The sequence below is a fragment of the Simochromis diagramma genome, unplaced genomic scaffold (assembly GCF_900408965.1).
Source record: "Simochromis diagramma unplaced genomic scaffold, fSimDia1.1 OVJJ01000553.1, whole genome shotgun sequence".
In the NCBI taxonomy this organism is placed as follows: Eukaryota; Metazoa; Chordata; class Actinopteri; order Cichliformes; family Cichlidae; genus Simochromis; species Simochromis diagramma.
In genome coordinates this window covers 1,779,432-1,851,520 of record NW_024387095.1, presented here as the reverse complement: position 1 = coordinate 1,851,520, position 72,089 = coordinate 1,779,432, and the positions used below count along the sequence as shown (strand labels likewise).

Here is a 72,089-nt window from a genome sequence, read left to right as displayed (position 1 = left end):
ATTATTTAGCCCACTGTTTAAATCCCAATGTTAAGCTATCCACTTTTTCTATGCAGCAGCTTTAGCTAAGCTTTTATTTCCTTCCTGTATCGCAGAAGCTTATGTCCTTGGCATTTCTGTAGATATTCCAGAAAGAATTTCTGTGCTTAAAAACCCCCAAAACAAACTGTATGCTTTGCCAAAGGAGCCCCACTAGCTTGAACGCTAGCATACTTGATGAATGCTAATTGATCTGGTCATCCTATTATATTTGATATTTTTTTAAGAAAGAATGATGATAAAGAACAGTGTCAGGAGCTATACTAACATGATGGTATGATATAGATATGGCTTCCAGTCACATTTCCAGTAAAACAGGGCTTCTTACCCCCACCCTTGTGCGCTTAAGACTGCATTATACTTTATGTTTGCTTGGGTCCAAGTCTCGTAAATGTTGTCATCGATTGGGCTGACTGCAAAGAATTTGCATAATTTACAGACTTCAAATGGGCTTTAAAGAAGTATAACAAGAGTTACAATTTGGCTATTTGACCTCCAGCTGTTTGTGCCCGTAACAGAGTATAATCTAGGATTAACACTCTCCAAAGAAATCTCACACTAAATAAAGGCATTATTTTAGGGGGGAAAAAATTGATAGGATTTAACTTTGCATACTTGATTTTCTGACTGTCTGAAGAACTTAACAAAGAAACTAACCAGATACAAAAATACTTACAGGAGTGTAAGTTGTACTTGTCTCTCCTAACCTTTCAGTTTATTAAATAATTCATCGTGATATGATATTCAGTTCCATTTGTTTTAGTTGCACCTGTGTTGTCCTTAGCCTAGCGCACTCCTCAGTACCTCCAGTTGTTCACTTACTTCCTTGTCAGATCGTCTTGCACTTCCTGTAGTCAAACATAGTAATTTCTAGTGTGTCTATAATCCCATGTCGTTTCCATTGTGGAGCTGTTGGTTACCCTTTGCATGACCCGATGGTCTATTCTTGCATTTTGCCTGTGCCTTGTTGGATGTGTTTACTCCACTCATGTTTTCACATTAACCTCCTAAGACCCAAACTCTTATATGGCATGCATTTTTAAATTCTCTTTGCGATTTGGGCTGTTTGGGCCTGATGAATGTAAAAACAAAGAATTTCCCAAAAAATTTTTTTTACCTAATTTTTGTCTCTGACAAGGATCCACATAAGATCCACATATGACGACATTTGTTTTAAATTTCGATAGAACAGTGTCAGTATAATGTTCTCGTAAGTGGATATCAGTCCCTTGTGGAGTAAAATTTTGTATTTTGGTCTAGAAATCCCAAAATCTGATGTCCACTTATGTGGACGCCAGGTCCTAGGAGGTTAAAGATTTGGATCTTTTACTTTGGAGCTGCCCTCTTTTGTTCCGTGTTTAGATCATCCAGCTGTGGTGATTCTCAAAAATCGGAGCCATAGATGTCTCCAAAGCATGTGCACTTTGAAGTCAATAAAGTAATAAATAACCTCTTAACATGACAATAAATGTACTTGTACTATAACTGCTGATATTAGATAAATGATTATTATACATGGACAGAATATCCAGTGTGCAGGAAATCATTAATATAACGATTATCTTGAGCAACAAAGAAAGAATCCTTGGTCTGCAATTACTAATGGATTTTTTTGGAGTATCACTGTGTTGTCTCACTGTTTCTCTCCACTAAATACACTTTGGGAGCCCTTGACTTTTTCAAGTCATTTACCCAAATGACTCGCACCCCCCATGCTGTATTGTAACCCTGCAACTTTGTCGTCAAGCTACAGAAACAGAAAAACCCGGACCACAGCTTTGTCTGGCACATATGCAGCAGTCTGTTCAAAACAAGTCATGTTTTTGTCCATCTGAAGAAAGTAACTCCAATATTCAATTTGTTTTAGCCACCATTTCTATCACTACCTCCAGAGGTTTATCTGGCTGTGCCTCACTGAGTTCACCAACTCATCTCTACCTCTGCAGGTCTTCTGCTCATTGGGAAGTGGATACATCCAGTGGATTTTTAGAGCTTTGTAACTGAAAACAGCCTCCTGCTGCATCCAAAAACAGCATCATGAGATTTTCTGTCCTCTAGCAGAGATCCTTTTCATGCTGTCACATTACTTGGACATTGTCATTATAGTTTTTATAAAAATCTATAGAATCAACTTTAAAGGGCTGATTATGTTTCATCAAAAAATGCCTTGTACTGTACACAAAACAGGACAGTTGGGCACCTGTTATTGCAAATTCATTCAGCTATGTGACAGTTAATCCTCTTAACACAGAGCCTGCTTTTTTTCCTTCCCTGTTCCCCCATCTGGCGATGTGGCCAGCAAATCTGAGTATAGTATACAGAGAAGGAAGCTTTCCCCTGGAACATCCTAGTAAAGTCTGGGACTTATATTTAAGACATTTTTGAGGTTTATGTTTTTTGTATTTATTTTTCTTTATGCTCCTGTTTTCAATTTGTTGTGCTTTTAGTTTTTAAACCTGATGATTGTTCGCTCACAGTGTTGTGTCAGTAATCATTTTGCTCATTTTTTCCATTGTAATGCAGAAAAATATAACGACAAATGAGATGCTGATTGTGGATTTACAACTGAGACAGTGTTAACTTGTGGCTCCTATTTAAGCAGGAGTGAACACAGTCTTTTGTGGTTGTTGGTACAGCGTTCGGTTTGTTTGGGGACAAAAAGTGTATCAAAAAATCTTCTGTAGAAAGAGGGTGACAAAGGCCTTCATAAACTGTTAACTGTGGTGTAAAACCTGACTCAACATTTGGGAAAGCTAGCAACACAGGGGACTGGGCAACTTCACTGCAAATACAGTTTGGCCCCAGGCAATACGTTAAATACAAGCCTAGTTCTTCATGCTGAATTTTAATACATTTGAAAAATGTTGTGGACAGAAATCCCAGCCTCAGTGCTGGTGCCATGAATAATGAAAATGTTGACTTTCCCCTTTTTCCATCCGTGGCAGATGCAAAACAGAATTGCAGAATATCTGATTCAAAGTCATAATAAGACTAATGGAATTTTTACTCACTGCTGACTGAAACCAAACAGAGCTGCATATCAGAAAAATAACACTGACACTTTCAGCTGATTGTCTTCTAATCAGTTTTTTTCCCATCCTTATATGCCCAAAGTGTACCATCTTCTGATGGCTTCACCCAGCTGGATAAATCATGGGGATGTGGTGGACCAGGAGACTCACATCATGTATGTGTAGCTGACAAATCTGCAGCAGTTATCATGTAAATCTGGACCAAAATATTGGAGGAATCTTTACATTACCTTGTTAATTCTACACTATGAAAAATGAAAGCAGTTCTGACTGCAAAGCTGGCCCAACCTGATACTAGCAAGGTGTACCTACCACAGTAGCTGGTGAGTGTAGAGTTTTGAAGTTCAGTCAGTCAAATTAATGAAGATATGTGTTCTGTATATTGAATACACATAAACATACCTACATTACCTGATTAAAAGTGACATAAAATGCTACACACATAAAGGGTAATAAACAGCATTGAGCCCTGCTCTCAAAAGCTGACAGAGATGTAACATTGTCTGTGAAGATGGATTTAAGAAATAAGTGCTTAAATTTAACGTTTTAAAAGCTTAAAGTTAAAATTGGTTGGTTGGTTGCAGCTAACAGACTTACATTAGTTTATGTTAGCTAACCAGTGACAGAATCGACAACTCAGAGGAAAATAACGACACTAAAACTCTTTTCCCAAACATAACCAAATAGTTTACAAAATCTCAGATTACTACATGTGTATCACATCGAATATGATTGGAAATCCCAACATAAGCAAGTCTGCAAGGAAAATTTTCTGATGTGCGGGCTGTTATGTTGTAAAACTGCCTGGATTAGTTTGGGAAGAGCGAGATTATTTTATTTCATTTAATAGCGCTGTTTGCATTATCTGATTGTGCCACTTGGTACACTGAGTCAGAGAATGTTTCTGTCCGTCCGGTCAACCATCTGTCATCTGGTTCAAACAGTCTCTAATCCACACAGTCCTCATTATTAAAGTGCTTTACAAACCCGAACATTACGGCTAACAGCTGGATTTTCCTGTTTGAGTGCAGCTAGCCAAACAGCAAATAGCCACTTACTGCTAAAAACACAGAGAGTGAAAGTGAACAGTATATCCTTGGTTTCCTAACATAAAACTCATTGTTGCGCCCAGGAGGAGCACAAAAGTGATCCCCTTAAACTGATTTGTAGTTTTACTGTCTTTCTTCCCCCCTCTGAGTTATCGATTCTGTCACTAGTTGGACTTAGTTTATGTTAGCGTTACCTGTTAGCCGCAACCAAACAACTGACCACTTGACCCCAGAAGATGGTGCTAAACATGTTTTTAAAACTAACTTTTAGAACTTATTTCTAAAATTCATCTTCAACGACAGAGTTACATACATGTCAGTTTCTGAGGGCAGGGCTCAAATTAAATTAGCCTTATCATGTGTGTAGTGTTTCATGTCCCCTTTAATACTTAATGCAATAGGGTCCAAGTGTGTAACTTGTGACTGCACAGACTGTAGCCAACATACCATGGCAAGCAGCTGCTTTCCACTCATCCAATGACTGGGAATGGCAGATGGAAATCAAAATAGCTCGGAATTTGTTTTGATTTGTGATGATACTTTAACAACTAGACAATATTCCAGTCTTACTAGTTGTAAATAAAACAGCCAGCCCCTACTTTTTATATTGCTGGAACCCTTCAGCAGGTAGAAGAACTAATGATGCACTTGAGTTTTGTTTTGTTTGTTACAGTTCTCCAGTTTTATGGTTTTGTTTTTCCTTTTTAAATTAGTACTCTGTGCTGCAATAACTAAGACTGATAGACAAGCACCTACTGATACACACACACACATCTTACATTTTTATCCACAGTCAGCGGTGGCTTTTAGGAAATGTTGTAAACCCATATTTTTATTGCATGCTTTTCATTAAATGTAAGGAAACAGAAATGAAAACCCAGTTGCATTATAATAACTCGCCAGCATGTATTGGATGTGCCAAATACTAAAGACATGGTCATGGATTTTAGTAAAAAATCCCATGAGCTTGTGTTTGTGCAACAGTATAAACACCTTTGCACTTAATTGATGACAAGCTGACCTTTGATCTTCAGGTGGATGCCATTTGTTGAAGAGCCTGCCACCAGCGCATGTACGTTTATCCTGAGCTTCATGGTTTTTATGTCAGCAGCACTTTTATGAAAATATTTTATTTCTGTCTTATTGAATCTTCTCTTAAGGTCCCACTTATCAGCTGGCATGGTGGGTCACTGAAACTTTGAAATGAAAATAAAAATAGACTGCAAGGTCTTGTTAAATGAATGACCTTCCTGATATTTAAAAGGTTAGGACTTTAAAGAGGGCCCAGACAGTTCAGGCTGATTCTAAACTCTCCTTGTCTAATGGTGCTGTTCAAGGTGGCTGTGGATACAGTTCGCTAGCATGTAGGACAAAAAGACTCAACAACTTTTTGGTCACTTTTCTTTTAAATAAGGTAATATACTTTTAATAGCTCTATTTTACTATGGACTTCTGAAGCTTAGAATGTTTTATATGTATTTTTTTTAGTTATATCTGCTTCTTGATGACTGTACAACATATTCCCTTCCAAGATAATAAAGAGATTCTTGATCCTTTACAGTCCTGCTGCTGGTATATTTTAAGACAATAATTACAGTACAGCCTATATGCAGTAGGTAGCAACAGAAATGGAACATTTAATATCTAGTGCATCAAGTCTTTGTGTTTGCCAAATCCAAATCAGTTGTAGGGTTAGTCCAACAGTAATTAATGCAAAAACTCTTCTTAGCATTCGTGCCATTTGGTTGCACCACCTAAAATATTTCCCTGCAACTGTTTTTAGCCAAACATATGATATTGCACATCACTGTACATTGACTTTATAAAAGTAATGCTTGCAGAAAGTGTTGGAAATTCTCATGATGTTGTGATGTATGTGGAGCATTTCTTTCAGACCAAATAGTACTTCAGTACTGGATTTCACTAATTAGACCACATTCAGTGAGAGAGGTTTAATCAGCAGAAGCACCTGCTCCCGCTGCTACTGGGCCATATTATTAGGACTTCATGTGGGTCCTCAGTGACAAACACTTGAATGGTTTTACTACAGAAATATTATTTTATTGTGCTCACTGGTTGGCAGATTATCATGCTGACCAGTACGGACTGCGGATGCATGGAGACATACAGTATGGACAGTCTGTATAAATCATGTATGTAACTTCCAGGTCTTAAACTAGCTGAACTCTTTATAATGGCTAACAGGGGTAAATTCTATTGTAGCCCTCAGCTTCCATAATCTGTAAGCTCAGCAAACACTTTCTTGATTACTTTAGATTCAGTTCATTAAGTTAATTAAATAGAATTGAATAAAAATTGAAGTACATTGTGTAAATTATGGTCTCCATTAAAGTCCATTAGAGTAAGATTTTGCATGCTGTACTCTTTGTCATCTTGTTGCCCCTCCCTCAGCCTGGTTCTGCCAAAGAGGTCTTCCTGTTTAAATGGGAGTCTTTCCTTCTCACTGTTGCCAAGGTCTTGCTCATTCAGGACTGTGATTGTTGGGGTTTTCTTTTTGTTACAATGTAAAGCGCCTTGAGGGAATATTTGAATTGAATTGTCATTAGTTAGTAAACATGCAGTCTGCAGTTTCAGAGCTAGATCCACCCCTTGGAAAGCCCTGCTTTAAAGAGCCAAAAAAAAAAAAAAAGACAAAGTGCTTCAAACTTCACTAACCAATAGTCCATAGTTTACATTGGTATACACAAGTCCTACTAAAGTATGACCATGTTCGTCTTTTATTTGCTATTTTTATTTATGTTATCTACAGAACATATATTTAACCCTCCTGTTATGTTGCCGGTCAAATTGACCCATTTTAAACTTTAAAAATCTAAAATCTAAAATAAATAGTTTAAAGTATTTTTTCAGTATGAAGCTTCTCGTTCTTGGCTCAGTAAGGGTAATCAAAATGTTTATATTACACAGAAACTGTTCAAGTCAATTTGACCCGGCAGTCAAAGGGGGCGGTTAAAGGGGTCAGAAATGACCTCATCTGCAAGTGCAAGAATGCATGTGTTGTTATGACTTTTGATGGGAACCTTTTCTGTTCCTGTGGGCAAACTCCACCCACAACTCCATTATTATTAACCATTTCAATAATGGAGTTGTCTGTGAAGGTTCTCAGTCATCCAGGTCATCATAGTGGATGATGGAGTTAATAATGAGATATAAACAATGTTTTTTGGGGATTTTTTGGTTTCTGACACTTCTGGATAAGTAAACACGACTTAGGTCAAATTGATCCAGGAACATCATTGGTGTTCCTGAGAAACGACCATAACAGGAGGGTTAATTTATAAACCAATAACAAACCTGAACAGGTATTTGCATCCTCAGTGTAATTTTATCTGGTGGAATGTGTCCCTATGTAAATGTTCAGCTACTGGACTTTTAGCTCCAAGCTCAAACCATCACACCTACCTCACCGTGCTCGACGGTTGGTTTGCCCTGTGGTTTGTTACATCATAACTATTTTTCTGTTTGTTTTGTTTCTTTTCCAGAGACAAGACACTTTAGCCTGACAAAACCCTTACGAACAAGTCATACTTGTTCAGCCTTTCTACTGTCATCAGTTTTAACACTTAACTGTCGTGTTATTCAATTATACGCGGGTCCACTGTACGATTCATAACCACCTTTATTTTCTTGTTCTTGCTCTGCCCCACATAACATAACATTCTATACAGAAACACACCGGTCTCGCCCTCTAGCTGCCATCAGCCTCACTACACTGACCGGCTGCATTAACATCTACTGTACAATGCAATTACACCACATCTCCCCTTTCTAGAATCAATGGGTAGACTACCATTGACTCACCAGACCTTAGAGGGTTATTCTGCCTCTGTGGCTGGAAGGTCTGGTCCTGCGCTTACCTGTAAGGAATACTATATAATGAAAATCTTAACTCTAATTAACCCGTTAAGTAACACACATTCTTACATGCTAACTTGTCGCACCCCCTGCATTTCCCAACTTCTGAACATGCATATTTGAAAATGACAACCTTTTAGCTTTTACACTTTTACCCATATTGTGCAAACAATACTACGAAAGAGGGGTATTCTTATATAAAACTGTCCTTTCCATCTTATCCGTTATAAGTCCAATCTGGTTGGTCTCACAACCACTCTTCCGGATCTGGTTCTGGGTGTAGATGGAAGCTCTGGAGAAACTGTCTCTGGCATGTCCGTGGAGCACTGCTCCCCGGCTTCTGCAGATTCTGGCTCCCCATTATTGCTCTCAGTTTGGTCTGGAGAGTGTTTCATGGGAACAAGATGCCGACGATTCCGCCTAATTGTCCCACGAGGTCCCTCCACGAGATATGATCGTGGTGTGGAGTGGCTGCCAATAACGGTGCCGCTGGCTCTCTGGTCTGTTATCCACACTTCTTGGCCTGGAGTGAGCCTGTCGAGGCTGCGTGCGCGATGACGAAGGTTATATGACTGTGCCTCTTTAGTCCTCCTCTCCTTTTCCCTCCGGGTGACAGCCACACTATCAGGAAGTGCGGGGTCTAGCAGAGATGGCAGTATTGGCACTGTGGTGCGAAGCCGTCTCCCCATCAAGAGTTGGGCTGGACTATAGCCATTCTGCAGTGGAGTGGCTCTGTAAGCGAGCAGAGCCAAGTGTGGATCAACAACTTTCCGCAATAGATTCTTGACAGTCTTAACTGCTCGTTCGGCTTCGCCATTGCTTTGGGGATATTTCGGGCTGCTTGTAATGTGACAGAAGCCATACACTTTTGCAAATGTCTCAAAAGCTGCCCCTGAAAACTGTGGCCCATTATCTGTTACCAGCTGCTCGGGGATCCCATGTCGTGCAAAAATCCCTTTGAGATGATGGATCGCGTCCTCTGATCTTGAAGGTGTGAGAGGGGCAATCTCAACAAATCTTGAGGCATAATCCACGACAAGAAGGTAGGTTTTCCCTCTCAGCATAAACAGATCGGCTCCTAGCTTTTGCCACGGCCGCCCCGGATACTGTGATGGCATCAGCGGTTCTGTGTGGTTTTCTCTCACTTGGCAACATGTCCGACAGTTAAGGACAAGCTCATTTATCTGCTGGCTTAGCCCTGGCCACCAAACCGACTGTCGTGCTCGCTGTCTGCACTTAACCACTCCCTGGTGACCTTCGTGTAGTCTGGTGAGCACATCATTTCTCATAGTTGCAGGTATAACCAACCTGTCCCCTTTGATTAGCAGACCATCATGTACGGTGAGGAATGCCCGTTCTGCCCAGTACAGTCTTAGCGCTGGTTCGCTGTTGAAATGTGTGGGCCATCCTTCCTCACACAGCTGCATCACGCGAGCACATACGCTGTCCCTCTTCAGCTCTTCTCTCAGCTGCTCCAAGAAATTGTTGCTAGCTGGCAGATTGTCCATCAACATGTCCACGTAAATATTTGTGCTCATCAACAACTCCTTGTCTTGAAGTGTTTCTTTCGCTTTCACTGGAGATCGTGAGAGCGTGTCAGCTGTCCACAGGTGTTTGCCTGGTACATGCGAAATCGAGTAGGAATATCGCATGAGGCGCATCCTAAAGCGTTGAATTCTGGGAGGGAGCGCATCCAGAGTTTGTGCCCCCAGCAGACTTAGCAGCGGCTTATGGTCTGTCTCCATTTGAAAGTGTTTGCCAATAAGAGAGTTGCGGAACCGCTCACAAGCCCAGGTCAGACCTAAAGCCTCCTTTTCAACCTGAGCGTATCTCTGTTCTGTTGCAGTGAGGGAGCGTGACGCGTAGGCAACGGGTCTCCACTCCTCGTCCCATCTTTCAAGCAACACACCCCCTAAGCCATACGATGATGCGTCCACTGACACCTTGCAGTCACGGCTTGGGTCATACATGGCCAACACTGGCGGTGATGTGAGCGCATCTTTCAGGTTCTGAAATGCTCTAGCCTGGTCAATGTCCCATCTCCAGCAGTTTTTCTTAGACAGTAAGTCTCTTAGAGGTTTGTCCTTCTCTGCGAGCTGTGGGATAAACTTTCCAAGCTGGTTAACCATTCCCAGAAAGCTCCTTAACTCACTCACACTTCGTGGCTCCTTCATCTCCCTCACAGCCTGGGTCTTGCTTGGGTCAGGGCTGATACCGCTGGCTGAGAGAACATGCCCTAAAAACGTCACCTGCTGTTTCGCGATGTCGCACTTGTTAATGTTTAGGGTGATGCCAGCTTTTTGGATCCTGCCCAGCACAGCGTGTAGGCGAGAGTCATGCTCTTCCTGCGTTCTGCCCCAGACCAGCACGTCGTCCATGTGGCAAACCACCCCTTCCATACCATCTGTGACCTCTGTGACCATCCTGTTCTGGAAATGCTCCGGTGCTGAAGCAATCCCGAAGGGCAGTCTCTTGAGGTAATAACGCCCAAACGGTGTGATGAAAGTGGTGTATTTGGCTGAGTTTTCCGTCAGAGGTATCTGCCAAAACCCCATGTTAGCGTCCAGCTTGCTGAATATGCTGGCACCAGCCAATCTGCCCAATGTTTCCTCCACCGATGGCAGTATGTACTTCTCTCGACACACAGACTCATTGAGGTGTGTAAGGTCGACACATATGCGTACATCTTCTGTCTTCTTCGGTACCACCACCATGCCTGAGCACCAATCAGTTGGCTCCTCAATCCTGCTGATCACCCCTAGTTCTTCCATACGGGCCAGCTCCTGCTTAACTTTGTCCATCAGAGGCAACGGGATTCTCCGTGGCGTCTTCAAGGAAAAAGGTTGAGCTCCAGGTTTCAGTTTGATGTCGTACGGCTGACGTACTTCACCGAGACCACTGCACAGCTTTGGGTAGCACTTTTTAAGCGTCTCTATAGTTATGCTCTCCAGACGAGCCACAAGCTCCAGCTTGCTAATAGCAGGTCTCCCCAGCAAAGCAGTGTGCAGGTGTCTGATGACAAAGACATCCTCAAGTATTTCTTTGTCTCCCTTCCTCAGTGCAAGCTCACTGACACCAACGACATCCAAACGACTCCTCCCGGGACCCAGCAGAGCCTTGGTTGATTTGTGGAGACTGGGGGGGTGGTTGTGTCTGTAGAGCTCCTTAAACACCTTAAGGGGTAGGACTGTCACATCGGCCCCTGTATCAATTTTAAATGACACGTTTTTGTTGTTTATGCTTAAGTCGACAGTCCACGGCTCACCCTCACACTTAACACTGCCCAGGAACAAACCATGTTCATCCTCTTCAACCTCATGCACTGTTTTTGGTGCCCTGCATACGCGCCTGTAATGTCCTTTTTTTCCACATGCATGGCATTTCACTTCATTCGCTGGACAATCCTGCTTTGAATGGGATGGAGCGCCACCACATTTCTGACAGGTTGGCCCTTTTCTGCCGTCTTCTCGGAATCCACGTGTTTTAGCTAGATGACTATCAGTCTGGAGCAGTTTGGTTCTAACAGGCTTACGACTGATTTTATGCACTCTATCTACTGACTTAGCATCGCTAGCCTCACCTCTAGAGTCACCTCGCAAGGAGGATTGTTGTCGCTTTACCTCTTCACTTTGCCTCGCCATGTTGATAGCCCTCTGCAAAGTCAAATCTGGGTCAAGCTGCATGCGTTCTGACAGCCGTTTGTCCGTGAGACCGACAACGAGCCTATCACGTATCAGCTCATCATGTAGCACTCCATAGTTGCAATGTTCTGCTAGCGCATACAGTGCTGTCACAAAAGCATCCACTGTCTCATTGTCTCCCTGTCGGCGCATATTGAATTTGGCACGCTCATAGATCACATTTTTCTTCACAATGAAAAAAGCCTGGAAACCATCACGTACCCCCTCGTACATTGTCCTTTGCTCCGCTGTTAAACTCAGACCGCGAAGCACATCGTCCGCCTCGTCTCCCATGCAGTAAATCAACGTGTTGACTTGGTTTTCCTCCGAGCTGACGTTCAAATTACTGGCGAGACGGAATCTCTCGAACCTCCGTATCCATTTGGACCACTCCTGCGGTTTTGAAAAGTCGAAGGATTCCGGTGGCTGGATGCTGAATGTCGCGCTCGGCCCCGCCGGTGCTCTCTGTGCAGTCTCATCTCCCATATTCTCCCCTCGTTTTTCCGCGAGCTCGGCCAGACACAGGTTCGTTCAGTCGAGGTTATATGGATCAGTACAGGACTTCTGACACCATGTCGTGTTATTCAATTATACGCGGGTCCACTGTACGATTCATAACCACCTTTATTTTCTTGTTCTTGCTCTGCCCCACATAACATAACATTCTATACAGAAACACACCGGTCTCGCCCTCTAGCTGCCATCAGCCTCACTACACTGACCGGCTGCATTAACATCTACTGTACAATGCAATTACACCACATTAACATGCTAACCTAAGAATGGCAATGGAGTCCAAGAACCTAAGTGTCAGATCTAGCTGTTGGGTTTTTTGCAGTTTCTTTGTATTTGCTGGGACATCTACTCCTGGGAAAATTGTGGCATTGTGTTAACCAACACTTGAAAATAATATATTATTGAAGGATTTGTACTTTTTTTATTCTTTATAGTGGCTCCATAGTGTAAATGTTTACACATTTGCCTAACAAGCGCAAGATCCTCATTCAATCCTGCAAGGAAACTCGCTTGATGACATGTTGTTGTGTATGTATACATGTATCGTGTCACTTTTTATTGTATATTATTATTTGACTTCCATAAGGAGAGCAGACACAATTTTGCCCTATATTTTTAGAGTGATGCCAATTAACATGCACTATCCATGTCAAATAAACAAATAAAAATGGAGTACTTTTATTAAAATCATTAACATAAATTAAAGAATTTAAGCATTTCTCTCAGAGTGCTAAGTGCAATTCTTGTCTCCTTATGCTCAACTATCCTTCAGTAACCTATGTAAATTTTACTCCACTTTGCTTTGAAAATGACTTGCCTATAGAGTAATTTACATTACTCTTGAGCGTTAGACTATAAGTGTGATTCCAAAGGCTGCATAAAGTACTTACACATCTACATTGATCCCCCTGTTAAAATCCATAACTTAACAAAGTGAAAAACTCTGTGCATGTAATCTGAGTCCAAGCTTACCCAGTCAGAGAGCATCTGATGAAGAGCTTCACCAATAACCAAGCATTTAATTAACAGCTCCCATTTTTGCTGGTTGTGGAAGAAAATGATTTTGGATGTCTTAATTAACAAAGAACACTTCCTGCCGGAGTGCAACACTGACCTGCCTGAGCCCGAGCTAGTTGTTTCTCAGGGTGCACTTAAGCACACAGTCGCTAAGTTAACCGTGAAGCAATTATTCCCCTTTTGTGAGCTCAAGTTTGGCTGCTGGTTTATGCTGACCTTATTAAATTTTTGATACAGATGCACAATGAATGGTTGTGAATGAACAAAAGAAACAGAAGGAATAAAGATAAGTGGTTTTATTGCTTGTTCAAACAAAAAAAAAGATATTCAAAACAACAGTGAAAAGTTGGTCAAGTTGCAGTTTATATCGATGTCTCTTCAGACTTGACCTTTCACCTTTTGAAAATAGCCATCCCATACATTATACATGAAAAGCAGTATCAGAATTAACGTAAAACTGCCACACTGGCCTTGACCTTTGATCTTTATTTGAATCCAGTAGTGAATTTGTACCAAATACTCTAGAAGCATTGCTCTGACTTTGTTGCAGCCATTGACGAGGTACAAAGATGATTAATTAAATGGTGAATTTGTAGTTTAAAAAACAGCTGTGTGACAGGAAAAAAAGTCCTATGAATGTACAGTCCTATAAAAGAAAGCTACTCCAATGTGAGAACACTTCTATAAAGTGTTCTCACATTGGAGACTTTGACTGGCCATTGCAACAACCTGATTCTTTTTTTTTCAGCCATGCTGTTTCATGACCCAGTTGGTATACAGTGGGGCAAAAAAGTATTTAGTCAGCCACCGATTGTGCAAGTTCCCCCACTTAAAATTGATGACAGAGGTCAGTAATTTGCACCAGAGGTACACTTCAACTGTGAGAGACAGAATGTGAAAAAAAAAATCCATGAATTCACATGGTAGGATTTGTAAAGAATTTATTCGTAAATCAGGGTGGAAAATAAGTATTTGGTCACCTCAAACAAGGAAAATCTCTGGCTCTCACAGACCTGTAACGTCTTCTGTAAGAAGCTTTTCTGTCCCCCACTCGTTACCTGTATGAATGGCACCTGTTTGAACTCATCATCTGTATAAAAGACACCTGTCCACAGCCTCAAACAGTCAGACTCCAAACTCCACCATGGCCAAGACCAAAGAGCTTTCGAAGGACACCAGGAAAAGTATTGTAGACCTGCACCAGACTGGGAAGAGTGAATCTACAATAGGCAAGCGGCTTGGTGTGAAAAAATCAACTGTGGGAGCAATCATCAGAAAATGGAAGACATACAAGACCACTGATAATCTCCCTCGATCTGGGGCTCCACGCAAGATCTCATCCCGTGGGGTCAAAATGATCATGAGAACGGTGAGCAAAGATCCCAGAACCACACGGGGGGACCTGGTGAATGACCTGCAGAGAGCTGGGACCAAAGTAACAAAGGTCACCATCAGTAACACACTACAACGGCGGGGAATCAAATCCCGCAGTGCCAGACGTGTTCCACTGCTGAAGCCAGTGCATGTCCAGGCCCGTCTGAAGTTTGCCAGAGAACACATGGATGATACAGCAGAGGATTGGGAGAATGTCATGTGGTCAGATGAAACCAAAGTAGAACTTTTTGGTATAAACTCAACTCGTCGTGTTTGGAGGAAGAAGAATACTGAGTTGCATCCCAAGAACACCATACCTACTGTGAAGCATGGGGGTGGAAACATCATGCTATGGGGCTGTTTTTCTGCCAAGGGGACAGGACGACTGATCCGTGTTAAGGACAGAATGAATGGGGCCATGTATCGTGAGATTTTGAGCCAAAACCTCCTTCCATCAGTGAGAACTTTGAAGATGAAACGAGGCTGGGTCTTCCAACATGACAATGATCCAAAACACACCGCCCGGGCAACAAAGGAGTGGCTCCGTAAGAAGCATTTGAAAGTCCTGGAGTGGCCTAGCCAGTCTCCAGACCTCAACCCCATAGAAAATCTGTGGCGGGAGTTGAAAGTCCGTGTTGCTCGGCGACAACCCCAAAACATCACTGCTCTCGAGAAGATCTGCATGGAGGAATGGGCCAAAATACCAGCTACTGTGTGTGCAAACCTGGTAAAGACCTATAGTAAACGTTTGACCTCTGTTATTGCCAACAAAGGTTATGTTACAAAGTATTGAGTTGTATTTTTGTTATTGACCAAATACTTATTTTCCACCCTGATTTACGAATAAATTCTTTACAAATCCTACCATGTGGATTCATGGATTTTTTTTTCACATTCTGTCTCTCACAGTTGAAGTGTACCTCTGGTGCAAATTACTGACCTCTGTCATCATTTTAGGTGGGGGAACTTGCACCTTAGAACACACATGCATCAACACTACAATGAGCGGGTGGAGGGAGGCTTGGAGTCTTCTCCCACCCCCATTCTCTGCGGCCTGCTGGAGCGGGAGGGCTAGGTGGAGTTGGCCGTCCGACTGCGGTCTGGAGTGTGGGGCCTCCCTGCTGCTACGGAGTCGGGGTGGTCTGCCTCTCCCCACCGCAGGGAAAAGGGTAACACCACCTGGGTCTGGGTGCAGTTCCCCCCTCCAGGGGCAAGGGTACCTAGACCCGGTTTGTAGAGTACGCTTGGGGAGTGTGATCGTGTGTACAGCGTCTCTTTATGTCTGTCTCCACGTTGGTTGAGTGTGGAGTGAGTGCATATGAGAGCATGAGGGGGGGAATGGATGTTTGTGTCTGTGTGTGCCTGTATGTCTGTGTCTATATGTCAGGTTGGGTATCAGACGCCACCTCTCTGGGGACACCTCAGGCCCTCCAAGGTTTGGAGGCCTATCTCCACCTACCACCACTTCCCCTGCCGGTGGCGGACTCCCTCAGGTGTTGGTGCGTTGGTGGTTCTTTGTGTCTGGGGGTGGGCGTCCAGGTACACACCGGCTCACTCCTTGGCGGCTGCTTATCGGGACCTGGAGCCTGGGGCTCGCTCGGGCCCCTCCGGGGGTGGGGTGCCCCCGGCCTCTCGGCCTGGGGCTCGGTCACTCAGGCACAGCTGGCGGCCGGCGGAGCTCACGGGCGCGTCACTGCAACTCCCCCTGGCTTCTGCTCCGCGGCTGCTGAGTGAACCCTCATCTGGGACTCTCCTCAGCTCTTACTGGAACAGTGGCGCGGCTGCCCCTCTGTTGGTCTTCCATGGTTTCTTGTGTTCAGGGGGCCTCTGGATGTCTGGAGTTTTGATCTCCTCCATACCTGCTTCACACCCTGGAGGACGGGGCTGTGGCCCCCCCACACTCCCTAGCAGATCGTTACATGGAGAAACCTTTGGAATACAAGCGCGCTGATCCACACAGGTATGCACACGGGTGTTCACTGCTCGTAGACCCAAATTACACCTTTCTTGGCTGCTACCTCGAAGCACATCTGTCCTGCGTGCTGCACAACAACATTGAATATTTAGTATTTACTGCTGTTTAAACTTAGCTAGATTAATGCGATGGTGTTGTGTTTAGTATGTTGCTTTGTTTCTTTTTTCTATTCTTCTCTCAACAGGTGATCCAGGAGATTTTTATTTTTTTTCTCCCCCCCTTTCTCACTGTCCCTCTCCCCTTCTGTTTTTCCTTTCCTTCCTCTTTCTTTCTCCCTTTTCTATCTCTCACTCATGTCTGTCCCGTCTGTAACATCTGTAAATAAAATATAATAAATAATAAAAACAAAGATCGACCAAATGGACCAATACGGCAATGCCACGATGATCCATTTGGCAAAGTAAATCCATTGGGTATCCTTGTTGGTCTTCAGACAACAATTCTGATGGCTAAAGAACCAAATGGGACAGGCGAAAAAAAAAAAAAAAAAAAAAAAAAAAAAGGTGGGGGAACTTGCACAATCGGTGGCTGACTAAATACTTTTTTGCCCCACTGTATATATATGTCTGCAAAACAAGCTCAAATCATCGCACCCACACAACCGTGGTTGACATTTGGCATGCCATGTGGTTTGTTATTTTATTTTTAAAACCCCTTATAGTCCCACCCGAGGGAGCAGTGTGTAGAGACGGTACTTTGCTCAAGGGTACCTCAGGGTAGCCATACAGTGGATTCAAACCCTGAATCTTCCGATCATGGTGCGCCCACTCTACCTACTGAGCTATTGGTGCAACTTTGATGCAACTTTGCAAACTTAAACTGTGCCATTTGTTGTGGGTGACTTGTTTATATGACTTACAAACAAGTCATATTTGTTCAGCCTACTATGATGAATTTTAACCATTAACATGCTAACAGAAGCCTACGTGGCCCCGCAAGGGACATTGGAGGAAAAAAAATGAAGATGAACTTCTGCAAGAGCTCGCAAAAGTTCATCCTTTTTTTTCTCCAATGCCCCTTGCAGGGCTCCATAGAAGCCTGTGTATGATAGGTAGCTCACGGTTCTTTTGCAGTTTCTTTGTATTTGCTGGGACATCTACTTGGAAAATTATGGTGTCATGATCCGTGGCTCTGTGTCTGAGGAGTGCGTTGGATGCCCCGGCGGCCACACTCTCGGGTTGGGCCGTCACTATCACACCTGCATCTCATCCCAGGCGATTTGATGGAGGACTATTTAACCCTGTCCGGTGTGCTGTGCTATCCACCTGCCTGTCCTCCTGCCCGCTTGGACCTCCAAGTAGTCCAACTGTTCTCGTCTACGCCTCCTCGGACTTACCCTCCACAGACGTACTCCCTTCTCCGGGTTCCACTCAGATTGTAAGCCAGATTGCCCTAGACCTGCCTAGTTGTATCTTCCCATACTCCTGCACTCTAGTAGTAACCTTTTCCCCTTTCTGTTGCAGCCTCCCACGGTCCCGATCACGGCTCCCCTGTGCCCCTTTGATTTCCTGGTTTTCTTTCGACTAGTTCCTCTTTCCCTGGGTTGTCCCGGGTCACTTTTCATTGTGTGAATAAAATTTGAACTTGCCCGCATTAAAGCGTATTGTGTGTGCTTGTGTGGAAACCATGATTCATGACATATGGCATGAAAAAACGCTAATATGAAAACACCTCTATGAAGTTTTGGCCGTTTGTTTGTGTTGAGTATTCAGGCGTGTGTTGACGCAAAACCAAAATCTTCCCAGTAGTGGAAGAAGATTGCGCAAGAACAACTTGTTCATGCAAAACACTGATCAAGTCAGACACCTGTGACTCTGCACAGAGATTCCTGTAAAAATACACAATGTATCAGCTACAGGAAACATTGTGGGGATGTATACAAGGGGATCATAATATATAATATAATAAATAAGGGTGAAAGGGCTATGGATGTTGAAGAGGTGGTGGTTAGGATGGAGGTGGTCTTTTATAATCGCCCTGGCTCTGCAGAGACATCTAGAGCTGGCAATGGAGTCCAGGGAGGGGCAGTGGACAGTCAATCCCCTTCTCTGCAGTTCTGATGACCCTCTGGAGTCTCTTCTTATCAGCAGTTGTACAACACGGAGATGGCATGCACCAGCTCACTCTCGATTGTGGCTCGGTAGAAGGACACTAGTAGGTGAGTCTGTAGCCTGTTCCATCTCAGAATCCTCAAGAAATTGAGGCACTGCTGGGCTTTCTTCATTAAGGCGGATGTGTTTGTACCAGTGTTTTAACATATGTCCAATCTTTACTACCCCTATGCACGTGGCAGTAGAATTAGTACTTTGTTTAGATGTTAGATGTTGCTCTCTTTGAAGCTTTTCTGTTAGTAGGGGTTTGTAAATCAGACTTTGGTGGCTAGGAGACATAAAACCTCAACACCTTATCAAATAATTGGGTCTCATTTAAACTGCCAAAAAAGATCATCAAAAACATAGCAGAATCATTTTTGGTCTTCGGATTGATCACTATGATTACTGGGAACCAATGGTCTATATAGCAGTACAGTGGCGGCAAGGTGAAAGAAATTTTCGTGATCCCTACAGCAAATGATCACTTATTCATGTCTGTCTCCCAGGGCTGTGACCGTGACCTGTACTCTGTCAGCATTTATACCGGACTAATTAGAATTGAAAATGAGAAAGGCTACGAATACGTTGTCTCAAATCATCTGTTTTGGGAATTAAGTGAGAACTGGGGGGACTTATATCTGCTCTAATTCCGGGACTGCCACTTTTATTTAGCCTCCCTGCGCTGTTATCTTGATTTTTGCATTTGGTTTTAATGAAAGCCTGGATGTTACAAGTTAGTGCACAGCATCAATCACCTCAATTAGGCAAGAGGGAGCTTTAGTCATAGTCTCTGTGTGTGAACGTGTGTGTGTGCGTGTACAGAGGTTGCACAGAGATCTGTGAGAAATAAAGTGAGCCAAAAAAAAGTTTTAATTTTTGTATCCTATATCCAGATCATTTACATTTATGTTTGCTTATCATGAAAACCCTTCTGTTAATGCAGGGGCAGTGAAATTTGTCTGCATGGAGGCTATACTATAATAGACTACAATTTTGATAATATTTTTCTTTCAGCTCCTCATGCATCTCTTCTTTCTCCCTTCTATTTTGCTCCTGTTAACCAAGGCTGCTGAGCAGACAGGCGGGATGAACACAATGTGAGGCTGTCACACTTGTCTGCCATCTGCAAAGAGCCTTGTCACCATCTCTTTTCTTAGCCCTACATCTGGAAATGGCTGCTAGTATCCACCAACAAGGTCGCAAATCTACAACAGAGTTTGTGGATGAAATAAGCAGGAGAGCAGGAAGATTGAGGTGTGGCTGTTTGTGTGTGTGCTCGGAAAGATAGACGGAAATGCTGCCAAGCTGATGTCAGTGATAGGACTTAATCTAGCAGCTTTTGGCAGGGTGGGCTGCCAAACCTTTTGACCACTGCATCATTTGATATAAGGTGTAATTCATTTAGTGGTCCTATTTAAATATTGAAACACTGCACATATTTGCTTTGCCATGCAAAATTAGTTGAGAAGATTTATACAGTCCATTAAAGCTTAAAATCTCATAAAGGGCAGAAGCAGGGGGAACTGTTAGCTCTGTCCAAAGGTAATAAAATCTGCCAATATGAAAATGGTTTGCTTCATGGCTTTCATTGGACTGACCATGACTCAGGGAAAATGGGAAGGTCTAAAGATCTCAGTGGAGATCTGAGAAAGACGATCAAAGATTTACACATGCCATGAATGTCTCTTTGAACATTTCTAAAGGATCGCACATTCCAAGAACTGTTCAGACAACTGCATAGCGTACTGATCATAATCAAGGCGTGATCTGATATGAAGTTGGTATGTCTTTTTGGAGATTTCCGAGGAACCAACCAGGCACCCTTGAACTGCATCATATACAGGGTGTGCCATTTATATGGATACACCATAATAAAATGGGAATGGTTGGTGATATTAACCCTTTAAAGCCGGTCGGAGCGGGCACGCTCCGTTTTGCGTAACTATTTTTAAATCCCAGTAGCACTGCAACCACATAAGCTAGCGCAATAATTTTTTTGCATATGAAACCGGAGGAGTTGTACTTACATCTTATGCCATCAGCTTGTCCTAGGTCACGGTTTCCTTCCACATATAGCTTTGCAAAAACTGCATAAAAAGCACTTGCAGCAACAAAAACATAATATTTCAGAAACACGCTTTGCCGATCCGATCAGCTGTTTGTAACACTTCCTACGTCCATCAGCGCGAACTATCGCATGTCTGCCATGACCTGCCCGAAACCGGAAGTGACGTCATTTTGCGGAAATGTAGTTTTTTGTCTTCAGGGCCTTATGAACCTATACTTGTGTTTTTAAAAGTTGTGTTTTTAAAAACATAACTTTTAAAAACACAAGTATAGGCTCATAAGGCACAAATTGGGCGAATTGGATGGAACCCACTACTTTTTGCGTAACCTTTCAAAAAGTATGACTTCAAACCTATTAAAATATGTAACTATATCCAAACACTCAATTTAATTGCTCTATATCAGTCCTTACTAGAAGAGTGGCCAGATGTGAACCTGAATTATGCTAGAAGATTGTTTGTGCCCGAAAACCTCTGAAACAAACATTTGTGTTGCCTGTTTAATTTTGACTCTGTTTTTATTTTGGAAAACTCCTAATAAATTAAAACTTTTGAGCAAGTTCATTAGATTTGCACTCCAGTAGTTGTATGCTGTATAATAATTTTATCCCGGGAAAAAGAACAACTCAAAGAAATCAATGAAAGAATAATGCATATGGACAAGTGTATTTTAACTCTCAGTAGCAACTGTGAGCCTTATTTTTCACAGATATATTTAAGAATGTTGTCAGTCCTGTAATAAGTGTACTTTCTATATTCACACAATTTAAGATAGAGGTTCTCCAGGGCATCCTGTGCATATACTTTTTATGAATGTACTACCATGCTGACATACTTGTGCAGCTACTGAGTGAGTTGCAGATGTACGTATTCTAGGAAAGTTTTGGCCAACCCTTTCAAGTTGTTGTTTAAGGAATAAGACTTGGTTTTTATGATTAAGGCTACACTAGGTTTAAATCAGGGCTCGTTCTGATGGTTAAATTGGAAGTAAATGGCTGAGAATGCATTATGTCGGTGAATGCCCACACAAAGGTAGCCATACAATCAATACTGTTTAACAATTAAATGACTATGGGCAACGTAACCGGAGTCTCCTTCAGAGAACTGTCATCAGACTCTGCACTTCCCTTCTCCTTTTAATATTTTAGTGACTTTAAATTCCTTATGGTTTCATGGCCTACATCTTCAGTTTTTCTGTTCAGTCTCTTTTCACAAGTTTCCAGTTTTAGCAACCTAATATAAATTTATTGTATGCCTGGACGGTGAGTCGCCATCTTGTGGATCTATAATGCAGCATCCAGCAAGTAAACAGACAGCCGTATATTCCAACAGATTTCGGAAGAGCACAACAGAGAGAAATTGTTATTAGTTCATTGTATATGGATAAAACCCTTTACGTTTTAAGAGCAAAATTGGCTGGCTGCCCAGATTTGATCCTCTGGGAGAGACTTAGGTGTATAAGTCGATGTGAGTACTGTACACCAGAAGAATTCCAACAATAGGTTGCTAATCTGAGTGCTGGGTCACTGCAAATGATGAATTGACTCACTAAAGCCCTAATACTTTTGTTTTTTGTGACTTTTGGGACTAGCATGACACCATGGCGGTGTCCCAGTTCTACCCAAAAAAGTAGACACTTTGTAATGTGCATAATTAAATAGTTGTCATTTGTCACATGCAGATAAAGCAAGTAGGTAACTATCCTAAGCTCTAATTAATGGTGTGTACAGTGTAATTGTTGCAATTTGTTTTCTTCGGGTTCCACAATTTAAAAAACAAAAAAGGTTTCGGGAGCCACACAGTGAGATCCTCCTAATTAAAATAAGCACTGCACCACTGTTCCCATATGTGTATCACCAGATATTTGCCTGAAGCACTACGAACTGTTACATAGCAGGAGCTCTGCTTTCCACTTTGGAGGATGACACCTCTGAGATTCCCCAGGAAAAAGCGTTTTGTCAGGCTTATATTTTGCCGGCACATAACCCAATAACCCTACTAATGCACCCTCAGCCTGCGATTTGTTCTCGTTTGTCATCCCAGAAAGTGCAAGAGTAAACACCGCACTGAAACATGAGCCTGGCAGAGGTGGAGGAGCTGCGTCTGCCGCTGCCCTCCACAACCTCGCACCAGGGAGAGGGCGGACAGGCCTTAGGGGAGATAATTGGTATCTCCCTCATTGATGCGAGTAGATTAATGGACCTTTTAAAAAGTTGTGATTGTATTCTTCTAGCTGGCTTGCTGTTTTAAGTTCTTCAAACATAAATAAGTGGTATCAAGTTGTTAAGAGAATACTTTAAAAGCAGCCAACAAACAGAATTGGAGCAGCGATGCAAATGTTCCAGATGCTTTTATAAACTTAAATGTGTTAATGGAGGAGTCTTTGTTTTCTTGCCACCATAATACTGTACATGAGCTGATTTTTTTTTTCCTTCTGTTGTCACCATCTGTGGTGTGAATCACTTATTGCTGCGGTGCTTCTGCACTGCTCCTGGCAGTCGAAGATCACCTGTCAATCAGAGTGGATGCTACTGAGGCATCTCCTTCCTCGAAGTTTCCCCTGCTGACTAAATACTTATTTGTAGTGTTGCTCTTTTAATGCTGAAGTTGTGCTTCAGTTTGATAGAAGAATTAGCCAAAGACCTATTACTGCTTTCCAGTAGGGATGAATCACAAAATTCTAGCATTCAAGGAGTAATGCATTTAGCAGTGGCTACATTCACACCAGATGTTAAAGAAGTTAATTTTCTGTGGTTATGTATTGGGTTATCTCCAAAAGTTGATTCTGTTCATCTGGAGGTAACGTTTTGTGGGAGAAACGTTTCGTCACTTGTCCAAGTGACTTCTTCAGTCTCAGCTTACTGCAGGTTTCCCCAATCTTCTAAACAGTACATTTGCATAATGACTGAAACCAGCCCACTGTAGGAACAATGGGCTGGGAGGTCAGTTCCTTAATCTTAACCTTGGAGAACCCATGGGGTCAAATTTGACCCCATGGTTTCCCTAGTAAACCAATGGGGTCGGATCTGACCCCATGGGTTCTCCAGGGTTAATTATGAAAATTCTCATGACCATTGATCAACAACCACTGACCAAAACCCACTGATCAATGGCCATGAGTACAATTCACAGAGAGTTGGGGAATGGCTGCAATCACAGCATTGTAAGATGGCAAAAGATGGACCCTTAGGCCCCCTCCTCGATTCAGAGATGGTCTTTCCCTTTTCACGTAAATGGCCTCCTTGAGGCTCAGACCAGCATTCCTCCCTGTCCAGGATATGTACATCCTCATCATGGAAAGAGTGTCCACTGGCCTGTAGGTGTAAATAGACTGCAGAGTCCTGGCCTGACGAGGTAGCTCTTCTGTGTTGTGCCATCCGCTTCGCCAGAGGTTGTTTGGTTTCCTGGCAATCCTCCTGCATTTAACAGCGTACACTATGTTACTCTGTTTGTGTCGGGGGACCCGATCCTTGGGGTGGACCAATTTTTGGCGCAGCGTGTTTTGGGGTTTAAAAGCTACAGAGACCTGGTGTTTAGAAAAAATGTGTCTCAACTGCTCTGATACTCCTGATACATACGGGATCACTACAGGTTTTCGCTTGGGCAGTGGTTGTCCTTCTCTCCTAGATCGGCTGGAGCTTTCTTTAGGTGCCTTTCCAGCTTTGACAAATGTCCAGATGGGATAACCACATTTACTCAGGGCCTTCTTGATGTGATGTTCTTCTGCCTCCCTGACTGCTGTGTCTGTGGGGATGGTGTTCGCTCTGTGTTGCAGCGTCCTGATGACACCCAGTTTATGCTCCAGTGGATGATGAGAGTCAAACCTTAAATACTGATCCGTATGCATAGGTTTACAGTACACGTCAGCTTTTAGATGTCCCCTATTACTGATGGAAATCTCACAGTCTAAGAAGGCTAACCTGCCACTTTTCATATCCTCCCTGGTGAATTTGATGTGTTGGTCCACCGAGTTAATGTGATCCGTGAAATGTGGTACGTCCTGAGATTTGATTTTCACACAGGTGTCATCCACATACCTGAACCAATGGCTTGGTGGTGTTCCAGGGTAGGATAGCAAAGCCCTCTTTTCCACTTCTTCCATGTACAAATTGGCCACGGTGGGTGAAACTGGGGAGCCCATGGCACACCCATGTTTCTGCCTGTAGAAATGACCCTTGAATGTGAAGTAGGTGGAATGAAGACACAGTTCCAAAAGCAAACACACTTGGTCAATGCTGAGAGTGGTCCTGTTGCTGAGGTTGGGGTCATCCTGTAATCTCTTACGGACTACCTCCAACGCTTCTGTGACTGGGATGCAAGTGAAGAGAGATGTAACATCGTACAAGACCACGGTTTCATCTGCCTCCATAATGACATCTCTCACCTTCTCAACAAAATCCAGGGTGTTCTGGATGCGGTTTTCAGAGCTGCCTACCAGCGGGTTGAAGATCGATGCCAGAAACTTGGAGATGTTATAGGTGACCAAGTTGATCATACAGACAATCGGTCTTAAGGGTGCACCCTTTAAGACCGTCTATCAAAGGTTACAGCTATCTTTATGAAGTTGTACAAAAACGCTTTATTACGCCAAGACAGCTATGGCTTTACTTTGAGTATACTAAACTGTATAGTCTTGTATACCATTTGACCAAACTGCATACAAATGCAGCATTTTGACTATGTTTGTGATTGTTTTGGAGACAAAACTGGCCATATTTAGACCAGGAGTGACTGGTTAGCATACAGAGGGCTGTAATGCACGGACAGATGTTTGGGAATTAGTGCTTCTAGTGGAACAAAATGTTAAAATCGTAGCCGTCTGAATAGTCTGTGCCATGAAACAGTCCGTATTGTTTTTCAGATAATTCCATTAAAGGAATCAAAGGAGCTCAACAGCACATACATAGTAGCTCCGGTTCACTTAAGTGAATTATTTCGAGGCCACGTGGACATACATGTCAAAGCAGTCAAACCTCTAACACCGAACCTTAGTACCATCCAAATGCCTGAGTATTAAAAAAAAAAAGGAAGAAACACATTTACTATGTAAACACATTTGTGTGTGTTTTTTTTAATGCAATAAAGTTGGGCGTTTTAACTTTACAATGTCTAAGAATGTTTAGTCAGCTCTCAAGTGGATACTAGAGCAGCTGCACTTTTTGGCACATCTATGTTGGCATTATTTCTTTTTTACACCTTTGTGGGTTGGTATAGACCACTGTCTATGACCACCCACCCAGTGATTTGGCCATAAAGCTGTGCGGGAGGTGGGACTGAAAGGGCTAAAGGTGTGAATCACTGGCCCTCATGAAATAATATGGGAAGGCGTGGTGAAGAATGCCAGGGAACTGGTGGGGATTTTACAGGCAGCTCTTTCTCTCATTTGGAAGACACCATTCCTTTTTGTGTTGTCTGACAGTTCAGTGTTTAGTTGACCAATGTGGCGAGCAACAGCAACTTAAGACCAAGCACTGCGTGGGCTGGCCCAAATGTCACGAGTGAAGATAGCTGAGCATCACCTGTATGTAGTGAGGGGCCAGTGTGTCCAAGTCCAGTTTCCTTTGTATCGATGGTAACTTTGTATGACCTTCGAACATAATATGGACTGCCAGACGTTCAGATTTGTGAAAGAGAGATAGGATGGCATTTTCTACAGGAGACTGTATGCAGTGGACCCTATGCTAAAATGTTTAAGAAAAGACACATTAAACAACCTCTAAATGGTACACTTAATCACAGCTGATCCTGTCTGCATATTGTATGATTGTGTGTTACTTTATTTGGAATGCATTAATTTTCCTGTTGTTTATGGCCCTCATAGTAAATACCAGCAATGTTCTATGCATGAATAAAAGAAACCTTGCATTACATTTTTACCACCATGCTGTACAGTTGGCATGAGGTTCTTCCCCCGAAAATCTGTCTTTGCTCTGTGCCAGACATGTCTACTGTTACTGCGGCCAAATGACTCTGTCTATTCGTCTGCCCATAGCACATTTTTCAAAACGGCCTCATCTTTGGCTATATGTTCGCTGGCAAACTGTAATTTTTCCTATAATGTTCTTTTTGGATAACACAAAATTTGTCTTGACACACTATCCATGCACTTCAAATGTGTGCAATACTAGATTGGGTTCTGAATGTACATGTGCATATTTTGTGCATATTTAACACTTGGAACATGCCACAGAGAAATGACGCTCATGGTGCTAAAATGTTTTTATATTTTTCTCAGTAAAACTAGCTTAAAATCCACATAAATGCTTAACGTTATTATATATTAAAATAAATGCCTGCATCTTCGAAGACGAAGATGAAAAAAATATTTTTGCCTCTCAAAGTTGGGAAGTTGTCATGTTACAGTAACCAAAAAAGTGAAAAAAAGAAAGCGAATTCAGTGAATTAAAATCTAAATATTACACAATAAGGACCTTACAACAAATATAGGTATTATGGTAGAAATTTGGTAGAAATGTATACGTAACATAACATCTATAGCTGTTAGTGAAGGTGTTTAGCTGCATGCCTGTTATGTGGTGAGGAAGGTGGTCAGGATCCATTCATTGTCTACAGACGTCACAGCACAGTCATTCGGATGGCCTCTGTGTCAGCTGATGGAGGAATCCAAACAGTGTGTTGAACTCAAATGTCAACTGCATGATGAATTCTATCGACAAGGATTATGGACACATTCCACCAGCTAGCAGTTCAATATTCAGTTCACAGAAACACCTCTTTTGCCGTGGAATATATGACTTTTCAGTCAGAAGTAAGTCAACTCCTTTCCGCTCATTTCCTGTTAACCCATAAAATTCTTGGAGCCAGGTATGGTCGTGCTGTGGCCCAGGAAGTGCAAATGTGAGACTTCTTGCTGCAGTGCTGCATAAAGTGGGTCAAAGTACACTCACTGCGTTCCCTCTGAGTCTTAATAAGCTCTCTGGGTTTATCCATACTATTGTCCAAACACCTCACATTCGGAGTGATGATTGATTGAACAGCACCAGCGCTAAAATTCCATTGTTCCCTTTGTAGCTCATTTGGGATTACAGACCTCGCTTCTGGCAGTAGAACTGCCACCATGATCAGCTGGTGAAGATTTGTCATGGTATTATGAAGAAACAGCACTATTAGAGTTGCAAAACTAGATTTTATGAGAGCTTTGAAACAAAAAGTAATCCTTTCACCTTTTCTTGAAAAAAAAAAAACCCTCACTTTATCAGGTGAAACAAAAGAAACAGAAAAAAAATACAAAACATAACAAAATAATAAATTAATAATAAAATAGAAATAAATTGTGAACAAATACATGTTCCTGTAAAAATTACTTTCTGGTTACAGTACAGACCATAGGAAGAAAAGCTAATTAGCCCTAGTTATAGACACATTTTGCATACATGCTATATTTCCTACACAGACTGCTGCTTGGGTATAGCACTGGCCAAGACAAGGATGCCATGGATTTACTGCTTGCATCTTCTGCTGAAGCTAAAGCTTTTATTGATTTCTAGAGTTGTTTAGTTTACCTGCTAGGAAGTCAGGGGTCAAATTGAAATGATCCATGGAGCAGTTCCCAGCCCAAGACTTATTTTTCAAACGCTCTATAAGGACCTTTTTTTTTTTTTTTTTATAAAGAATTAGAACTGGAAAAGAAAACTTAACAAACCAAACCAAGAAAGACAAATGCCCCAAATTTCACCAGTAACATCTAAGTTTCAGAAACAAATTTGTTATACATTATAGTAAAAAAAGCAACAGCTGGTACTGGTAATTAAGTTTCTATTTACTATGGTGTCATGTCCTGCTGCAAAGGATATGACACCATTTTGTTCTTTCTCTGGCAATGTTTTGTTTGCGTGATTTTAGATATTTAGATACCTTAAAATACATGATCTTATGCATTAAAATAAGGGAAGTAATCTGGCAAACCAGGACACTTCTATTGTTTAAACTCTCGGAAAAAAAAAACTCTATTCCCTCTTCAGCATTTTCATGCTGCTCTGCTGCATTGTCCTAAAAAAAGGTCAGAAATCTGTAAATTTGAGCGTCAGCACTTTAACAACATACAGCAAGCACGTGCAGAGGCACAAGATTCAAAGTAAAGGAAAAGTGTCTTAGGATATATGTACTGAAAATAAAGTCCATAGCAGCTTTGAAAAGGCTTTTTTAGATTTTAAAGTTTATTGTAATATGTGTATGACCACTTATGACTGGAAGAATTATACCTTACCATATTACATTGCATTAACTGTTCTGCTGCTAGTGATCCTTTCATCCAGTGTGTCCATTATATAACAAGGTGTATACAAAGGCCATACAACAAAAGCTCACGTCTACAGAGGGCTCTTCAAAGTGCTAACAGGATTGGATTTGTTTATCTAGGCCCTGGCAGGTTGGATGTCCAGCAGTTCTCCTGCTTTGTGGTGTGTCACTGTCAAATTACATTTATAAATAGATTTTGGCTCAATGCTGGCACCACCCCATCATCCTTGAGTTCTGGCTGGAATCTGCCATCTGTCTAAAACTATTAGGGAGAAATAATACAAGTGAATTGTGTTGAGATTAATGAAACTAGCTGGCTTTTGAAATCAGAAGAAGAGTTGTGGGGGTGCGACGCGTGTGTAAACCATGTAGACTACATAAAGTTAATTGTATTATTAGTCAAGCTAAGATAATCAAGCCTCAAGTTATGTGTTATAAAATATCATTTATTTTTTCTTTAATAGAGTTACTATTAAAACATAATACATTGATATACAGTTTTAAAATAGCAGGGGTGTATAGTGACTTTTGCTGAAAGGCAAAGATGATAATAAATTGATTTTGCGCTAACTAGAACATGCTGGTGGAGCCTGCACCTGCTCACCTTGCCTGTTTTATTAAACCAGACATAGCAGAAGTTAACCTCTCGAGGTTTTGCTTGCTAAAGAGCTAAAGGAGATTTTAAAAATATTTTTCACACTACTCCAATTTCTCTGTATCACACATGTTGGTTGCTGATCACATGGGGGTGAAAGCAGAGCCACTGGCAGTTTGTCTGGCACACTAGTCTTACATCACCAAAGATTTAAGACCAGGTGACACAGACAGCTCAGCGTTCAACAGCACAATACCAGACAGCCTCACCACCAAACTGGACCACCTTCAGACCCCCCCCTGCCACCTGTTCCTGGATGAAAGACTTCATCATAAACCGGCTTCAATCAGTCCTAATCAGGCCCCACTGTCACTCAGCACCAGATCCCCATGGAGCTGCTTTCTCAGCCCCCTACTTTACACCCTGTACACATATGACTGTACACCAACCCACCCAATCAACGTCATTTCCAAGTATGTCAATGACACCATTGTGGTTGGGCTCATCTATGATGGAGATGAGACAGAGGTAGACAACTTGTTCTGCTGGTGCTCAGAAAACAACCTGATGCAGAATATCTTTAAAACACAAAGACAGTCTCTACTGTCCCTGTCAAATAAAGCTGACAGAAGAGCCAAAGGTCAGGTTTGAACCCAGGCTACCTGCTAATCTCACTGAGTTGAACCAGTGACCACACTTTCTATTGCCTTTCTATCGTTTTGTACATATTCCTCTAGTTTGCACATATTCTATTTAAACTGTATATATCTCTTTCGTTAGTTTTTTTTATTTCTGATGTCTTTATTATTTATATCTTTTTTTTTTTTACTTCAGCACAGTTGGTGCGGAGCACCCATAATTTTGTTGTACATGTACATTGACAATATAGAATATTATTTTCTATACTATTCTGCACAATCAACCAGACACAGGGGCTGGCCTCAAAGCTTGCCCTTCTGCTGCTGTTAATGTTATGCAGACACAAACATCAAATCCCTGACCCCATACAGATTCCAATGACTCTGAGACAAGCAGACCTAATCCTGCTTTCAGAGACAATACCCAAACTGTGATTATAAGATAAGAGTAAAAAAAAGGATGGATGTAAATATGTAAAAAGGTTTATAACAGAACTCTGTTTGAGAAGAAAGGAGAGTGATTGCCCTTTGAGAAATTCCAATTGATGTCCATTTTTAGGTTTTGGGAGACAAAAAAAATCTAGTGGATGAAAGTTTTGTGATTAAAATTATTTTTTGTCTTATTTTTGCATTTTTGTTTTGCAAGGCAGTAGTCATCAAAAGACACTGACATTTATTATTTCCTTTGCCAGATTTACATATTGTTCACCCAAAACCTCCATTAGTAGTTATCAGTCATGCCCACAAAGAAGCATTAGTCAGGTTCTGGGCCCGGCTGTCATGGAAAGGTCAGGAGATTTGTCTCTTCCTCGAGTGTATTTTCTCTTCTATGGTTTCAGAGGAACAGTGAGCAGTGATGTTAAAGCCAGGCTCCAGCCTCCACTCCATCATGGCAGACATCTCAATCTGTTCCCACTGTTAGTCTTTTTTACCGCGTTTACAGCAGCACAGGTTTTCAATACTGATCAGTCACTGCTCCTTTCGCCTTCATTCATCACTACCTACTTCCTGCTATTTTTCTCTTTCCTCCTCATCCTTTTCTCTTTCACCTGTACTGTCACCTGGCTTCACTCCATGTTTTCCTACTTCATCTTGCAATGCCTCTTCCTCTCTCCAAAAGCAGAGAAGTCTATCTATCTCTGCCTCAGATTTTCTATTACCTCCTTTAGCCTTCTTCTTTTCTTTTTCCCCACTCCCCTTTCTTTCCCCGCCTTCCACCATTTTCATCATTTGTAGAAGGGCTGAGTGCCGCCGGATGCTGGTAATCTGGTGCTGTGATTGCATAGGGCATGCATGAATGATACCCAACCTTACTCCCAATATCCTCTTGCTTTGAGTCATGAGTTTAATCATTCCTAATGGAGGGTGATGAATACCTGAGACCAGCTGAGTATTTCATGATTTGCTCTATGATGGAATAACAAGGGCTTCCAAGAGGACTTCTCCTGCTCCTTGTTTTGTTGTTGATGGCCACAGCACTGCGTTTAATGCGCAATCTAAATGCTGGCTGTCGTACTCTTTCTGGCACATGCTTTCCTTTACAAGTAATAAAACATCTTTTTACAGCTTTGTTATAGTGTGGTATAAACCTTTATTACTGCTCTTAAAGTAGGGCATCATGTTGAGGATGTGGAACTGAGACAGGAGGTTTGCTGTGAAAGAGCTGCCTATTTGAGTATTCTGAATCTGGTACATAGTAGACCTCTGTCCTTTTCTAAAATGTATTAGTGTGGACTGGCAAACGTAAGCAAACATTTGTGTTTACGACTTCTCCAAAAGCAGCTAGAAAGAAGTGTTCTAGTTAAGTAGAAGAAAAAATTGGAAGTGTGGGTTGTAGTCACCCTACTTATAAATATAAAAAGCATACAAAGTCTGGTCACTGAAAAAGTACAAAGATTACTTGGAGTGAAGCATCTCATTTGAACGAAGCGTGAATGAAAAGGACCTGGGTACTAATCATTCCACGTTGAGCTTAAAATGTTTACAGATGCAAGAAAATCATATTAAAACAAAAATAAACTATGGTTTCAGAGGAACAGTGAAACCCCCCTATGATGTCTTGGACCTCAGAGAGTTACATCTCTGTTAGAAGTGGGAGTCCAGCAAATTTGTACATGTGCTGTACAAAAAGAAAGAAAGAAAAAACCCCATTATCATTAAAATGGTGTTAAGGAAAGCACTGCCCTACAAAAAATACTGTGGCATGTATCACGTTTGAAACTAGGAACAGTGCCTCAGAGGGACCACATTGGATTGGGTACCAATCTGTTGTGGTAAAGTGAGAACAGAGCATAAAAGAAGAAAATGTTCCTACTCTCACCTATGGTCACGAGCTCTGGGTAGAGACCAAAAGAATGACGATACTAGTTACAGAAATTAGTTTCCTTCTAAGGGTCGCTGCTGAGATAGCACGAGCAGGTCAGTCCTTTGAGAGGAGAGTTGGAGTAGAGCCACTGCTCCTCCACATCCAAAGGAGCCAGTTGAGGTGGTTCTTTGTATCTGAAAGCTCCTGGACACCTTCTGAATGAGGTATTCTGGGTATATCCTATTGTGAGAAGGCCCTGGGACAGACCCAGCACTTGCCAGAGAGAATACATCTCTCAGCTGGCCTGGGAACAACTTGGTGTCACTCGAGGTGAGGGAAATCTAGGCTTTTCTGCTCAGACTGCTTCTCCAGTGACCCAAACTCAGATAAGCGGTAGAAAGTGGATAGATGGGTGAGACTTTGACCAAATCTTACAATAAGCTACAGCCAGCATCTGACAGAGGTTCCCTTTTTATCCAATTGGACTGTGAATTATTTCAAATGTAATTTAATGAAATATTAAAAGCACAAGTCTGCTGGATAAGGATTAGAGGGAAACCAACTTTGACAAGAGGATATGTGGCTCACCTCACTTTGCTGTTTCATGAAAGAAATAAACTATGACAGAGAGGTGAACGGTCATACTATCACTTCTGTACACTGATGTCCTTACACTCGCACATTTCCACAAAACAGAGGTTTTAAACTTATATGCAGAGCAGGAAACTTGTTAGATTTACATTTAACCCAGTACTACAAGAGGCAGCCCTATAATTATTATATCTAGCCTACATCAGTACTTTTGAACAGCCTGATTTTAACCACATCTTTGCTTCAGGCTCACAAAAGAGACTAACAAAAGAGAAGCAGAAGGCTGAGGTCTGTGTCCTGAGCAATGCGCTTTCAATATTTCGATCATTGTGAAATAAATGTTGATCACTGTTGCTATTTCGGCTGGTTGTGTGTGTGTGTCTAATTTTTGAGGTTTTACAAGAACAGGCAAAGTTTAGTGAATTTACTTTGGAAAATTAGGTTTGGTGCTAAGAGATTTCAGAATGAAAGGGCAGAATATTTAAAAAAAAGTGTCTGAACAACTGTAAGTAACTTACCGCACCACACACTGGGGCAGTTTGAGCGGCTGGCTTTGAGTGCAGAATCTCTTCAACACATTCCCATTTGTGTTTTACTCTTTCAAGTAAGATCCTGCTTTTAAATAAGCTGCACATGGCGATGTGTTTCCTATTTTTAGTTCCAAAGATACATGAGCAATACTTCCCGAGCCCTGACTTGCCCATCCACTCCAAAATCATTAGAGTAGATGTCAATCTCCATCAGCTGCTCAGCCCCAATGGGGTCAGTGTCCTCCTCAGTTATGCTAATTACCTCTAACACTGCACTTAGCTTCTGTGAGCGGAATCATTAGCCACTGCCATTGTGGGTGTTTAATTCTTTCATTACTGAGCTGTATGACATAATTTTACATATAATTGTAATGGTATGTCAATGGAATTCAACTGTGGGGGCACGTTTTGGGATAGATTAAGAACTCCGAGGCCCACTTACAAGCTGAAGTCTATCCCAGCTGTTATAGGTCAGGATGTGGGGTATTCTCTGAACAGAGCTAACACAACAATGGACAACCATCCACACTCACATGCAGTCAATTTAGAATCACTAATTAAACCTACTCATGTTTTGAAATGTGGAAGCTGGAGTACTTGTAGTGAATCCACACACATGGGGAGAACATTATATAACCAAAGTAGGTATTAGTGATCAGCTAGGTATAAATCTGAATGCATGTGCAGGGGCTATCAGCCCCACTATGAATGACTGAGAAGGTATAGGATCTGAGTCTGTGACCCCCCTAGAGCAACTGACCTACAACTGTAATAATGTTTTCACCTATCTGGCTGTTGCAAGTATGGATGAAGTGATCCAGGGTTTAAGTTCTTTCCTCAAACTTAAGTTTTCAAACAGTTGTGTGTGTGTGTCAGTGTGTCTGTGTGCTTCTGTACAGGATTATCATTAAAATGGCAGGATGCCACAAAGATTGTGTCTTGCAGCGCAGAAACCCACGAAAAAAAGTGACGTGGAGCACATAAAAACTGCCTTAGACAGCTAGCCCTCACCGAGAGCGTGCATATTTGTACCTCAGATTTTACATGCGAAATTATCTAATAGTTGCTACGGTCATTTTCTTTAAGTTACTCCCTTTAGAGATCGGCACAGTCACCCAATCTCTACCATGCTCCTCTGTCTCGTAGACCCTCTGCATGTATTTCACTACATCCATGAACCTCCTCTTAGGTCTTAATCTCAGCATTCCTGGCAGTTTCAGTTTTAGGAAAGAAATCCAAGATTTCTTTACTTTAAAAAAATCTTTATGAATAAAAACAAATGTAGATTACTCACTTACCACTCACTGAGAGGTAAAGCTGACGGAGAAAAAACAACTGCTGTTTGCATGATTTGCATATATATATCCGATGTCATATTTGTATTGTGGAGCAGACTGTTGTGGTAACTATGAGAAATGCAGCCTTAACAGACTCACTCTGTGTAACTGCTGTGATAACTGTTAAACCAAAGTTGATACGATGGCATAACCCTTTACACGAATGTGTACAGAGCAACAAATAGAGCTGTTGTGTCTTTGCCTGCGGCTCCAGCATCAAATAATTCCTCACTGCTGTGCAGTTTATCTGAGATGAACATCTTGATATTCTCTCCCTCTGCCGTCTTCACCCATTTCAGTTTCCTCCTCCCTAAAGACACTTCAGCTCGGTGATTAGCGGCTTAAAAATATACCATTGTGTGATCTTTCCTCCTGTTTTTTTTCTTTTACAGCACTCTAAACAGAGTCACTCAAATGTGCAGGTGATTAAAACGAGACTGACAGGCGTGCAGAGCAGTCTGTGGAAAGAGAGCAGGAGCTCCAGCTCTCCATTAGTTTAATTAAATTACCTTAATCTGATATAGGCTATTTCAAGTCATCACCCAATTATATATGCTCTTTTTGTTGGTGGCCCTGAGCACTGAAGTGTGTATTTATTTATTGCCTCCCTCCAGCCCAACACACACACACACCCATAAACACACTCATTTGTGCAAGTCGAAAAGTTCAGTTACATACGGAGTAGCTCTGACAGCCTTCCACTATCATATGCATTCATTTTTAATTAAAATCTACACTTAGGTGTTTCGCTGCAGAATATTTTATGCTCCCCGGAGACACTGAGTATTTCAGGGCTTAATTCATTTCTCCTCGTCACTCAGCCTCGATATTGGATGATGTTTCTACCTTTGCCGAACTTCTGTGAATGTTTTACTTTTCTATTTGGGAGTTAATGCATTTCTCCAAGGTCCACCAAATACAGTATTACCTTTAATGATCATTGATTTTGTGAGTTAAAAAAAAAGAAGAAAGGAAGAAAGGAAAGGAGAAAAAAAGCACTCTTTTTGTGTGGCTTAGGATTAGGTTTGTGGATGTGGGATTTTTACGTAACTGTGCAAACACTGGTGGCCATAGATGAGAGCCGGAGCTCCTAAAGTAATAGACATGCAAAAGATCTGTGACAACACAAGTGACAGCAAGCACTACTTAGCAGTCATGTTAATGACACAACAGTTAAATATTAAAGTTCATGCTAATGTCTATATAAGAGGAGCTTTCATTTATTGTACCTGCAAGCTTGTTTCAGAAGATGCCAGTTTGATACTTTTATGATGTATGTAAGAGTCTGCTCAGGTACGAGTGATGCAAATTTATGTAAATAGAAAGCTAGCTGCTGGATTACAAGGACACAAACTATGCATTTGTCCTTAACCGGAATAGAAAACACACTGCTCTGAAATGGTATCATGCCACTAGCAGTAATGAGCAAAAAGCAAAACTAGAGAGAAACCAAGCATGAGGGGAAAAGGAAGAGCTACCATCTATGGCCAACACCTACAAAAAAAAACCCACTTCCTTTTTGTGGGTTGCTTTTCTGCTTCGTCTCCTGTGCAGCTGTTGTCATTGGCATCAAAGCAGGTGAAATGGATTCGCAATACTTTTTGCTTCCTAGCTGAGCAAATTGTCCCTGAACTTTAACTGGAATTGTGTTATACTGTGATGACCGAGTGCTCCCTTAATTCTTTTGATCGGTGCAGTATAGGAAAAATTGTCTGTCTGTTTGTGCATCCACGTGGAAGTACTAACCCAACTTTAACCCAAAGTTAGTTTGTTTTACTTTTCTCCAAAAATCTAACAGGGCTAGCACCTACAGCCTATGCCTCAGAGGGTTAACACCATCTTTGAATGTGAATGTGTGCGTGAATGGGTGGATGACTGGATGTGTAAAGCGCTTTGGGGTCCTTAGGGACTAGTAAAGCGCTATACAAATACAGGCCATTTCCCATTTCCCATTTCTTTGTACATTTTCACGTAAAATGTTTAAGTGAATACTGCACCCATAAATTCACTCATATATTTTGAACATGTCTTAAAGGAAGCATTTTCTAAGAAGTGAGACTGAAGTTAACATCATCACACGGTCATCAAAAAGTTAATATTAATAGTGTTTTAGTTCTAGAAATCGCAGTTAAGATTTTCATTAGGAGTGACCAGGATCGACAAGATTAGGTTTGGACACAGGGAGGAGGGGGCAGAGGATATATTGGAAAAAAGCTGTTGACGATGAAGCTGCCAGCTAGAGATGGATGCAGATAATCCACTGTGGTGACCTCTAATGGGAGCAGCCGAAAGAAGTTCGAGCAGTTGCATTTACCCTCAGAAAATTTTGTGAATTGTGTACATTTGTGAAGATTACCTTGCTGCACAAAACATGAAACTACTGTGAACTTCTTCATTTTATCCCTTTCGTGATTCCTGCAGCACTCTATCAAATCAAATCAAATCAAAATTTATTTATATAGCACATATTAAAAACAACAGTGTTGACCATAGTGCTTCACAGTCAATAAAACATGAGACAGTTAAAACAAACAATAGAAGAGGACAACAAACAATAGGTAACAACGCAACAAACTAAAACAGCCAACTAGACAGAATCAAAAGCCAAAGTAAAAAAATAAGTTTTAAGACGTAATTTAAAAGACTGGATAGACTTGGCAGTGCGAATATGAACGGGGAGGTTATTCCAGAGTCTGGGTGCCACGGATGCAAAGGCCCGGTCGCCTCTCGACTTCATTCGAGTCCTAGGTTGTGCTAGGAGCCTATGGTTGGATGATCTAAGTGCCCTGTTGGGATTGTATGAATGGAGTAAATCAGAAAGATATTAGCAAGATCATCATCATCTCCTGTTGTTTTCAGCTAATTAGTTAGCTGTTCTCTATAGCAATTTGTTTATTGCAGTGACAAACCGGTGACAATGCCTATGTTTTAACACTTCCATATTAGTGTTAATAAGTATACTCTTTGGCTGCTAACTGGCTGTTGTAGCTAGCTCCTGGTTTCAAAATGATATCAGTCATATCAGCAAAACACTTATTAATGTATGCATTACATCGTATATTGATCCTTGTGATTGATTTAACACTGAAATGCAACCAGTCCACTTTTAATACTTAATATTTTCTAAATGAAAATTCAGATGAGCTGAATAGCAGTAAACTGTAATGCTAAATGATTTCTCTACATATCATTTGCTTCTAAGAGCAGGCATATACAGATGGTGACAACCTGAATCATTGTTCCCTTTGACATATGATGCAATATTTCTATTCTGATGAAATTTGAAAATACCCCCCATCCACAAGTGTGGTGGCTATGACAGATCAAATGCACTGCAGCTTAAGAAAGCATTTTATGGAGACATTAATGTGATGGAACGGCTGCAGTAGTAACTGTGCACTGAGACTCTTCAAAAAAAAATAAAGGATTCATTGCTGTGAGGAAGAAAAAGATGCAACCTAATGTACATTTTAATCTCAAGATTCACACATACATGTTTGCTATTAGCCATTTACTGTCGCTTGTGATTTCCAAAACAGTTTCATCACGTTATTGTCTCCCCAGAAACACGTTCCTTGGGTTTGGTGAGTTTTTTTTTCTCGTAAGCTTTTGTGGCATTTCATTAATTTCGCTTGTGTGTTTTTTTCCATATGGTTTTCTTTGCTTTTAACTATTTTTCATGTGGTGTTTTGAGTTGCTGTGCATTTGAACAACTTTCACCGCCACTGCACATAAGGTACAGGGCTTATTGCATGGTTTGTGTGGACAAAGTGTGAAGCACAGGACATTGCAGTGAATAGATGTCCGCCCGATTGGATACATATGAGGGAAATTTAGTTATTTCTATTAGCAGAAATGTGTTTCATCCATTCGGTACTCTTTTTGATGCCAAGGCTCACTGTAGCTCCTCTGCTAACGTCCGGTTGTCCACACCACTTTACGTTCGACAGCTTAGGAAGAACCCCCGACAAAACAGACACACACTGCTGCACACAAAGTGATTTTGGAACGTTTAATCGTTAACAGATTCATTGCACATTTGCTCAAGTGCAGAGTCATAGTCAATGTAAAGCTTTAAAAAATACAATCTCAGTCATCTCTGATGTGATTCTGGGTGCGTTCATGTCGATCGTTTTAAATAAAATACAGTATATGACAGATAAACCTTCTCTTTAGGGTGGTATTCATCGATAGATCTGGAAAGTAAACACTGAGAAACAGGGCAGCATAACTGGTCAACGTCAAAGGTTCATATCATTCATTCATATTTAGGTAGTATAACTTTTTGACATAGTACATGTACATTTCCCTTTGTCTTTGTAAACACACTTGTGTCTTAATGTTTTTCTTTTTTTTTCTTTTGTTTTTTTTGTGTATTCGTAGAATGTGACATACAGTACTACCCTTTAGAGAAGAGCATAAATTACCACCTTTCTGTTGGCACCTGAATTATCATAAACACCACTCTTGAGCTGCAGCTTTTTTTTTCCTTTTCTTTTTTTTTTTAGCACGCTCCATTTCACACAGAAATGTCCCCCATTCTCCCTTTTGGAAATAGCTCAATAGATTTACAATACATATTTTTTTCATTTTTTGATTAAAAAAATAGTTTGAATCAACTGTACACAATACCAAAAACAATGTGCTTATCCCCATAAGGTATAGTGCTGAGAGTTCAACATGCCCTTCACCATCTGTAGTTACACTAAACTCTTCTATCCTTCCCACCTTTCTTCTTTTTTTTTTAAGATGGGGTGTAATCGCAGGATCCATCACGGAGGCCTCTCTCCGTGGAACTTCCGGTGTCTGTGCCTGCCGCTCTTTTCCTTGGCCATGTTGATACAGGCGTTGTGCTTGTTGCTTTGCAAGTGGTTCCAATACTTGATGAGTTCATTGGGTTGGAACTGATGAGATGTGATGAGGTGGCTGTACTTACAACTGGAGTAAGACACACGCCAGTGGTTGAAAAGGAACTCGTTGGGAGGGGGTGCTGGTTCGATGCGCAGCTTCGCCAGGCAGATTCCCACGTAAACATCCTCCAGGTGCAGCCTGCGTATGCTGAGCGAGGCCTGGTAGATCAGCTCGGCCATGTCCCCTGAGAACACGTACCCCGTGCCTGAGCAGAATATCGGGTAGCGCTCGCTTGGATACACCTCTGGTGGCATGTACCACTTGCTGTCTTTGTTTCGGTTTGGTGCATAGCCCCTCATCAGGTAGCCAGTGAAATACCTCTGCCTCGGAGGCATCTCAGGTTTCAGCAGCTTCTGGATGAGATATTCTGTATTGACAAACATGTCACTATCTGTCTTCATCACGTAGGAAGCATGTGGGCAATAGGTAGCTACCCAGTTCATGCCCATCAGAGTTTTGATGGTCAGGTTGTAGTAAGTGTCCTGATAGTCCTGTTGAATGATATCGTGGTAAACGCGGCTCTCTTCCTCGATTCTGCTCTCAAGGAGGGTGTCCGAACTCTTTCCTGTGCCGAGCAGGAAAAGACGGACAAACCCCAGGCCCATCGCCACGCTCTCGTTTCCCCATGTCTGGCGGATTGCATTGCGGGCATCGGCCTGTCCTGGCTCTGCAGCTATGAGCAGGATGAGAAAGGGTGTGCTGTCTCTGCACTTGAAGGGCTCGTTCAGGATGTATCGATAGGGCTGGGCGCTAAGCCTCCCGCCAACACCCATCTCCTTCTCTAGCGTGTTGTTAGTACTCATCGAGTCCCCGAGCCCCATTACACCCATTCTGGCTCCTCCACCTCCCCCTCCCCCCACGACTGCTGCCTCTCCTGCTGCTCCCTCACCCTGCTGAGAGCTGAGGTTGAGGAGAGGTTTTGGTGCAACATTCACTGTTTCCCTCCAAAGGCCCCTCAGGGAGTTGCTCTGGTTCGCCTCTCCCTTGGGGCTTCGGAGGCCCCTGACAGTGTAGGCAAGCGGGTTTTCGCGAGGCCCGCTGTGCCCTGGCAGCCAGTCTTGGTGGCTGAAGAATAAGAAAACGGCGAAGAGCAGGGCCAGTGAGACGAGCCCGGCCACGTGGGTCCGAAAGAGGGAGCGCTTGACGGTCCAGGTCATCTTGATGGGACAGCAGTGCCGCCGTCTCCACTGCATGATGCAGGTCGGGGTCGCAGGAGGCTGTTGCTGCTGCTCGAGAATGGGCGGCGGCGGCGGTCACATACAGTCACCGCAAACATGTGGTTGTCAACAATCAGAGGGTTATCTGAGCTGACAGACAGGTTGGAGTTAGCCTCCTGGTGGAGTCAGGGGAATGTCTGAACCCCCTCCGATGCAGCTTAGAGCAGGGTTAAAATCTGAAAAGAGAAAAAAAGGAGACTGAGAAAACAGCTTTGGAAGCAGCCTAAAAGCACCTCCTATTCACTGGCACAGAGCCACATGTTAGTTGTCTGAATTGCAGGTGTGGTTTTTATTATACTTGTGGGAAAGAACTGAACCTAATTATTAATTGTGCTTTGTTTTTCTCATGGCTTGTTTTGACACGCTCGAGTGACTTTGACTAAAAAACCCTCAGTTAGAGCTTTCTGTGGATGGAGGGTCCAATATGGCAAATGGCTCTCTCGGTAAGCTGACTTAACAGTTCAAAAGGAAGTAGCTGATTCACAGTGAGCACTGTTGTATCTTTGATTGGACAGGGACGAACAACACGGCAGGGCCTGGATGCTGCTCTGAAAATTATGCATACAGTGCATCTGTATGGTTGAAAAACAAGCACTCCCAGTTGTGTCTAGTTGCTGATATACAGAACACATCCCGAATAATTCTATCTCATGGTTTACACAACTGACGGCCATAAATTTGCACAGTGACAGAAAATAAAGAGAATCAGGAATTCATCTCATGGTTAAACCCAGTTAAAATAGTCAAGACTGGTGGAAGCTACATTTTGGGCTGGCAGATTGGTGGTAGGCATGGTGAGATGGTGGTTTCTTTTTTTCTTTGCATGTCATTACTCAGTTTAATGCCTGGGGCAAACTATAAATTGCAGGTTTGGCCCAACGTGGTGCCAGCAAACGCTACCCTGAGCCGCATGGGCAAGCAAGTGTCATCAGCCCCCCGCAGCGCGTCAACAGCTAGGGAGGAGATGCATCTGTCAAAGTGAGTTTTCAGGGTCCAGCAGGCAGCGGTGCCTAAGCCTGAGCCAGCCTCTGGCGATAACAGCCATCACCAGCCATTCACCTTCTACCTCCAGCTTATCAATGCTGCCTACTGTCTAGCTGCGATCACCCAGGCTGCTTGAGGTTGGATCATGGAGACGTACAGTATAAGGAGAGGACAGATAAGGAAACAGGCAAACAGTGTGGACAAAAATCTACGTGATTATGTGTGCTGTCCAACAGGACGTTGTGCACAAAGAGAGACATAATGGCGAATGCGCAGAATGCAACTGACAGACAAGCCACTTAGAAAACTCTATGCCAGGGGTGACAAATTCAAGGTCCGCTGGCCAGAATCGGCCTGGGAAAGCCTCAAATCTGACTGTTTTGTTAATCCTGTGAATTAACAAAAAGTTTAAAGTATTTGTAATTACAGGAAAGTCTAGGCAAGGACAACCCAGAACTACTTCTGTTATTTTTACACATTTATTTCCAATACTGACATATTGTTCATTTACTACAGCAGCCTTTCTTTGTCATATACAAAAAATCAAGACATAAAGTTGAAAATGACCATCTTTTTTCCCTATATTAAGATATTTCACAGATTAAATGTGTAATTAAAGGGCTTTACACCGACTGACACTTAAGATCAAAGTACGCTGTATGTGGTTCATGATCTAAAATGAGCCTGGCTCTGTAAACGCACTGTTCTGAAGCAGGATTTACCTAAAAAGATTTTGGTATACACGCACCAGCTCAGCGAGTCCCCGAGGCAAACAGTCAGCTTGCACAAAAACAGCATTTACTATGCAATATAGTCAATCACATGGATAGCAAACAGCACACATGCAATCATTTTTGTTGGGATCACTGACAGACAAACCCAGAATATAATGCCGACAAGATTTAATGATACACACAGAAAATACGCTACACACATAATCAGATCTGTGTACACACACAGACAAAAGATGCATGTGCACATCACACATAATTATATTCACACTTGACGCAAACATCATCACTGCTGTCCACGTTAACTAACACACACACACACACACTCATGCTGGCAGTACACATCACTAGAGAAAACAGAATATGCCAGCAGAAACTTGGAGGTTGTACTAGACTCTGGTGAATATTAATGTAGCAGCAGTGTAGCAGTCTAGAATCCCCTTTTGCTTCCTGTGTGTGTTAATTTACTGCCTGCCTGCATTGCCTTTCTTGCTTGTTTGCTTGCTTTTTAATAATTTGAGATACGAAACAATGGAGCAATAATTTTTGCAAATGCAACATGCCAGCTTGCTAAGAGAGAGTGTTTTTTTTCTAAATCTAAACTTGCAATTTTCAGTTTCCTGCTACGTTTGCTCATTCATCATGACAACTGACAAGGAACACGATAACCTTTTCAGGCGAGTGTGCTTACCCAGCGCAAGCAATTACAGGAGAATGAGAGAGGCCAGGGCCGGCTTTGTTTTAAAGGTTAACGTACTTTACATCGAAGCACATCCAGCACTTGAGAGATTTCTGCTGTCAGCTAAATGAGCATGTAGTTCCATGAGCTCTGATGAAGAGTCCACACACAGAGGCGCATACACATAAAAATAAACATGTACGCACGGGTACACACGCGAAATCTGACATCTACCCCACCCATGCGCTTACAACCCTCAATGGATTTCTGACGTTGTTTTGGATCTAAATGCCAATTTCACCAGGAGATCAGGCATCCATTTTTAATTTTTACCAGTGCAATTTAATCTGCCAATGCCTTTCCTCATTAATTCATTTTCTTCGCTCTCATCAATGTCCCTTCTATATAAGCCAATTAGTTACACTAGTGCTAATTAAAGCCCCAGCGTTTCAGTAGCGGTCAATAGTCAGAATGACGCCTCGGGGAGTGGCACTTTGGTAACATACTAAGCATACATTGTAGTGCCTTTTCTCTCAGCCTTAAAATCAGCAGGAAGAAACTCCCAATGTTCACACACCAATCACCACGGTTTGCTTTCTTTCTTTCTATGCCTGCATAGGCAGCCTAGACTGCTTTTGCCTAAACATGTTGTGAGACGCATGCAAAACAAGCTTTGCCGATGTCAATGAAGATATGACCTTCATTTGATGAAAAAAAATGCAGTTTGTGATAGTGACACATTTTCTTGAGGAAAACGGCTCACAGAGCGGCTGCTCACTGAAGTTAAGAGGTTAAATTCTGCTTCACTGGAACCGGTCCGACTGATTATGTGGTTCATTTGACATTCCTGTTTCCTCTAATAACACCAGCCTTGAAGCAACCACTACATTTATGATTTATTTTAATGCTAAACTAGTGTTACGCCATACTGCCTTCATTGGAGTAACGAAAGCTCAGGCTCTCTAAAAAGAGCCATCAAAGGCTAAACAACATCGACAAACAAATCCTGAGTGTTGTGGTTGAATGAGATATAACTTGTATGGAAAAACTAGTCTTGTGAAACAATGTTCTTTGGACAGAGAAGACCAAACTAGAGATGTCTGGGCATAATGCACAGGGCTGCGTTTGGCAAAAACCAAAAACAACAAATCGGCACAAACACCTCATTCCAACTTGCAAGCACAGTGGTGGAGGGGTGACATGGCTTATTTTGAAGGCACGGGAACTGGGCACCTTGCAATCAATGAATCTAACACAAACTTGTCTGTAGACGAAAGTAGATCAGCTACAGCTTGACTGAAACTGGTTCATGCAACAAGACAGTGGTCCCAAGCATACCAGCAAGCCTATAACAGAATGGCTGAAAAATAGCCCCCCCTCCGAGTTGCAATGACCCAGAAAAAGTCCACAAATGATATGGCAAGAGCTTAGGTCACCTGTGCATTTAGAATGCCTGTAAACATAAGTGAACTGAACCTAAATTGTAAAGAAGAATGGGTTGTACAGAAAATGACAACTTCAAGTTATTGCTGGTAAAGGTGCTTCTAAAAGCTACTGAATCATGAGGTGTACTTAGTTTTCACAGGGCTGCAGAGTCCAGTGAAAACGTTTTTCACAATAATAATAATAATAATGGATTGGATTTATATAGCGCTTTTCAAGGCACCCAAAGCGCTTTACAATACCACTATTACCACTATTTACAATACCACCACAACACTATATATACATCATAAAGCTGTGAAATTTATGGTTTTCAAGGTCTTTATCATTAACTCGGTTTCCCTGGGTCTTTTCCCGTGTTGTAGTTGTGTGTCTTATTTTGAAAGAAATATTTGCGCGTTATTCTATATATTCTCCTTCCTTCCTTGTCTTTCCCCTCCTTCCCCAATCAGTCGAAGCAGGTTACTAAAACCCCTCACTTAACCTTTTTCTACCAGAAGTCTTTTCCTGTTAACTTCCTCTCAACTGTGACCAAGAGTTATCATTCTCACATTCTTTGTTCTGTTTAATACCATAGGGTGATGACTGCGACTGTACAAATGAGTGCTACTGTATACACATAAACTGAGGGTAACTGCAACTGAGTAACTTATTCTAAAACATTTGAAAATTGAAGTGGCAAAAATGTTGAAATACTTTTGTCTTACTTAGTTTCAGTAATGCTCAATTGTACCTGAATGGCAAAAGACACTCAAAATAATTAATCCTCAAATTACTTCCATTTCCTGTCCTGTAACTGAATTGCCTGATCGCTTAAGCTTTAACTCCATAAAGTCAGTACTATTTTAACTGCAGTTCTTTTTGACTGAACTAAATTAGACGAATCAAACGTCAGGTAGATATGCAAATTACATAGATGTTTTTTCACAGCTCTTACCTTATTGCTGAAGTAACAGCTGTTAGAAAAAATTTGAAATCATAAAAAATATGTTGAGGAAATAACGTGTCTGGCAGCTATGACTTCTCTTTACAGCGATTCCCACAACTGACTCATGTTTTCAATTTTCGTGGAGAACGGTCTATTAATGTCTATTGTCTATTCAACATCCAATCCAGGCTCATTTTGGTCTATTTAACCTAAGTTCTGTAGAACAGCTTAGAGCAATGCACTCCATGGAAACATAACTAAATATAGCCAGGTTGACAGTGACTACCTATTTTTTTATATCTGAGGTGGAGTCAAAAACCATGCCTGCTCAACAAACAAGAAATGCAGCTTTGCAACGCTCACTGTGTTTTAGCTGTTGGGCAAACTCACTACTCATGGATGTTCTTCATAACAACTGAGTGACACATGGCAAATCCACCTCAGCTTTTAATACTTTTTTTCTCCTTTTTAAATTTATTTTCTAATGAAGTCACCATTTAAAATGCAGACACATAATCTCAATATGATCTCCTCAATCATGGACCTTCATCTATAAAGCCCTCCTTTTGGCATCAAGTTTGAAAATACCATCAGTAAAGTATCCAGCACAATCAGGTCTCCCCTGCATAACTGGTTTTCCCTGCGTCAGTAGCACGCACTGGGCTCTCCAAATCACGGACAAACAGTATCCCACAGTTGTTTATGTTTTTGAACCCATTTTGCACAGAGAGGCATTTTTTGAAAATTGTATTGATAGCAATGTTGAATATTATTACACAGGAAACAAACAACTACACGTAAAATAATTACACCGTGGCGCCTCTGCCTTTCTAAATGGAGGGACGGTAGCTGCGTGTGTGTATGTAAGTGTGTAAAAGTTTGGGAACCACTGTGACATAATCCATTCCTCACTTCTGTTCAGCAGCACTCCACTTCAAGAACCTGTCATTTCATTCTCAGCCTTTTGTTTACCATCTGATTGCAGTGAATAGTTCAACATGTAAATCCAAGAATACTAGTAACTTGAGATCAGGGGTGGTGTTCATCCCTATTCTAATTTCCACACTGTTGTTCTATTTCTGAATGGCCAGCTGGCAGCTTTACTTTGGTTATATTTACCAAAGTGAAAAGCAGGGTTTTCACAATCTTAAGAAAACGGCATTTCTTTAAATAAAAATTATTAAAATAAATTGCGTCTTAACTAGTGATGAACCAAAAACTAGTTTCAAGCTCAAACTTTTCTTTACAAAAAAACCCTGACAGCCAAGATCTTTTTGTTGTTGTCTTTTTTCACATTTTTGCCAAGAAAACAAATTAATCTATCCATCTAGTAGATTTTAGGTTGCTTTGATCAACTTCAAATTATTTTAATTCATCCTTTACTTTATACTATGGCAGGCATTGATCTATCCCTTTGTTAAATCTGATGTCATTAGCCATTTCCCAGTCTAATGCTGCTTCGGTTTTCCAAATCAATCAAACTCTGAGCCACCACTCAGAGAGAAAGCTCTTTTCAGCCATAATAAAATGATCACTGCGGCTGTTCTCCCAGATATTACAGTTAAGTTTACATTCAAGGGTGCAGCCGAGTTGGACGTTAACAGGAAGCTATCTCACTGGTTTCTAACTAAAGATGAGATACCAGGTTCTGACCAAAGTATGTCTAAAATACTAAACAGAAAACACATTAGCTGTGACATTTAAAAAAGGGTTAGTCAAGCTGGGCCAGCTTACATATAATGATGTGCCACATGGTGGCAAGCTACATAGCTATGTTTAGGCTAATATGTATTTAAATACATTAGCACAGGGATGATAAGAAGTTTTTTCCCAAAAGCTTATATCAGCTGTCTCTAATGGGCCATCATGTGGAAAACTTCAGCCAAGAGATGAACCAACCTCAACACCAGGCTGATCACTAATATGTTTCTATGGTGGGCTGTGCAGCAAATGAAAAGCAAGTGAATAAAAAACCTGAAGAGACTAAGAATTCAATCCAGTTCAGTTAAGGTTTATTTATGTAACACGAAATCAGAATAGCACCCCCGTCAAGGTACTTTCTACTATAAGGTAAAAACCCTGCAGTTCTGGAGAAAAATGGCAACAATCAATGTCTCTCCTATGAGCAAGCACATTGCAACAGTGGTGAGGAAAAACTCCCTTTTAACAAGAAGACACGTCCTGTAGAACCAGGCTCTGAGAGGGGAAGCCACCTGCCACCATCAGTTGGTGGTTAGGGGAAGGAGAAAAGAAATAAAGAGAAGAGAAAAATGACAGAATAGCAAAACCTCGAAAAATAGACTTAACCTCCTAAGACCCGAACTCTTCCACGGCATGCATTTTTAATTATTCTTTGATATTTGGGCTGATTGGGACCTGATGAATGTAAAAACAAACAATTACCAGATTTTTTTTTACCTAATTTTTGTTTCTAAGAAAAATGAGAGCCACAAATGAGGATATTCGTTTAAAATTTTGATCGAACAGTAGCAGTATAATGTCCTCGTAAGTGGATATCAGGCCCTTGTAGAGCAAAATTTAGTATTTTGGTCTAAATAACCCAAAATGTGATGTCCACATATGTGGACGCCAGGTCCTAGGAGGTTAAGAAGCAAAAAGACACTTTCACTTACTCTGCAGTAACAGCTGTTACGTGGAATATCTGGAAAGGAAGAATCTCCACCAACTGACTTGTTGCGCCAGTGGCATCCTGTTACAGTAACACACTCAAAATCAGGGAATACTTTAGATCAACAATTTATTTGACCAATGTTTGTAGAAGGCAAGAGTGCATGTTGTAGAACTGAATCTATATGTGCAAATACATTTATGAATTCTATTCAAATTCCATTTGTTTGACAGTCTACCAAAAAATCTTTCCAAGGACTATCAGTCAACTGCACATCTAACCTTGGATGGAAATCACAGTGTCACCAAAATAAAGGTCAGAGAAAGATTAAAAACAGACACACACACACAATAAAATAAACTAAAACAGAATAAAATAAAAGTGCTATATGGACTATCCTTCAGCTATAGAACAGAGTTTAATATACTCAAACAGACACTGAAATAAAAAATAGTTTGAGTTTTAAATGAAACCATCTTCGGGTTACTGCTTTTCATATCCCCTTTAATATGCTGCTTCTTCTCAACACATCTGTCTGAGTCTAATCTGCTAGTATACAAATAAAAAAAAAAATAATAATAATTTGTAAAATTCATGTAATTCATGTGATACAATTTTTTAATTTCGACACTGGATTAAAGAGCCGGCACACAGTGTATGCTGCTCCTTGATTTCACTGTTTTCTTTTGTCTCTGTCTATAAATCCAAGTGTCCTCTGTCAGTAACGCTTTACTCAAAAACAAACGTTCCTGTGATATATTTAGTTACGTGGACGAGTCGTTTTATCTGTAGAATATTGATAAGGTCAAAACCCAAATACAAAAGAAGGAAATTTGGCATTTGTTGTACTTTTACAGGTTTAAAAATAAAACCGCCTTGTATCTTTACCCCCGCCAAAAGTAAAAGATTGTCCTGATGTTTTAAATAATTCACAGACTTGCTGTCCAAGAACTAAAGAAAAAGGATAATTTTCAGACCCTTTGAAAACGTTGTTTGCTGTCTGACTCAGCCTGGAAAGGGCCAGCAGGATAGGGAGGGTTGAGTTTTTGCTAAGTGTTGCACAACAGACGAGACACTCTGGATGGCCAGCTGCGTTTTATTTTTTTTTAATATCCTTCATGACTAGAGCCTGGTCAAATGTGGGCCAGGCCACTTGAGCCCTTCCATCACACGACATAGCCATATCTGATCCTTATCAGGTCAGCTGACCCAAATTACAAACTTCTCTGGTATCTAATCAAGAAGTGTTATTCATATTCTGGTTTTAAGATAGCCATTTCTTTAAACTGACTTTCATTAATCAAATAACTGATAAATACTGTAATATAAATGTTTTTTGATGCAAAAAAATGTTTCATAACAAGATAAATTGTTAATGTTTACAACTTCCCCCAAACTGCAGGTAGTTCTCTCAGGCAAACAACTGAAAATAAAACGCTGTGCTGTTAGGAAGCGGTGCAAATAATTCACTGAAAATGACTCGCTAGCACACGAATCTTTACCTGACATATTTTACCATGCAAACAAAAGTAGGGGCAACAGACAAATATCAGATGTTACTTACATCATTTTCTAGTAAATGTATAAATTCAGCAGATAGCAGGACCTCAGACTCTGTTCTCTCTTTCAATCATCTCCATCATTTTCCCCATAACTGCCTTGATCCTTTGCTCATACCGAGGCTGCTGGTTTGTGGTTGGCTCTGAGCTCTGGGTTTGCTTTAGTCACTTTTCCTTTGTTAGCTTTTTTAAAACAACCATGTTTAAGCGTCTGTTTGTTGCTACAGACGGTTTGCTTTTTTGAATCTTTGTCTTTTGCTCACAGTGAGGAACTTCCACACTAACGTCACCTCAGCTTGTGGCAGCGAGTGTGGAAATCGGCCGATTCTGACCAATGCATCTCATTTCTCAGTCTACTGTGACATTAAACAGATTCTCTTTAGATGTTTCAAAGCTGATTGGATTAAAAAAAAAGTGATTTGAAAAAACGGATTATTTTCAAACATACATCAGCGTTCTGAACTCCACAGATGTAATCCAATTTCGTGTAAACTGAACCTTTACCACATACACTACATGCAGTAAACATTTAGACTCGCTTGGTCTTTAAATAGCTTTAGGTCTGAGTAATAGCAGTGACAACAGAAAGTGTTGAGCAGCCTTTGGACTTTGACTTGGACTCCCGACCTTTTAGGAAATCAAGCTTTGGCATCCAGGACCCACCGCAGCTGTAAATATTATGCTACAGCATCGCACGTCTCTAAGTGAGTGACAGACACAGAAAAGTGTTATCCACTTCCGTTAATTGTGCTATCTGAAAACTATTACTGCTGTATTTACCTCTCACAGTCCTAACGCCCTGCACATGTTCTCTTCCTTTGGACTCTTTTTGAGGACTCGGTTCAGACGCCACTGTAATAAATTATAAGGGGGTTTGAAAATTAGACCCTATTAAAGTTTCATAGTCTGGTGGTCAGAGTGAACACCCTGACGGGGGAGGTTAGCCTTTTTTCCCCTCTCCGTCTCAGCATTTAGCAGATATCCCCCAACTATGCACGGTCTTCAGTGCCCAAAAACGCTCAGGCAGCTCGACATGATGAAGTGGATAAAAAAAACCCTGTTAATTGAACTGGATCGATGGAAAGTCCCTGGCCTTGCCTCTTGGCAGGTTTACAGAGGGATTTCCTAAACTTGATTTTTATGGAGACTAATACAGCATGCACTACTGACCCCTTTTGCTGACACTGTGCCTCCAGGAATGTCACACAAAAACCAGGCAAATGGACAACATTCGTTCTTAGGGGAAGAAATAATAGTGGAATTTAAATAAGTGGTCCTCTGGTACACCTTCCCCGTGGGGTGGGGGGGGAGAGGGGCTTCTGGAAAGTATCTGACGGAGACGAGATGCATGATGTTGGGACAAAGGTGTGTGGAGAAATTGATTGATGGCTAGATTGGTACTCGTCAAGGCTGCTGGGGAAGAAAGGTGGATGTAATGGAGGGGAGAGGAGGGCGGGGAAGGCTAAATGAATAATGAGGATGTGGGGGGACCGATGAGACGTGCAGGGCTGCCTACCTCCTCCTCCTCATGCTGCTGCCGCTGCGGTGGCTGATGGGGCTGCGGTCGGCTGAGGGAGAGCAGGGACCCCGGTGCCTGCACTCGCCATCACCGTCTCTCAGGACTGGAAACAATCTGGGCTTTAGTTCCCTTCCCCCTGTTTTTCTAATCGCACTGACACCTTCGATGCGTAAGGTCCCTCCTCCTCGTCCTCATCCCCACAAGCTCAACAAACCTGCGGGTTTTGGTTCTCCTCCTGCTGCGACTCCCCCTCTCCTTCCTCTCCTGTCTTGCGTCTTGTGCCCGCTCTACACTGCTGCCCTCTACTTCATTTACGTATCCCCTCACCTTTCTGTTTCTGCGTTGTTTTCTGATTTTATCCAAGTTTGGCCCGCTGCTCAGATGTGTTATTTCATGTCAGAATGAAAGCAAGAACACCACAGCATCCCCGCCCCGCACGGCTATCGGGGAGCCCGCTGAAAAGCGACAGAGCAGCAGGAGTACGGCTGGTACTTCACGATGCTCGGAAAGCTGGTGTTAGGCAGAAGGGGAGTAATAAAAATGAGCAGAATAGGAAAAATATATATATAATCTTCCATATATAAGTCCAATCACAGCCAAAACATGTTCCCCGAGTCCTGGAGTGGGAAACGGAAACAACAACTCATCTACCTTCACCTCCCTGCTTCGGTTTTTCAGTCCGCACCTTCTTGTTTTTTCCTTCTCCTGTGCTCCGTCTCGGAGCGACCCCGGTCGGATTCCTCAGCCGGGCGAGGTACCTACTGGCCCGGGGAAGCTGGCTGTCAGACACCGCTACACTGACAGAACTCTCCCACGTCACCGCATTCTTAGCGGAGCATCTCACGTGACCCACTTCAGTCACTCATGCTACCTTCAAGGATCGTGGGTGAAAAAATGTCCTCCCTGTATTCTCCCCCTCTCTCTCTCTCTCTCTCTCTCTCTCTCTCTCACACACACACACACACACACACACACACACACACACACACACACACGGACGCACACACACACACACACACACACACACACACACACACACACACACACACACACTCTGCGTTCCAGCAAACACTCTTACAATTAAAACTTAATCAAGCCATGCTGCATTCATATTGTTATTTGACAATTTAGGGGACAGTTTTCTTCATCTTTCAGTTTGGGGGAATAATCAAACTGATAACTGAAGTTTTTAGAAACTTTATTTTCATCTTGCCACACAGTGGAGATGCTGTAGACATGTTATGGCAATAATGTTTCATCTTTTAACGAGGCAGGTGTTTTGGCTGTAATTAAATGGCTGAACTAAGCCATTGTTTGCTGAAGCCTCATCGTGATGCCTCAAGGCCAGTATTATGGCCTTTGCTATCTTTGTGTTTTGAAATAGATTGTGATAAGTGATATGGGTTGAAGAATGATTGTAACAGATGTGCTATGGAGCCGATGGTCCTAAACTCATAAACTGATGATTATAAAATATAGAGGTAGACAAATTAACCCCATTGGTTGGTGAAGTCCATTGTTGAGCATAAAGAGGAGCATTTTCGTTTGTCCTTTGAAACTGGACATGCTGATGACTGATAATCCAAGAGACAGAGCAGACTCGGTGTGTTGTGATGTACTTGGTAGGATCTTTCTAAAGCATGCCTTCCTTTTTTGACCTTTTAACTCAAATATTTTATGCAAAAAGACTTAAGAGTAGGGAAAGAGTGAATAAAATCATCAGGCAACTGTTTACAGAGGCGACAGATTAATGGAGCTTAGGCCCACTTTAGTTTGATTTAGAAAATAAATTTACAACACGCAAGACATAACCAGCAATGCCTTTTAATCCTACGCTGCAGCCTTCCAAGGCATTCAGCCATAGCTGACTGCATCGACCTGCCATGTAGTTACATTTCTTGGGGGATGCACATCAGATTATATGGAAGGATAGGGCACAGAGTTTAAAAAAAAAAAAAAGGATTTCCAGTTATGTCATAAGTTATGACAGATTTCCTACAGAAGTCTAACTCGGGCCTTTCTCATAGCCTTCTAGTTAGCCAGACTGGCTTTTAGTTTTACAACAGAGAAGAAGCGAAAAGAGACTACAGCATCTCAATTGTGCCTCAAACCTACATTCTCAGCAAAAAAAAAAAAAAAAAAAAAAAAAGAAACCAATGCAGAAGGGTCTTAACCCTGCATTTTATTTGGCTGCCAGAAGACTCTGGTCCTATAGAAATCTGTGAAAAAATGGTTTTCTGACTTGACCTCTGTAAACATTTTCTTGACAAGTTTATGGGCTCAGACACTCTTGCTGTGTCATAAAAAATTGAAAAATTAAGTCTATTTTGTAAGCCTTGGTCATACTATGTTTCAAAATGGATATTTATCCATAGTATCCTAATTAATTAATTACCTCTGGTTTCAAAAGAAATGCAGTTGTACAGTCTTCAGGAAAACACCCCTCTGCTCCTTTTCATTTTGACCTCAGTAAACTCTTTATTGATGAGTAATGTGTCTCAATCTCTAGTTTGAAGTCTTATTTCAGGACATTCATTTCATAGAGTATCTTGGGAAGTCACCACAATATGAAGATGCAATATTTCTCAGCAAAACACCAAAGAAAACTTTCTACTGGACCCTGAACAATGAGACTTTAGCAACCAATGAGTGATGTCACTTTGACCACATCCATCTTTTACTATCATTTTATGACATTAACATTAAATACGATTATTTTTGTGGAATGGTGTGTAATGGGAAATCATTTATATTTGGACTAAATTCTCAAGGAGTCTGTATATTTTTTTCTACCTGTAGTGCAGCAGTTATGCATTTCATTAAAGCTGCAATCCAATTACAAAAACAATACCTCATGTAAAAAGTGGAAGGCACATAAAGAAATCTGACAAAGAACAGGAAATCAAATACGATGTATCTGAGACGGGAATGTGCAGTTGTTGGGGTTTTTTTTTTTTGCAAGTTTTCTCTTTGTTTAGATCCATCTGGGTGACAAGGTGCACATTTGATTATCAAGGCAAAGAAAATCATGCTTTCTTCTTGCTTTATTCTGATCCATTTATCATCCTTACAATGTTTGAGAAATCAAGAATGATTCCAAGAATCCAGTGAATTGGTGACAGATGTAGTTTAAAAACCAAAAAAGACCTCCCAACAACCCAAAGCTTAGTTCTTCCATTTTTCCCACATCCGCTTGAATGCAACATCACTCCCTTCTCTCATTTCGCTCCCCCTCCTTCACAACCCACCACCCTGCTCCCGCTCTGTGGGCGGAAAAAAGGGGGATTTAACTCGGTAAGAGCATGGTGGCCAGTGGTTGTCTGGTAACAGCTGGATTTGCCTCCATTGTGCTCTTTGTTTAACTCTGCCTGCAATGGTCCTCCCTGGACAGCGCCCTTCTGATTCCAACTGTAAATTAAAAAGGCATCTTTTGCCCCGTCTGCTACATTAGTAATGCATTATGCACACATGATTACCAACTAAATTTAGCATGCTTTTCACATCTAGACTAAGAACAAAACACACACACACACACTCGCACGAAAACAAAACAACATGTGCTCCCCTGCAGATGACAGCACAGACTTCCTGCCTCCATTTCATGAGTCTGAAACCCTACCTGCCTCATTAATGACCTAAAGACAATGCAAGACCCTTCATCAACCCTCAGTCCTGTTTACACTCATCCACCTCAAAGGACCAGTGTGTTTCCTGATAAGGGATGAAAGCGAGCTCGCCTCTCTCCCTCTCTCAGTGGAAGTGGACCAGATGGAATTATAGCTCGTGCGAAAAGCAGCTCACCACCGCTCACCAGAGGGAGAGCGGCCTCTCGCAAGCACTGTAAATATTGTAAGGTACACTGCAGCACAGGAGCACCGGTGACTGAATAATTAATAGGAGCTGTGTCTTTGACAGAAATATTTTGGAGGCCGTTAGCTCTGCTACCTGGCCAGTGAGAACATATTTGTCAAACGAAAGCAATGCCGAGGTGGTGATTGATTTCCGGTGGCTGCCAGGTTAGAGGCAGCGTGCCTTTGTACATTAATATCATGTGGCATCTATCACAGGTCACTTCCTCAACTCATCTAGTCTTCGCTGCACTGCAAAGACTAGCGTTTCAAAATGTAAATTGTCGTCATTAATTGCCAGGTACCCCCGGGGGCGTCTTGGAATGCCTGCTCGGGTGTGTTCCACACAGATATACACTCACCCAAATGCATGCTTTTATGGTGTTTTTACATTTCTTAGAAATGTCCCGTAGTCATTTCTTTATAAACCATTCATGTCCGTCCCATTCACAATATATATTATAAAGATAACGAGAATATAATATTTTTAACTTATTAATTAATTAATTAAACAAAAAATAACAAAACCATTTACACTTATTATTAATTAATTAAACAAAAAAAACAAAAAACAAAAAACAACCCACTGCTATAAAACAACAACAACAACAATAAAAGTGAAGCCAACTTTCTTTTCTTTGCACAAAAACCCCAAGTTCAAACACAAACGACCAAACATTTAACTAGCGGCCTGGGAACCCTTTCACATTTGAATAATTTCTCATTTCTATGCTTTGAGTCATGGTCAGTTCGCAATAATGGCTAGTTCTGGAAGGAAATGCTAAATGACATGGTGAATAATGCAGCTATATCTACCTTTTCACTCTGCGAGTTTACTCATTTGATGAATCAACTGGTTTTTTTTTCTTTGTTCTAAAGCGTTTTAAAGTGCGTTTGCCTTGTGCTGCCCCGTACTTTACATTCTGTCTCTCTTTTTTCCCCCTTTTCTGTCTGACACTGCTGGGGGAAGAACGGGTTGGTTATCTTGAAGCGACGCCTTTGACGAAATGCAGTCTCAGATGAAATGCGAGCTGTTATTGCTTCTCTTAAAGAGTGCAGTCGCAATATCCTGTGGCAGAGCCTCAAGTACAGGCAGGGCTGTCAGGGAATATTTTCGCCTTGAGTCAGACTCAAGTCTCTTGTTCACAGTACAGATCCTGGGGGTCAGCTCTGTTACAGAAGAGGGCACATTACAAAGACTGAATTGCTTCGATTTCATATTATCTCAGAAAGTTTGAAATTACACTATTAAAATGTGACTTTTTTCATTCAAATCATTAGGACAAAGTGACTAAAATATCTGCTTCCATTGCACATGAAATACATAAATGTTAATTTTAGTTTAAATCGAGTAAAATTCTTTATACAAATCCCACATATGGCACAAAGAGGAGGAAAAAGGGGGAAAAAGAATTCCTGAAATGTCGCAACAGATGCATTTGGCCACATTGATGACAAAGGCAAAATGTGTAATGTCTATCACATCCATATGAAAATTCACAGAGCGAATTAGAAATGCATGGGAGGCACACAGCTGGCATGCAGTCTGAATAGTAGCATGCCTGTCAGACTGGATTGTCTGGATTCTTGCAGGCTGGCGACAAAAGAGCAGTGCTTACTGCCAATATAGAGAAATAAATTAATGAGAGCCAGCGTGCATGGCTATCAATGACAAATCTTTTATCAGTTTGTGTACAGGTAATTTATTTTAATTCAGTGTATAAATCCACTGCCTGCACAAATGTGCACATAAGATGCTTGGCTTCTTGGCTCAAGAAACCCAGGGCTGTCTGACCGTCAGAGCCAGATATAGATGCGGTCAGACAGTCTGAGATCCAGCCAAAGTGTACAAATAAACCATCTACGCAAGAGGAGCTGGAGGCAAGAGCAGGAAGCCATGAATAGACAGTTACAAGGCAAACATGACATTTATTTTATGGCGGGAGAATATTACGAAGGGATCTCATAATTACCAGCCTTTACAGTGAAATATAACAACCACAGAAAAATGACAAATGGATGTGGAAGGCTAGAATTTTTAATATATGTGTTTGCTAAACTTGGTTACACAATACAATACAAAAATAACACTATAATTGTACTCACAAAAACTGGACCACTGACATCTTGGATGGATTGTAGTATAGATATTACACAGGAAGATGGCAAGTACTGTGCAAAAGGCTGAGGTGTGCCAAATTATGCAGGCAACACACAAATCAGTGGCAGCGGGAGTGATGAATGCAAATTTAAAAGATCGGTCCAGCAGCGAGTGCCTATTTGTTAAACACGGCAGAGGGTCTGTCATGTTGTTGGGCTGCATTTTAGTGTGTGGTGCTGGGGATTTTGTCAAAATGGAAGTATGCACTGTCAAATTTTGGTCCAGCTTAGCTTGGAATTTGTGTGGGTAAAACCTTGTCGTGAATGGGCTGCCTATAGGATTAGCCTACATTCTTATTAGCTGTTCAAATATTATTATTTTTATTTTTATCTAATTCTTTCCTGCTATTTAGTCTTTCTATAAGCAATTTTTACATAGTTTATTTTGATTTTTTTTTTAAAATTCTCATTAATATATACAACACCCAGCACGCCCCTGCGGGCGGTTTATCCTTCAAGCTCGGGTCCTCTACCAGAGGCCTGGGAGCTTGAGGGTCCTGCGCAGTATCTTAGGTGTTCCCAGGACTGCACTCTTCTGGACAGAGATCTCCGATGTTATTCCCGGGATCTGCTGGAGCCACTCGCCTAGCTTGGGAGTCACCGCACCTAGTGCTCCAATTACCACGGGGACCACTGTTACCTTCACCCTCCACATCCTCTCGAGCTCTTCTCTGAGCCCTTGGTATTTCTCCAGCTTCTTGTGTTCCTTCTTCCTGATGTTGCTGTCATTCGGAACCGCTACATCGATCACTACGGCCGTCTTCTTCTGTTTGTCTACCACCACTATGTCCGGTTGGTTAGCCACCACCATTTTGTCCGTCTGTATCTGGAAGTCCCACAGGATCTTAGCTCGGTCATTCTCCACCACCCTTGGGGGCATCTCCCATTTTGACCTCGGGACTTCCAGGTTATACTCGGCACAGATGTTCCTGTACACTATGCCGGCCACTTGGTTATGGCGTTCCATGTATGCCTTGCCTGCTAGCATCTTGCACCCTGCTGTTATGTGCTGGATTGTCTCTGGGGCATCATTACACAGCCTGCACCTGGGGTCTTGCCTGGTGTGATAGACCCCAGCCTCTATGGATCTTGTGCTCAGAGCTTGTTCTTGTGCTGCCATGATTAGTGCCTCTGTGCTGTCTTTCAGTCCAGCTTTGTCCAGCCACTGGTAGGATTTCTGGATATCAGCCACCTCCTATATCTGCCGGTGGTACATACCGTGCAGGGGCCTGTCCTTCCATGATGGTTCCTCGTCTCCCTCCTCTTTCTTGGGTTTCTGCTGCCTGAGGTATTCACTGAGCACTCGGTCAGTTGGGGCCATCTTCCCAATGTATTCTTGGATATTCATTGTCTCATCCTGGACTGTGGTGCTGACACTCACCAGTCCCCGGCCCCCTTCCTTCCGCTTAGCGTACAGCCTCAGGGTGCTGGACTTGGGGTGAAAGTAGGACTGGGAGTTGAGCTTGACTCCATCCTCAACCCGAAAAGGCCCCACAAGCTCATCTTTGTTGATACCAGCCCAAACCAGTACTCCACCTCCACCTTGCTGGCATCTGAGTCGGACTGGAGCTCTCTGCCCTTTACCAATCCAGCCACGGGCCCATCCATCTGGCCCATCAAGACTCACTCTCATTTCATCAGTCCATAAAACCTTAGAAAAACCAGTCTTCAGATATTTCTTGGCCCAGTCTTGACGTTTCATGTCTCTGAGTATTGCACACCTTGTGCTTTTGGGCACTCCAGTGATGTTGCAGCTCTGAAATATGGCCAAACTGGTGGCAAGTGGCATCTTGGCAGCTGCACGCTTGACTTTTCTCAGTTCATGGGCAGTTATTTTGCGCCTTGGTTTTTCCACACGCTTCTTGCGACCCTGTTGACTATTTTGAATGAAACGCTTGATTGTTCGATGATCACGCTTCAGAAGCTTTGCAATTTTGAGTCTGCTGCATCCCTCTGCAAGATATCTCACTATTTTTGACTTTTCTGAGCCTGTCAAGTCCTTCTTTTGACCCGTTTTGCCAAAGGAAAGGACGTTGCCGAATAATTATGCACACCTGATATAGGGTGTTGATGTCATTAGACCACACCCCTTCTCATTACAGAGATGCACATCACCTAATATGCTTAATTGGTAGTAGGCTTTCGAGCCTATACAGCTTGGAGTAAGACAACATGCATGAAGAGGATGATGTGGACAAAATACTCATTTGCCTAATAATTCTGCACTCCCTGTAGTGACAGGCAAAACAGAAACTATTAAACTGACAAAGAGAAAAAAACAAATTTTACTCACACAATCTGGAAGTTGTGTTCTCCCTATATTAAAGCTGCTATACAGAATCTGCAAAACGAACTGGGTTGAAACATTTTTGACCCTCTTTAACAACATTCCAACATAACATTATAATTGATTGGGGAGATTAAAATTAATGATATATTTTTATGTGGTTCAGCCACAACTCTAATAAAACCTCAGCCAGTAATAGGTAGGCCAACTTTTGGACCGTCCAGTTGTCTGTATGACTGCCGCAGTACGTACATCACATCAGAAAGTGCCAAACAGCCCTGGTGGAGTGAGGAGCTGTAAAGAGAAGCAGATGCTCTGTTTATATTCTAAAAATGTTTTAAGCTTGTTTCAAAATTCTATACTGCAGCTTTAAATGTTTTCCAAAAGCACACATAGACTTATCAGTGTTTCTCAAACTTTTTACAGTGTGTACCACCTGATAAAAATGTCAAGCTCTCCTAAGTACCACTATGAAAGCATGAAAGTCATAAATCTTACAACACAAAATTAGCATTATTAAATTAGTAAAATTAACATCTGCAGTAAAGATTTTTTCATGCATGGTATACATTCTACCACAGGCAAAGTTGCCTCCATTTTTATATATATATATATATTTTATATTTTGTAATAATTTATTTGTAATAATTTATTCTGTTTTGGGAGTGTTTTTTTATGCATCTGTATTATATTATACATACACATTAAAAGTGAATCTCTGTCCAAAAAATGCACTCAGTTTACTTTTCACTCACTATAAGCATCATTCATAATTCCCCCCCCCCAGTAATTAAGGAACTATATGTATTTTTTTTAAATTCCAATCCATTCTTCTTTTGCAGCATTTAAATAACCTTGATCAAATTTGATGGTTTGTTACAGACTTTTCAAAAAAGTGTTTTGCTTTTCTTTCACAAATGTGGGGGTTAAATTGTTAAAATGCACAAAACAGTGATGTCATGTTTTGTGACGAGGGAACAGGGAGACTTGATGAATTTAAGAATCTTATGATTTAATAAAGAAATTTGCAGACTTGCACAGAGATGGTCAAATTATGATGACTGATAACGGAGACGAAGACAACAGACGACGAGGACAGGGAGGATGCAGGGACTGACAGAGACAGGGAAGAAGTCTCATTGTGACGAGTAAAGTGTATCTTGGCTGGCTGGGCAGCTCACTGGGTGCTCAGCACCCCCAAAGCTCTGATCCTAGAATCGCCCCTGGTTGAATCATACAAGTGGTCTTACCAAATACTGACTTTAAAACTGTTCTGAATTGCACAAATTCCATTTTTGTTTTAGAAACTGTATTTCACTTTATGTTAGCATGTTTCAGTTAATTGCTGTGTATTTCTCATTTTCCTAACAAAATAAAAGGAACTAAGGAATGCTTCAAGACTTTTACACAGTACAGTGTAATTTCTCAGAAGTGACAGATCCAGTAACTCGTGTTAGTGATGAAACCTTGCACATAACTAGCAGACCTACTGGTAACCATGCATCAGTCAAAGCAGCTCAGGTCCTAATAATGCATAACTGGGGAAATTAGCTATCAGCTCTCAGGCCTATTGTTGCTTGCTTAAGGCATTAGCTGCTGCAGTTTTGCATTTATGTGTTTTTGTGATACATGTTAATATAAGATTGCTTCGAATTGAAAATTTACATGGTGCTTCATAATAGTCTCATGTTTAATGCTTACACCACATAGCTGCCTGTCACCCACCCACATGCCTTATTTATCTCTGCACTTAAATAAACACTGAAAATAACATTTAATCTGTACGTTGTCCATATTGTCAACATAATATTAATTGCTGCAGTGTTCTTAAACAAACGCCGCTGTCCCCTGTTACACATTAAGAATATATTTATAACAAGGTGCAATAATAATTAATGTGCAATAATAACAGTGTGCAATACACATACACTTCTTTTTATTACTAAGTTAATATACTGTGTTGTGTTGTGATGTGCCATATCGTGTCGTGTTATATGTAGTGCCGATGTAGGACAGTTTTCCAATCTCATTGTACTATGTATGACTGTGCAATGACAATAAAGAGTTATCTTATCTTGTGAACAAAGGTGTGCGCACTTCAATATGCACAATAAGAATAATATAAAATATAATAAATGTCATGGTTGGCTGTGTGGCAGGCAGGAATTGGACCCAAAATGCAGGTCTCACGGATGCAAAACGTGAACTTGAAAGCAGCTTTAATGCTGCCCCACAGAAAACCTAAACTGGAAAGCTAGAACTAAAATACACAAGAAAACATCAGGAGAGACACAGCACGAGAGAGAACTGACGTTAACCACGCGACGCAGAACACTGGAGGACACACACTAAAAATACCCAGGCAGGAACATGAGGGAACGAGAAACAGGTGGGAACACAGCCAGGAGAAATTAGACTAAATGAGACAAGGAAGCGAAACTAGAAACACTGACATAAGATATGAACCTTCAAAATAAAACAGAGAATCCACAGACTGAACACAGATAACTGACCAAGAACAGGAGGAACACAGTACAGGGGTCAGAGTGACATCAGGGGCAAAGGAATACACAAGCTAAGAAATATAGAACAGAAACCAAAACACATAAGCCAAGAACCAAAAGGAAAACAGACCAATAAACAATAATATAGAATCAAAACACTGGGCCACAGGCCCAGGACCGTGACAAACAGAGTAGTTCAGGTATAATTTGCTAGTTAAAGCTGATTTAACACATGATAACATAAACAGTTAACTATATATAAAGAGATGCTTGACTGGTCCCTATTAGTGAGTGATTATCTAATCCATCATTTTTTATTATGCAGTATACAATTATCTAATTAGTTTAATATTAACATACTTTAATGTGATATAGAGCGTAGGAGTTAGGCAGTGAGGTAGAGTGGTTAGAGTGGCTGTCCATCAACTGTACTGAAGGCTCTGTGTGGGCCTCCAGACACGCTGCATAAAATGGCCTGAGCCATGAGACTGAGTATAAACCAGCTGCTGTATAATGATCTCTAACACCGATGTAAAAAAACGTAATTGAGACTGTGAAAAAAAGAGTCACATATCACCATCTGTATGCTCATTTTGAACAGCATTTGTTTCTGTAAATATTAGAAAAATTTTCAGTGTAGATTGGTGCTACAGTGCTAGTGGTTTGTAGATTTGGTTAAAAAAAAAAAAGTAATGAAAGAACATTCAAAATATCAAAAATGACTAAAAGATAAGTCAAAACTGAACACAGAGCTTGTGGTGCTGTGATAAATTAGACAAAAAACTATAAATGTACATTTTCACGAGGAAGTGAGTGGTTTTTCTATCTTAGCACCAATTCAGAAAGCTGGGGCAAAGAACCTATCCATCCATCCATCCATCCATCCATTCGCTTCCGCTTATCCTTTTCAGGGTTGCAAGGGGTGCTGGGGCCTATCCCAGCTGTCATAGGGCGAGAGGCAGGGTACAGCCTGGACAGGTCGCCAGTCTGTCGCAGGGCCAACTCACAGAGACAGACAACCATTCACACTCACATTCACTCCTGCATTTACACAATTGAGATTGATCAATTAACCTATCCCCACTAACAAACAACCTAGTTATGTCCAGCAACTTAAATAGTTTTGTATACTGTTTTTCTTATTTAAAGTTTGGCAGAACAACACTTGACTGCAATTTCATTCACTGAAATTCAAAGAGACACGAGTCAAAAACTTAAAAACGAATCATAAGAAGGAGCAGTCCAAGAGCGTAAACCTCCGCCAAGGCAACTCACTCTCAAGGAAGAGTACTGCACATATGTACATGTATATAGTTATTTTGCTTTCTTTGTTCTTTTTAAATGTACTTCAAGTTTGCAGTGCAGGAAAACTCAAACAAGTGAAGCATGACAGATGTTTACTTTGATTCGACAAACATGTAGGAGTAGGCAATGAATAGCTATTGAATTGTAAATAACTGGATGTCTAAGGAGCTGGAAAGAAAAGCATCTGGACTTCTTTAAGTTTCCTTGAGGACGTTTCTCCTCTCATCTGAGAAGGTTCTTCGATTATAAGAGCAAACTGGTAGAGAGTCCCAAACCCTATTGGGAATGTCCCTAAAAGGGTCGTTGATGCGCTGTTAATCATCTGCCTAATCTCATGAGCCAAGGTGTAAAAACGGGTGTGGGTTACTATCAGCCAAGGTTTTGGATGAGCCCATTGTGGGACCTTGCCCCGCTTCATCATGTGATTCACTGAGGTCAAATGGCCCAGGATGTGAGTGGGCATTAAGGCGTTGTATGATGCCAATACAAAAAGTAGTGGAATTGTAAGCATCATTTTAAAAATATGTGATGGCCCTCTGCCTTGGCCAGGTGTTGCTATGTTTCTGTTTGTCCCTTTGTGTTGTCTTGCAGGTTCCAAGTAGGCGGGGCTAATCAGTGCAACTGATTAATCAGTTGTTTTCACCATACAACACTATGCATCCTTAGCATTCAATCACACATCCAACTACTGACACACTAATAACACTAATGAAGGTTTTTTAACTTGTTTTTTAATAAACTTGTAAATTTTGGTTTTAGTGGCGTCTTCCCCATTGTTTGTCATGGCCCCCGAGCCGGACTTTGACAAACTAAAGAGATTTTATGAAGTTTGATCTCATTTGAAATTAAAGAAGAGGTCCAACGTACTGAGATATTTAGAATCCCCGTGTATTATTCTTGGTATGCCTATATGTTGTCAATACAAACGATGGCAGTAAGAAACATAGTTTTAAATAACTCTATATAGCATTATTTGACCCTCAGATCTATTGAGCTTGAAGGAGAGATCAAAGGTCAAATGTGACATGATATTTGAAATCTTTATATAGTACTTTGTATGTGTTGACAATACACACCACACTTGTAAAAATCATAGTTTTTAAGTAATAAGGCTTTTTGTTCATTTTTGACCAATAAATGATTAAGTCGATCTTGAGGCTAGTTCATATGATGACATTTTTTCACAATTCACAAAATGTATAAACTAAGGAGTGTGAAGTCCAAGTAGAAAATAGTTCTTTTAATGTGTCAATCATGAAGCCACTCAAGCAGATTGCAAGAATGAAAATATGGTGTTGGAAAAAAACATTCGTCCTTAAAAAATATTGTCATTAAAAAAGGAATACAAATTTACTTGTAATAAATCTTGCAGTAAAGATAATAGTATAACAAAAAGAAGGGGACATGCATTTGAGTGTTCTGCATGTGACAAGTTCTTGGTGTGCAGCTGTGTAGTGAATAAAATCTGCATTCAAACTTTAGCATATAGGAAAGTTCAATTAGGGGGTCCAATGAAAGACAGCAAGGGAGTTAAAAACAGTCAGGGCCAATAAAAAAAGAAAAAACAAAAGCCTGGGTCAATCATGTATATGTGTATTGGCATTTAGCTCACCATGAAAAGTATTATCACTGGCTGTTTATCACAAAACTACCAACTTCATAATGATGTCAGAACTGTGGGAAGTCACGCTACCAGCTGTTCATAACGTTAAAGGTTTTACGAGGGAGAGTGAGTGTGCTCTGATTAAAGCGCACCTGTTCTGCACAATACCCTCTTCTGCTACGGATTCCTGCTGTTTTATATACACGGATTTAAGATGGTGGATAAACTGCTGACAGGAAGTATATTTAAAGCGACTTGTCAACCAAGTTTAATGGAACTGCCAGCTAAACCAGACTCTAATATTTCCCGTAGCTGTAATATAACAGGGTATTGCTGTCAGACATACAGTAAGATAAAGAACATTTTAAACTGAAACTTCTGGGGCATGGTGCACACAAAATTGTGGCAGAATTCAGTTGAGATGCTAGGCAGGTAAGAGAACTATCTATTGCCGTTTTATTGAGGTCACTACAACTTTACTTAAATGTTTATGTTACCAAAAGGCGCTCAGCTGACAGAGCTGGGCTGATGAGGGGAGATAGCCCTCATATAGATCTTCATGGATGGTAGAGATGTAAGCATCCAGCAAGATGGACTGAACACGTGTATATTTCTGATAGTGTAAGTGCGACTGGAGGTAACTCTTTGTGCTCTCACCTTTCTCATTTCAATCTACCTTTTCTAGAGGTATTCTAAAATTCCACTGTAAATTGTGAGGATATTTTAGGAATGGAACCCAAAAAACAGAAGAATTAAATGAAAATTCTTATACAGTACACATAATTGGGGGGTGTCTTTGGTCTTTCCAGTGCCAGACTCCTGCTAAAGTAAAAAAAGCAGAAAAAACAGCCGAGGACACTGAAACAATAGTGTCCAAAGGGGAAGTCCGAAAAGACATGACATGATTAAGACAAAAGGTGCCAAGGTCCGGGGGCCACAAAACAAGCCCATATCATTACGCTTCCACCCCTGTGCTTGACAGATGCTATGAGGTGTGGATGCTGATAAGATGCGTTTGGTTTCCTCTAAACGTGGCACTGTGCATTATGGTCAAACATCTCTATCCGAATTATATTGATCCAGAAGTCATGCAATTTATTTAGATGCAATATTGCAAACCTGAGCTGTGATGCTCTCTTTAGACAGAAGAGGCTTTCTCCTGGCAACCCTTCCAAACAAGCCATACGTGTTCAGTCTATTTTTAAATTGTACTGTCATGAACTTTATGCTAACTGAGGCCTTCAGAATCTGAGATGTATTTTTTCACTCTGATTTTCAGGGTGTCTCGTTGATCATATTCAATTCCAGCAAATGATGTGGCATCCTTTTATTCCTAACACATTACCCAGTCTATATCAGTATAGATATCCAGCATGATTTTTTCCCCCCATTGAAATCTGATGGGCTTTTAAAGTGCATGGCCCTTAAATTTTTTTGAGCAGTGTATGTTACAATGACAGAAAATAAAGAAACGCATTAGTTGGTTTTCAGAAAGCTTTCTGAAAGCTGCTGATGACGCCGAATGTGATGACGTACAGTCTCCTGCCTGGCCTTGAAGTCGCCCTACTCATACAAGGCTGGATCTATGGCTATGGCATGTGCCAGTCTGATTTACCACATATTGTTTTCAATATCAAGTACCAGACAGAGAATCTCATTTCACTAACAGGTTCACTTCATAGCATGACTCTACAGCACCATGCGTTCGTGTATATGCAGCAGGATACTTATTGTTTCAGTTTAACTGCGTCTCCGGGCTGATTGAGAAAGGCGATTGTATTTGCTTTGCTCATTGCTTGTTCTGTAAAATTAACATCCCTGGAGTTTGTTCAAAGGACACACGGGCTGTTCTTTTCTCATGGAGGACACATGATAACTGTTAATCATAGGATGCAGCCACCAAACTGTTTGTGAGACTAGCCTGAGGTTAATTCACGCTATCACCTCAATGCTTTGTTTCTGATATCTTGTCCGGCACTTCCCCTTTCTCCCTGTTCCTCATCCTTCAGAGGAAACATGATAAAGTCTTCATTTGGTTAGTACTTCATTATGGCCTCCAAAGCAGCATAAGGAGACTCGGCTCTTTGCTGAGCCCAGTTGGAAGCCAATGACAGAAGTTTATGTGAGAGTTATTTGAGAGTCAGATTAACTTCTTCCCCAGAGCATTTATCAATAAACATCAGATTGCTTTGCTCGGGTGACAAAGATCCCTTTGATATTTAATTGGCTGGGGTCCAGACATGGTGCACGCTGCTTGTTTTAAATACTTGCAAATAAAAATTTCCAGTAGTTGCCAAACTAGACTCACAAGGGGAGGACGATGAATTGATACAGCATGTGGGTTGTGTGGTCTGTTTTGAATATGCTGTGACACAGTCTGTGTGGCTCTCTTTCAACATTCTTCATTTGAATCTTTTTGCTAATGCGTGAGAGCAGGAGTTGGTGTGCCTGTGTTTGGCCTCAGAGTGTGCATCTGTGTGTGTGTGTTGGTGGTGGGATGGGTAAAACGCAGAGGTCAGCTATCACTTTGAAACATGCTGGTCCTTATCTCTGTCACAAGGCCTAATAGAGTAATGAATCAACATAAAGCCTGGGACTCTCATGAATGGACCGCTGCTTCCTGCAGTAACACTCGTGCTTTACTTCAACTACACTTACTGCCTCTGTAAGCATCTTTTGCCCTCCTCCGTTGTTTATGGGCGGTTTTCAGAAGTGCCTGACTTGTGACTACAGAGGTGTATTCACACATGAGCAAGTCCTACCACCTCGTCCTACACTCAGCTGCTATGAAATAACCACAGCCATGGTATAAACGGGGTGGAGGGGCTTTGTGAAGGGAAGGAAATTGGGCACAAAAAGGAAAGCAGCATATCTGCGATCACCTTCTGATCTTGTCTCATGACCGGTGCCAAATCACTGACTGCATTCATTACGAGCTGTGGGAGCTATCAGGAGGGAGAAAGCATAATTCAAAGCATAAGGAGTAACAGAAGAAAAGCTTTTTAAAAAATGAGGTGCCAGGTTTCTACAAAGAATAGATGAAGTTTGTTCGATGCGTTCAATTGGCAGAAAGAAAATGACTTGTGTGAGACTTATTAGGTGTTCAAAGCCTCCAATAGCTGCTATTTAGCAAGCAGCACAAAGAAATAGACATTTTTTTTCACTGTCACTTTTAGTGAATATGTGTCTCACAGTTTCATTCATTAGCTCATTTATTATGATTGTTGACTCAAAGTAGGCAATTTCCTCCATTACTGAGAGCTGCAGCAAACCTAGCATTGATTATTCACAAAGCATATAACGTTTTATACAAAGATCTGTAAAAGCTTGTTTGTCTAACACAATATTGGAAACTTCTAAAAACAGCTTGTTCCTATACCTATACATCAGACATGAATTTTACACCAGCACTGAATGTGAAGAGGCTTTTCTTCCATACCACTTTCACAATAAGGCTGCAGTGTTGGCACACTGTATTTGGAAAAATTCAAATTTTGAGTTTGGGTATTTGCATTCCTTTTCCAGTCACATTCAGTATTTAAAAAGCAAGTGGACTGTAAAGAGAAACAGAAATCTGGGTTTCCCGAAATAGACTGTTTCCAAGCTGACACCATCATGTGTGCAGTTGTTTCAGGATACTACAGGTCATCCAAACCACTGACACACTCTGGCATGCTAGTGCTTGATCAGAACTGCAGGCTTGTCATCCCTTTTAATTTTCTGGGATAAAGGAAATCGCTCTTGAATACCTTTGCATCACAGTAAAGGGAAACAAGCAGCAGAAACCTGCAGATGGTAATGTTTGGCCTCTGTGTTCACACTCTGACTTTTTCTGAAAAAACAAAAACAAAACACACACATGAGCAAAATTGGCACAAATATAATGATAGTCCGCTACCCTAGCATCTAATCACTAGCATTACTGCCAAATGACCATACAAACTTAGGACAGTATTCACTATATTTCTTACTATTTTTATCTTAATACTAGTATATGATTGTGTTCAGTATAACAAACAGAGAAAATAGAAAGGAGCCTTTACAGAAGCAGAGAGATGTCACCAGAAATCAAGAAAATAAGTCATTATATTATAAGTTGATTATTATACAACAATTTTAAGTGACATTGTAAGTGCTGAAACTAATCTAAGCATAATATTCAACGGAGCCCTGACTGAACCTCGAACCTTAAGCTTGCTGCACATGTGGTCATATTGACTGCATGTTAAATAGCCCGTGTAATGAATGGACTTCAATCATGACCCATGGCCATGATAGCAGTGAAGACTTAAGATTGTGCCGTGTTCGTATTAGTCAAGATTAACTAGAGTGAAAAGGTAAATGTCTATAAGACACAAAGGAGGTCACTGCGGAACGTAGGTTTCATATATGATATGTTATTCATTCTTTAACCCTTTAAGACCTACCACAGAACCAAGTCTGCCAGAGCTTATATAATATTTTTACATGCTGTAGTGCCATTTTTGGGAGCATTTCAAGTTGCTATACATCAATACAACTGTTATAGCCCATATTTTAATAATATATATGCATTAAGTCCATAGTAACTACATTAATTGCAAAAAGGGCAATAAACTACAAAAAAATTGAAAATCTTTTTTGTTTTTTTTTTTACATATATTTCTACTTGAAGAAATTTAAGAGGCTTATCCCTCAAAACTTTAAATACAAAAAAGTTAGAAAAAATAGTTTACAACAACAGGAAATTTATTTTGAGTGTCTTCATAGTTTTATTTTTGAGATACAGCAATTTTTATATACTGCAGGAAAAACGAAAAACAATCCTATGATGCAAATTTGCAAAGAAAATAGCATGTGCATCAAAATAAACTATTTTAAGCAGTGCAATTCGAGTTTTAAGCATCCCAGAAACTATTCGGGAATGCCATCCATCCATCCATCCATTCACTTCCGCTTATCCTTTTTCAGGGTCGCAGGGGGCGCTGGAGCCTATCCCAGCTGTCATAGGGCGAGAGGCGGGGTACACCCTGGACAGGTCGCCAGTCTGTCACAAGGCTTTTCGGGAATGTATAAAGTCAAACATGACTTATCAAAACACCAATATAGGCTTTTAAGGCCTACAAGTAAAAAACTACATTTTCCGCAAAAATGACGTCACTTCCAGTTTTGGGCAGGAAATGGCGGACATGCGATCGTTCGCGCTGACGTCTGTTTCAATGTGGGAAGAGTTATGAACAGCTGATCGGATCGGCAAAGCCTGTTTCTGGAATATTATGTTTTTGTTCCTGCAAGCGCTTTTTATGCAATTTTTGCAAAGCTATATGGGGAAGGAAACCGTGACTTAGGACAAGCTGATGGCATAAGATGTAAGGACAACTCGTCCGGTTTCATATGCAAAAAAAATTATTGCGCTAGCTTACGCAGTTCAGGGATTCAGGGAGTACAGGGATTTAAAAATATTTACGCAAAACGGAGCGTGCTGCTCTGACCGGCTTTAAAGGGTTAAATACTGCCCTTCCTTATGAATCTACTAAGCCATAATCTAATTTCTATATCACATTCCATTACTACCTATACTGCTCCTTTCTTAGGAAGGTATTTTCAGCCTGCATGCATATGTTTCATTCTTGCACTCCCATCATATTAGATGTCATTGCATATGCTGAGCAAGTCCTTGCTCATTCAGTCTGCATGATGATGCTTTTATGATACAGGCTTGTAAACCTTGGCACAAATTGGCCATATACCAGCCTTCAAAGGGAATACATTAATCAATTTCCATTGGCTTTGAAATGCTGGTTCTACGTTTGAATTCTGTGGGTGCTCATAGACTGAACTTTTTTTCTTAAATATCAAAAGAAATGGTTGTCCTCAAAAAGAACATACACTCTAATGCCATTCTCTTTCTTCTTTCCCTTTTATCCTCATTGTGTATCTTTTATTTTACCGCAGTTGAATAAAGTCAGCATTTTTTACTAGTTCTGAACTGTACCGTAGATGTCATAATATATGAACATACTGTATCATCTTCAAATATATTGCAGTTTATTGCATGGAGGTTATTATACATATCGTTTGCACAGACGTGCTTGAGGCCCCAGGCCAGCAAGGGACCCTTGAGGGCTGGCAAACTTGACAGTGCGCAACGTTTAACAGTCCGAGAGGTTGACCTCTCTAATGTGGCCCCACCTGACCCAACACGCCCATCCATCCATCCATCCATTCATCCATCCATCCGCTTTATCCAGGGCCGGGTTGCGGGGGCAGAGGCCTAAGCAGAGAAGCCCAGACCTCCCTCTCCCCAGCCACCTCCTAAAGCTTATCCGGGGGAACACCAAGGCGTTCCCAGGCCAGCCGAGAGATATAATCTCTCCAGCGTGTCCTGGGTCTGCCCCGGGGCCTCCTCCCAGTGGGACATGCCCGGAATACCAACCCCAGGAGGCACCCAGGAGGCATCCTTGTCAGATGTCCGAACCACCTCAGCTGGCTCCTTTCGACAACACGCCCATTGCAAGTGTTTTTTAGTTTTGATGTTTTATTTACTCAAAATAAAGGGGCGTTATCCTTCTATGACTAAAAAAGGGACAAGATGAGAGGGAAAAAAGCAAGATAGTAGAGACTGGAGCAGATAAAAACAACCTCCAATGCTAAATAAAGTAACTTCCACAAGCATTAAATTATTTATTTTGTTTACGTTGACCTTTAGCATTACCTAGCTACGCTAGCAGAGGAACAAGGTATGTTCATCTCTGCTGGATGTCATGTGACTATATTGAATATGTGTGGCCAGGAATCAGAAGACTTATTAGTGAATCTATCATAGTAAAA

General features: G+C 41.3%; 1 protein-coding gene across 4 annotated transcripts; it reads right to left on the bottom strand.

Moving 5' to 3' along the window:
- Positions 1 to 38,970: 38,970 nt before the first annotated feature.
- Positions 38,971 to 52,496, bottom strand: b3galt2 (UDP-Gal:betaGlcNAc beta 1,3-galactosyltransferase, polypeptide 2). 4 transcript variants are annotated; one of them, XM_040046451.1, is made up of 2 exons: positions 51,570 to 52,496; positions 38,971 to 41,276 (listed from the first exon to the last, which is right to left on the bottom strand). In XM_040046451.1, the coding sequence occupies exon 2, from the start codon at positions 41,074 to 41,076 to the stop codon at positions 39,745 to 39,747; it is 1,332 nt and encodes a 443-aa protein (XP_039902385.1). In that variant the 5' UTR covers positions 41,077 to 41,276; positions 51,570 to 52,496; the 3' UTR covers positions 38,971 to 39,744. The 4 variants fall into 4 exon arrangements, with proteins under 4 accessions (XP_039902385.1, XP_039902386.1, XP_039902387.1 ...); XM_040046452.1 differs by having other exon boundaries at positions 52,224 to 52,496; XM_040046453.1 differs by having other exon boundaries at positions 52,258 to 52,496.
- Between the last annotated feature and the right edge of the window lie 19,593 nt (positions 52,497 to 72,089).

Coding starts and splice junctions, on each gene's coding strand:
- b3galt2 (XM_040046451.1), bottom strand. CDS start 41,076: ATGCAGTGGAGACGGCGGCACTGCTGTCCCATCAAGATGACCTGGACC.